The sequence below is a fragment of the Heloderma suspectum genome, chromosome 1 (assembly GCF_057233095.1).
Source record: "Heloderma suspectum isolate Gila_16-S chromosome 1, 16-S_ref, whole genome shotgun sequence".
Taxonomy (NCBI): Eukaryota; Metazoa; Chordata; class Lepidosauria; order Squamata; family Helodermatidae; genus Heloderma; species Heloderma suspectum.
The window spans coordinates 265,043,810-265,115,898 of record NC_139458.1 but is presented as its reverse complement, the minus strand read 5'-3'; the positions used below and the strand labels follow the sequence as shown (position 1 = coordinate 265,115,898).

Sequence of the window (72,089 nt, the reverse complement as noted above, 5' to 3'; positions counted from 1 at the left end):
TCCCACCCTATTCTCCCTGACCATTGTTCATTTGGTGGTTTCCCAGCTTTTGTGAAGCCCCCCTCCTAAAACTTGAAATGGTTCTCCTAAGGCTTCATTACTGGCAGGAAAAGCTTTAAGATAAAATATGCTGACACTTCTGGTATGTTGGCCTCACCCCTTTTGCCTCTGGCTCTGCCCCTTTAGCCATCAGTCATGCCAACCAATGGAATGCAGCCCCCAAGAGCTAACAGTAGCTCCTCTCCTGACATGAACTACCCACATACTACATTTAGCATTTAAGGTCCTCCTCTGGGTGTCTCCTCTGAGGGAGGCTCAGAAGGCAGAAATAAGGGAGAGGGCCTTCTCAGTGGTGGCCTTGCAATTATGGAATGATCTCCCTGATAAGGCCAGCCTGGTATCCACCTTGTTATCTTTACAGTGCCAGGTTAAGACCTTTCTCAGGCATTTTGCAGTTTTAATCAGGTACTGGATTTTTCTTATGGGTGATTGCTTGAAGTTGTTTTTAGATATCTGTTGTCTCTGTGTATACTGACTGTGTGTTTTTATGGAAATGTTTTTTTTTAAAAAACTTTGTATACTGTATCTTTAATGGTTTTTAATCTTTGTAAACTGCCCAGAGAGCTTTGGCTATAGAAATGTACTACTACTACTAAACTCTAAAATGGATTTTGGCCCTTGGGCCGAAAGAGGTTCAACACCCTTGATTTAGACCTTATATCTGTGTGAGACACTGTGGAAAAGCAACATATCAGCATTTCTGAAAGTATAGGCTTGGGACCACCATTGGCCTGAGCCCACTTTCAGGGGGTCCTCAGTGCTGCAGCCCAGCCAGTAAATCCTTGCTTGATCACCCCACTTCTACAGCCATGAGGCAACCTTTGGGTTGGAAAGAGACCACCACCAGCAGCAGCTCCACATATGCACAGTTCATAGGCAAGGGTGGGAGTGGGATCTGTCTAGAGAGCATGGCTGAAGCATGCAAAGCTGGGGAGAAGGAAAGGAAAGGAAGAGAAGGTACAAGAGGAAATGGCTGACAGATGGACAAGAGAGTGGCTGGCTGAATGTGAGGAAGAAGAGAGAAAGAATGGGAAGAAAGGAGATGAAAAGTTAATTGTTAAAATATAAAATGGGATTATTGTTTTAATTTTTTATTTTGTAAGCTGCCTTGAGGAGGCTTTGCTTCCAGAGGTGGTCTAAAAATAATTTAAATAAATCAATAACAGAAAAGGATAGACAGACTGAGGGAGAGAAAAAGAAGCACCCAGAGTGCAGCATGCATGGGCCTGTTTCCCTTCCTGTCCCCCTCACCCAACATGCAGTATGGAATTTGGAAATAGCATGAATTAACCCCAAGAAATAGGGACTTGCCCAGGACCACACCCAGTTGAAAGGAAACTATTTTAATTACAATATGCCAAGAGGAATCATCCCATTTCTTTATTTATTACATTTATATCCCACCTTTTGTCCACCGTGGAACTCAAGGGGGTACATGTGGTTCCCAGGTGGGGATGGGAGAAAAATCCTTCACGGACCCCAGTGAGGCTGAATTCAAAAGAATCTGACCCCGCGGAGTCCGTGGAGAATCGGAAGACTTACTTCCACCTCTAGGAGGAATCCTTCCTTGCTGGCTGGGTCCTCCCCTCCAGCCGGCTCTGGAGCGCCAGTGATACGGCCGCCATCGCCGTATCACTGGCTGGGCGGATTGACTGCAGTCGCAGATGGTGTCCACTACGCCATTTGTGGCCATAAAGGTCTTAGTTTAAGGAAATGCAGCCATAAGTGAACACCATTTGTGTCTGTGCTTTTTCACATGATAGGCTACACAAATATTTGCATAGCCTACCGCATCCACTACGCCATTTGCTTCCCTGCTTTTTCACGCTCCAGGACTGGCATGGTCATTTTAAAAGGTTTTTTCTTTCTTTAAAACAGCGTTGCTTTAAACAAATAGTTTATCATTCAGGCACACCTAAGACAGCTTTGTTTTGGGAAGCCCCTAAGAAGAGGAAGTGTTCTGGCTGAAAGTAAACGGACACGGAGGATTTCAATTAAAAAAAAAAGTAAATATTTACGAAAAATAGCGATTCTTACAGAAGTTATGCAGACTCACAGAGATGGCTGGACACTGGAATTACAGTTGTCGGTATGGATTTATCTTCGTAATTTTTGGAGCAGAAAAAAAGAGAGGAGAATGCCGGGGGCTCCAGGCTTGTGAACAGTGGAACGGAGCACTGGCTGCAAACTGTGGAAGTCAAGCGGCATGGAAGGTACACAATTTGTACATCCCTAATGTTGTCCCATCACCAGTGTTGAAGTAAGATTCATCTGCTAATCCAGTCAGATTCTGTACATGGAGTGTGTGTGTTGGTTGGGGGTGTCTGTCCTTTGGCCTCAGGCATCAAAATGAATTGGGCCATCCCTGTAGTTTGGACCTTAGAGACACACACTCCAGTCACAGAGAACTGAAGTTTCACTGTTTTTCATCCCATGGTTTCATCTTGTTCATTTCTTAGCAATTTCTCTGGCACTCTCTAGATAGCTGTTTAAGTTAAGATCCATCCAAGAAGCAGTCTATCCATTTTAAATAAGCAGAGCTGTTCAGTTTTTCTTTACCATTCCCTTATAATTTGACTGAAAGGTTTTAAGGAAGATATGGAATGCTTGGCGCTCTCTCTCTCTCTCTCTCTCTCCCCCCCCCCCCCCAGTAGCACCTGTTACTTTTAACTGCTCATCAGAAATGGTTAAGTTTATTGTTACTACATAGTCATAGGGATTAATTTGTTAATTTCAGTTCCTCCCAGTTTCCCATAATCAAACATTATGTTTGATTCAAACTGAACTTTGAGAATTTTTCACATCTTAAGTTTGATGTGTCCTGAATGTTGAGAACTATTTTTTTTAAAGTTTGCACGAGCGTTTGTACACATTTTTGTTTGCATTTCTCCTTATGCATGCCTTTTGTATGCAATTTTGCCTAATATAAAATTTTGCAAGCAGTATTCTGAATATAATGCATTTTTATGTTATTTTCATTAATATACACATTCTTGCATGCATTTTGTGATTGGAGAACTCCATTGCAAAATTCAGAAAACTGCAAATTTTGAAGAATAACTGGGTTTGGTTGGCAAGTTGGTTTGAAAGTGCAGAATTAGGTAAAGCCACATTAAAATGCAGAGAGAACAAATTTATCTCCCATCCCTACTTAGTACTATTCACAAGGTGATGCGTAGGTTTTTAATGAAACTAGTTAATTTTTTTTTAATCAGTTCTCACAGCTTCACTATTGCTAGTATAGGGGCTGCTTGTGCTTTTGGTCTCCCATGTGGAGGATTGGTTGGTCTGTGCTTTAATCCCATGAAAAAAAAATGGTTAATGCCCAATTGAAGTAGATTCTCCTGGTATGTAAAATATAGCATGACAAATAAATGGTTGAAATACTTATTTCTTAATGGATCTGTTTTCCCTTTCAAGCTTATAACCTGGAAGTGTTTTCAGAAAAGCTTCAAGTGTTTTTGCTTACAATGCAGAAATTACAGCTTTTCTTTATCTTTCTCTCTTAAAAACATGCACAATTTCTCTGCCATTATACTAATGTGCTCTGGATAGAAAAAGATAGTAAAAGGGAGCTTTGCAACTTGATGTCAACATGTATTAAGCTATAGGAAAAAGGTGTGTGTGGGGGGGGGGATGAGAGGCAAATGAAAGTTAATGGTCCAAGATTTATTTAAAGGAAAACTTGGATGAGCTCATATTCCCAGGGCTTACAATAGTATCCACTCTCCATCCATTCCAATCTGATTTCAACACAGGCCTCAATTTTAATGTTTAGATATTGCTAACATGAAAATCTGACTTGCTGCATTATAATTACAATTTCAGCAGACATCTGATTAAATTAAAGCACCCAAACCTTTCTGCTCACTTTAACACAATGTGAAGAGCAACAGAACTGTGCTCAGTAGAGAAGTGACAGCAAGAATATTTTGCATCAAGTCAGTGCCAGTGGGCAGTGGCATCCTCTCTCTGGTGGGGGTTGCAGAGCTGTCTCTCTTCTCTTTTATGGACATACATGCATAAGAAGAGTTATGCTGGATCTCACTGAAAGCCTACCTAGTCTAGCATTGGGTTCTCACAGTGGCCAGCAAAGATGCCTATGGGGAGCGCATAAGCAGGACATAAACACAATGGCACCCTCCTGCTCATGTTCCCCAACAACTGATATTGAGAGGCATACTGCTTCTGGTACTGGAGGTATCCTGATTAGTAGCCATTCATAGCCTCATCCTCTGTGCATTTGTCTAATCCCCATCTAAAGCCAACCAAGTTGGTGGCCATCACTACATCTTCTGAGCATCAACATGGCAAATGTGGCTCAATGCAAGCAAACATAAAATGATGCACATTGGGGGGAAAACAACAGCAACCTAACTTCACATATATACTGGTGGGGTTTGAGCTGGCAGTGATAGAACAAGGAAGAGATCAGATTCCATAGTTTAACTATGAACTCTGTGTAAAACTCTGTGTAGAACTATGAACTCTGTGTCCTTTTGTCTGTCCTGAATCTCCTTCCATTCAACTTTATTGGATGACCTCAGAATCTGGTATTATTATGTTTTTCTCTCCACGTACTTTCTCCACACCATGCATAATTTATACAGTTCTATCACCCCCCCCCCCCCGCCCACGAAACCTCAAGAATTGTAACCTTTTCTCATAGGTAACTTACTTGATCCAGATGCTTAATCATTTTGATTGCCCTTTTCTACCTTCTCCAGCTCTAAAATATCCTTTCTGAGCCATTGGTGAGCAGAACTGCACACAGTATTCCAAGTGTAGTCACATTATAGATTTGAATAAAGGCATCATATTGGCAGTTTTATATTTAGTTCCTTTTCTAATGAGCCCAAACACAGAATTTGTCTTTTTCACTACAGCTGCAAACTGGATCAGCGTTTTCATTGACCAATTCACCACAACCCCAAGATCTCTTTCTTGTTCTGTCACTGCCATCCCATATATATGTGAAGTTGCAAACTTGCCTTTCTCACTGTTCACCCCTATCTTCAGATTATTTATCAGCCAGTTCAAAAGCACTGAACTGTTTTCAAAGGAAACAGATCCTTTGGGGACCTCAGTGTTTACATCCCTCCATTTGGAGAACTGTTAATGTATTCCTACTGTCCAATTTCTGTTGTTTAACTAGTGATTTACGCAAGTCACTTACCTTTTCGAGGATGTGTTTCATGGTGGGGGGGAGGCGCTCTGTCCCTCCCCCTGGAATCCTCGAGGCGGGGAGGCGATCCGGTCCTCCCCCCCGGAATCCTGCCCAGCCGGCTCCGCTCCGCAGCGGGTCTGTGGAGCAGCTGGCCAGGGCCGTCTGCAGCTGGAGTTCCGGCCGCGGACTGGCTGCTGCAGACACAAATGGCGGCTGCCGTAGTGGCCGCCATTTGCGTCCAGCCAGGCTGCCGTGATAGGCTACATAAGTATTTATGTAGCCTATCACGGCAGGCAAAACAACAACAACAAAAAACAGCATACGCAAATGGCAGCGGCTACGGCGGCCACCATTTGCATTCCCTATTTTTCGCCGTTTTAGCCTACGTAAATATTTACGTAGGCTATTACGGTGAAAAAAAGGGGAACGCAAGTAGTGTAGTGGGTGCTATTTGCGTTCCTTTTTTCCCCACTGTTTTAGCCTAGATAAATATTTATGTAGACTAAAACAGCAAAAAATAGGGAACGCAAATGGTGGCCGCCATACCTCCGCCATTTGCATATGTTTTCTTTTTTTTTTTGCTTGCTGTGATAGGCTACGTAAATACTTACGTAGCCTATCACGGCAAACAGCAGATGCAAATGGCGGCCACAGCAGCCAGTTGAAAGACCAGCCGCTGCTGCCGCTGCCACCAGAGCTGCCACCGCCGGAACATCTGCCCCAGGTAAGCTTCATCCCGGGGGGGAATCCATGGGGGGTGGGAGGCCATTCCGCCATGGATTACGGGGGGCCGAATGCCAGTGCATTCGGCCTCACTTAAATCCGTGGCGGAATTCTCCACCATCCCTATGTTTAACTAGTGATCAATCCACAAGAGGATCTCTATTCTTATCCTATGGCTGCTAGATTTGCTCAAGAGTCTTTAGTGAGGGACTTTGTCAAAAGCTGAAGTAAACAATGTCTACTGGATCAACCCTAATCCACATGCTTGTTGACACCCACAAAAGAACTCTAAAAAAATTAGACAGGTGTTAGCTTTACACAAGCCATGTCAATCCTCTTTAAGAAAACTTGTCTTTCTATATGTTAGATAAAATTTATATTTATCTGTTCCTGCATTAGATTCCTGCATTGAGCAGGGGGTTGGACTCAATGGTCTTGTAGGCCCCTTCCAACCCTACTATTCTCTGATTCTCTGATTCTGTGTTCCCAGAACAGACTATTAAGATAACCAACTTGTAATTTCCAGGGGCAGAATCCAATGGGGTGTTTATGCTGCTGCCAGTTCTCTTACACCCAACCAATTCCATTGCACAAGGAGCCCCCGCTACTTGTGCAACATTGATTTAGCACTTCTGGAGCGTCCTGAAATGAGCAGAAATACCCATCTCTGCAAGGAGGCATGTGAGCAGAGCTCTCATAAGGGAGCATCATTGGCGTGTATCCTTCCCGAAATGAGTGTTTCTGTTCATTTCGGGGCTTCCTCTAGGAAGCGCTAAATCTCACTTGCAGAAGCAGTGGGTCCCACTTACACAGTAGATGTCAGGAGCGCTCTGGTGGCTTCTCCCAGTAGACTCCAATAGCCAACTCAAGACAAAGACAAAAGTAGGGATGTCAGAGAATTTCTCCACGAATCTCGGGGAGGCTGAATGCCAGCACATTCGGCCCCCCGGAATTGGTGGCGAAATGGTCTGCCCCCCCTGGGATGGGACTTACCTTGGGCGAATCCTCCTGGTGGCGGTGGCTCTGGCGGTGCGGCGGCGGTGCGGCGGCAGTACGGCGGCGGTGCGGTGGCGGTGGCTGCGGCAGCCGGTCTTCCGACCGGCTGCCGCCACCACCATTTCCAGTAAAAAAACACACACACCAAAAAACCGTGCTAGGCTACGTAAAGATTTATGTAGCCTATCACGGCTAGATTTTAAAAAAATACCGTGATAGGCTACGTAAATGTTTACGTAGCCTATCACGGCTGAGTAAAAAAACAAACAAACCACGCATATGCAAATGGCGGTGCCCATGGGCGCCGCCATTTGCGTTCCTTATTTTGACACATCTAGTCTACGTAAACATTTACGTAGACTACGGCAAAAATAAGGGGAACACAAATAGCGTAGCCCATGGGCGCCACCATTTGCGTACACGTGTGTGTGTGTGTGTTTACTCAGCCGTGATAGGCTACGTAAACATTTACATAGCCTATCATGGCTGACTGCAGGGACGCAAATGGCAGTGGCTAAGGCCACCGCCATTTGCGTCCCGGCCAGCCAGGATTCGGGGGTGGAGGGACGGAGTGCCTCCCCCCCGGCCAGAATTTCGGGGGGGAGGGATGGGGCGCCTCCCCCCCACCGCGAATAAAATTTCTCAAAAGGTAAGTGACTTTCGTACATCCCTAGACGAAAGGATTCTTTTCAAGGCTTTTATCCTTTTCCAACTTAATGACTCTTTCAGATGCTAATCACCAGCAACTAAGCAAGGAACAGCAGAGTACCCTATGCTCTGAGTAGGCAATTGGTCCCTGTTTGAAGGAGAATCACTTGAAGACCATGAACTTATGGGCTAGGGAGAGATCCTCCCTCTTTCCCTTGGGTCCACGGGAAGCGGCCGTTGCTTGCATGCCAAACGGGCGCTACGCCTCCTTTCCGTGCCCTCCATCGCTCATCGCTCTTTGCATCTGCGTCGAGCATCTAAGAAGCCCCCCTCCCACATTCCCTCACTACCCGGGTCGTTCTCTGTCTCTGGAATGCTGGCAGGAGGCATCTCTACCAGGTGCTGAGCCTGTGAGGGATGAGCTGGCCCCTCTCCCATGGATGGCTGTCCCTCCTCAGAATCCGAACTGCTCTGAGGCTCTCTGGGCTCAGTTTCCACCCTGACAGTAGATTTGGCAGGATCTACTGCTTGTAGAAGGGAATTGGCTGGGCAGAAAGGACTCAGTGAGGGTGTAAGCGCCCTGTTGGATTCTGCCCCAGGACTCTTCCCGCCTTGGATCCCTTTTAAAAATAGGTGTTATTATATATATTGGCCAATCTCCAGTCCTTTGGTACAGAGGCTGATCTTAGAGACATGTAGGGATGTCGGAGAATTCTGCCATGGACTCCAGTGAGGCCAGATGCTTTAGAATCCCCCCCCCTGGAGTCCGTGGAGTCCCCCCGCCAACCCTCGAAACCCCCCTGGAACGGAACTACCTGGAGGCTGCAGCGGCAGCTTCGGCGGCAGCTCTGGGTTGTCTTCCAGCTGCTGCCGGGCTGCTGCGGCCACAAATGGCGTCCTACGTAGGGGACACCATTTGCGTCCCTACCCTAGGCTGTGATAGGCTACGTATTTATTTACGTAGCCTATCATGGCATAGCATAGGGACACAAATGGCGTCCCCTACGTAGGACACCATTTGCATCTGCAGCAGCCCGGCAGCGGATGGAGGCCCTGCTGTGGATCGGCCCGACTGGCGGCTCTGCGGACTGGCTGTGGAACGGAGCCGGCCGGGCAGGATTCCAGGGGGAGGACTGGATCGCCTCCCCCCCACAGATCCCAGTGGAGCAGGGTAAGTGGGGTTTCTTACACCCCTAGGGACATGTTTCATATTTTTGTTGGAAGATCAGCAATTTCGCATATGAGTTCTTTAAGAACTGTCAGATGGATACCAGCAATCTATTTGCCTTCAATTTGTCAAAAAAGTCTTGAACTTCATTTCTTGTCACCATTATTTTCCTCAGAATCCCTTCCTGAAAATATCAACTCAGACACAAGAATCTGCCTTACATCTTTTGCAGTGAAGGTAGATACAAATAATTCAGTTTGCTTCTCTGCAATCTCCTTATCCTCCTTTACTACTCCTTTAACTCCCTTGTCATCCAATAACCCAACTGCTTCCCCAACCGGTTTCCTGTTTCTGATGTATTTAACAATTATCTCCTTCCATTTATTTTGTACACGTTTGTGTTCCTTTTTGTTCTCATCATTTTGGCAACACTTGCATTTTCTGAAAGAAGCGTTCTTTTCTCTCTTAGCTTCCTTGAGAGTGCTCCTTAACCATACTGATGACCTCCTTGGCTTACCTTTTCTTACCTGTAGTACGTTCTAGCTGAGCTTCTATTATTGTGGTTTTAAGTAACCCTTCCATATTCTGGAGAGAGATGAACCTCTTGACTTTCCTTTTCAAATTCCTTCTTACCAGTCCCCTCATTTTAAGAGACGATTCCGCTTTTAAAGTCAAATGTGACTGTGTTGGGCCTCCTTGGCAGTTTTCCATTTACATATAAATTAAATATGATAGCACTATGGTCATCCTTTCCAATCAGTTTTACAACACTCACACTACTTCCTGTGTTCCACCTAGGAATAAGTCCAGAACCACGTCCCCTCAGTTCGGTGACCAACTCTTCTAGGGCACAGTCTGCACCTAAACCTAGTTTATGAGCTGAATTTAAAACATATAACTGAGCCTACACTGAGCTTGAGCTAACTCTACCCTCTTTGTTTCTATAAGCAGACATCTCCACTAGCTAGGTCTGCACTGTGGCCCTGGTCAGTATAAAGCTATATGTTTTTATTCCCTTTTCCAAATTTAGAATTAGTTGAGGGTAGCTGCTCAAAGCTTCTATGCTATGGCTGTAGAGCTATGCAAGAAGAGCTGCACATTTCTACAGGACTTTCTCCTGTGGTATATCTTCAGGGATTTAGCTCCTGAACTATACATTTCTGAAGGATTTATCTCCTGGGGCCTAACTCTCTTTGCTGTACAGGCAGCATGCCAGGCCATTGAGTGGAGAACAAATGCCCCTCACCAGGCCAAGTGTTTACCCCTTTAAGAGCCTCCATTGGTTGAGCAATGGGGTGGAGCTTGGGAGGAGTGCACCGAAAGTCATCAGTCCACCTACAGCTCTGCTTGGAGCAAGTTGCTCACGTGGAGCTCTCTGCAGTGCTGCAGCCACTGGTCTGCTTTGGGCACCAGATATGGACAGATCAGGACACTCTGGAGATTCCATGGCAAGAATCCTAAAATAATCCTAAAATAATCTAAGAATCCTAAAATAATCTAAGAATCCTAAAACTAAGTCTGGAGGGTATCTTTATAAGCAAAAGATGTACAGCAACTGCTGCATCATTCATTAAAGACACAATCCTATGAGGATAGGCGGCCACCTATCCGATGCAGGGTAGGAGAAGTGCAGAGGGGATCATCCCCTCCGCTCTTCAGCCACCTTGCATTTGTGGCTAGGCAGCTGATTTCGACTGTCTAGCCGTGGGAATGCGGAGCTGGGGAGGAGGCTGCTGGACGACACATAGGATGTGTTGTACTGGCATTTCCACATTCCCCGCCCCCCAGAACGCCCCATTTTTGCCGCTCCATGCATCTCTTCCAAGCACAGAGCACAGGGCTGTTCTGAGCTGCCTGCGAGGCGGCGTGGGAGGGGGGGAAGGTTGGTTCCCGGAAACCGACGTATCCTATGACCGTGTAGCCGCTAGAGAATTGCTCCCTCCATCACTTTAGGCCCAGGCCAAACATAGGGATGGATGAATCTGTCAGTTTTGCTTTCTCACACATTTTAATTTTTAAAATCCCCAATTCTTTATTTCCTGAATATGATGAAATTTGTGAATTTTGGTAAATCCTGATCAAAAACAAACTGTAATGAAATTCTCACCAATCTGCTCTGGATGAATTCAATAGGTACAGCTATTTTGTGCATGGAGAGGACAGTGTTGTACCTGCCTTCCATGCAGCTGTTAAAGATGAGGAGCCTGTCAGAAAAAAAGAGGTATGGCAACACTAATTCAGCCCCACAAACATGGCTGAGTACACAGGGATTCAAACCCTGTCTTTTAAGAGCAAAGCACACACAGCCCTCTGCCTGGATGGTCAAAACCAACAGTTCTGGTTTCCCCCACTTTTGATTTTTTTTTTTTTTTACTCACAAGTTCTTTCCATTCTGAATAAGAAGAATATTGTGAATTTTGGTAAATTCTGAGTAAAAAATGAAATGAAATTTTCACCCGTCCCTAGACAAACCTTCCCCCCACCTTACCTTTTCTTGCATGTTTTGTCAGACTACATTTCTTAGCAAGTGGGTTTTCAACTCTGTTGTTTACAGGCAGTGCTTTACCTAAGAACACAACAGGATCAGGACCTGAGGGCCTGACATACTGGACATGTGTAGCCTTGAATTTTATGGTGTATGTAGAAGTGGAACTATTTGCAATACTAAAAGGGCAATTGCGTTAGGAAAATATAGAAAAGTCAGCCTTGGGTTATTTGAAAAACAAAAAGCTGTATGGATTGGGGATGGATAGAAAGAAATACACCTGTTCAGAATTGAATATAAGCAAATTCTCTCCTTTCCTTAAGTAGTCATCATAAGTGATGATGACTTCTCTTTTAAACAAGACAGTTCCAGTCAGATAACAGTTTTTGAAAACTGGAGTTCTCCGATATTATTACTACTAATGAAGTCTCTTGTCTAGGTTTGTCTGTAGTGAGTGCCATGCAGATGTAAGCTACTAATTAGATTGATTGTCTATTTGATGCCTGCTGATTCACTTACAAAAAGTGTTTGCATTTTTGACTTCACTACCAAATTTGTGTGGCATTATGACTGCTGAGTGATGCTCAGGAAAAAAAAATCTGATTGCTGTGTGAAAAGACAAATAATGGCTCTGCCAGTTTTCATGGGCTGTACTGTACATACATACCTGACAAAGATAGTGGGATGGCTCACAGGAAGGAGGGTGGGTGGTAAAACTGACAAGGGCTTAACATTTTCAAAATGTATTCCCTGCCAGTGAATAGAGAAAACTGATGATATGCTGAAACCTTCCCTCCCCTGTTGCAGGACCATTTGCAGGCTGTGGAAATGTGGGGGTGTCTAGGTCCCCTTATGACCTCCTTAAGAGTCTCACCTTCCTTCTTTTACCTTCCCCTTTCCAGTAACGTGACTTTAGGCTGTAGACGTGATTGACACTCTAGACGCAGGTTTTAACCACAACAGTTTACTAGTAATTTAAAACAAACAGTAACAACAAAAGGTATTTACACAATAGTGCTGAGTGATACAAAAGGCCTTAAAAGGAAGTAAAAGTTGCAAAACGCAAGTTCCTTTATCCTAGCTGTACTTAGACTTCTCCCAGCTGCTTCTTCCTGACCTGCTCCCTCTTCAGGTTCTGGTCTCCCCAACTCTGCTCTTACTTCTCTAGTGTTTCTGACTCTCTGTTTTTATACTCTCCTCCCTCAAAACTGGAAGTTCTGTTTCAAACCTGAAGAAATGAAACTTAATTGGGGAAATGATACTAAAACCTAAACAGGCAAATGAAACTACTCCGCAGAAGGATACCCCTTCCAAACAAAAAGTCCAGGCCTCTAAGCCTGACTTTTTTCCTTTTGCCTCTGTAGGCCTCAAACCTTTGCAGGGGGGCATTTTAGGTGACTTTCTCAATGGGGACTGGGGCATGATTAATTTTCAGGCAGCTTACAAGAGGAGGTAGCCAACAATTCCCCGCACTTTTTGTTCTTTAACCAAAGAGCTTTGTTGACACTTCAGGTGGTGGCAAAGTTGCAATCAGCAACCCAGTGGTGAGCCTGTTTCTCACAGAATGGCCCAGTGAGAATAATGCTATAGCTTGCCTTGTTGTTGTTGTTGTTGTTGAGGAAAGAAGTGTGTCTGTGTGTGTGTGTGTGTGTGTGTGTACCTCTACTGACTCCTCTTCTCATAGTAAGCCTCACACTGCCCCAAATAATCCCCATTTTCTGCTCCCTTTTTTTTGCACCTCCCCCCCCCCCCGTACAATTCATTGCAAAAGCTTCTGCAACAATTTGGCCTGGCATTATAAAAAACATGGTTCAGATGCAAGAACTGCCCAGCTGTTGGTTGTTTGGTGTGTTTTTTTAATGTGGCTTAGAAAAACACCCTGTGTTACACCATTAACAACACAATAGTATTCATGTCTATTCAGAAGTAAGTCCCATTGGGTTCAGTGGGGCTTATTCCCAGGGAACTGGGTACAGGATTGTAGGCAAAGAAGTTATATGCATCAGAAAAGAGACCTGAAGTTGTTTTAGAAACCATTTGCAGCAGCAGCAACACCACCATCACCACCACCACAAGGCTGTAGACACAGTGATGCCCTTGGGAGGGGGAAATCCAAGCAGGCATTCCCCACACCTCGCACCCACCATGGAAAGCTCCTTAGAAGAGGGTCAGGGAGAGAGAAAAGGGGGAGAGATGGTAGGTGGAGGGAGGAGGGGGAAGGAGAGATGGGGATCTGCGAGCCTCTCTCTTCCCGTCCCTGCCCACCAAGAGAAAAGTGAGTTAGATGGGCTTAGAGAGCCATTTAGCTGCAAATAACAACATTGGAGGAACAGGGGGCTGTAAAAGCTTCTCTCCTTTTCCTGCCATCAGGGTGTTGGATAGGTGGAACCCTCCATCTATCGAGAGTACAACTAGGGATGTCATAGGAGTCCGAGAGGAGAGTGGAATCCAGCAGACTCCCCCCTGCTTGGCTCCCCGGACTCCACTCACAAAGCCGCCACCATTCACTGCACCCATTTATCGGGTGCTCACACAGTCTGTGAGTGTCTGCCAGCCACCAGTCTCTTTAGTGAGCTGCCATTTTTCCTAAAAAATGGTGGCTTGGTTTTCTCCATAAAAATAATATTTCGCAAATGGTGGCCATAAAGGCCCATTTATGCAATGTTGCTTTTATGGAGATACCTGAGCTGCCATTTTTAGGCAAAGTGCTGGTTTGCTAAGGGGACGGGCGGCCCCGTGGCACTTGCCAGACACTTGCAAAGTCATCTAGGGGTTCGTGGGCATGGCGATTGGGTGCGGGCGGTGGCACCCAGCAACCATGGGTAGAGGTGAGTCCATCCATCCCTAAGTGCAACCCATAGGATTGCGTTCACAGTCAATCAATATTTCCTTCTTTGGGGGTACCCCTGGCTGCCTTATAGGATTTAGGCACAAGCTATAGGACCTTCTCCCCCTTTGTCTTCCACCCCTGCCATTCAGGCCTGACCTAAGAAGGAAGCCTGTTCCCTCGAAGGCCTTTTCCCTGTCTACAGAGCATTAGACCACGAAGGGGGATCAATCCCCCTTCTAAGACCTTTTCCCTTTTATCAACAGACTTCCAAAGACTTATAACCAGCATGGAGACCCATGAGGCCTCCATCTCTAATTAGCTATAATTGTAGAGATGGTGGAGAATTTCTCCACGAATCTCCGGGAGGCTGAATGCCAACGCATTCGGCCCCCCGAAATTGGTGGTGAAATTCTCTGCCGGCCCCCCCCCCGGGATGGGACTTACCTCGTGCGAATGTCCCTCTCGGCGGCGGGTCCCGGCGGCATTTCGGCGGGGGCGGCCGGTCTTCTGACCGGCTGCCGCCACCGCCATTGCAAAATAAAAAAGGAAAGTAAAAAAACAACAACACACACCCGTGATAGGCTACGTAACGATTTACGTAGCCTATCACGGCGAGATTTCCAAAGTCAGCCGTGATAGGCTACGTAAATCGTCACATAGCCTATCACGGGTGACTTTGAAAAAAAAAAAGCATGTACGCAAATGGCGGCACCCATGGGGCGCCGCCATTTGCGTTCCTTAGTTTGACACATCTGGTCTACGTAAAGATTTACGTAGACTACGGCGAAAATAAGGGCAACGCAAATAGCGTTCCCTTATTTTCACCGTAGTCTACGTAAATCTTTACGTAGACTAGACGTGCCAAACTAAGGAACGCAAATGGCGGCGCCCCATGGGCGCTGCCATTTGCGTACGCGCTTTTTTTTTCCCAAAGTCACCCGTGATAGGCTACGTGACGATTTACATAGCCTATCATGGCTGACTTTGGAAATCTAGCCGTGATAGGCTACGTAAATCGTTACGTAGCCTATCACGGGTGTGTGTGTGTGTGTTTTTACTTTCCTTTTTTTTTTCGCGGCCGGGTAGACGGGGCGCTCCTCCCCAGCCTGAATTTCGGCGGCGAGGGATGGGGCGCCTCCCACCCGGCCTGAATTTCGGCCGGGCGAGGCAGGGCACCTCCCACCCCTCGCCTGAACTTCGGGGGGAGAACCAAAGTGCCTCCCCCCACCGCGAAGCAAGCTGCGGGACCAGGTAAGTCCCTTTTGTCCATCGCTATATAATTGTGCTAAAATTATGTTATATTAGTAGTATAAAAATCAGTGTTTCAAGTGTGCTTAAAAATTGTGAGTGTTCTATGACTCTCAGTCTTAAGCCATTGGAGGTTGTGGTCTGTGTGGCTTGGAGGGTCTGAAATTTTGTCCTCTTGGCATTTCATTTGTTTGTTTCCTTGTTTGTTTGTAACTTGATCGCTTGCTTGGACCCAGAATAACATTTGCATGTTTGAAATGCTATCAAGGCCAGATCACCCTACCCGCTCCACACCTGATTTTGAAGTGGGAGGAAAATGTCTGTCTTGAAGAGTGAGATATCAGAATGAAAATTGGTTTGCACATTTAGAACATCATTCTACATTTCAGGTTCAACCCCCCAGTTCAATCCCCACTGCCCTTTCAAAGATGGGCTGAGAAAACTCTAAAATATATCATGAATGTGTTGTCTGAAGCATGGCGGATTTGCTTTGGTAGAGTAAATCTGTTTTATTTTGTTTGTTATTTGGATTTTAATTCTGAGTGGGCTATGCTGGTTATACAAAGAGGCAAATAAGCAGTCTAATCTAGCTATGATCTGTAGACTGTATGTTCATTGGTTGGCAAGATGTGTGCAAATATTTGCAATTTATTTGGCTTTGTGTCAAAGCTTGGAGAGCACCATGCCATCCTCCATTGTAGCTACTGTGGTTCAAGAAGAGATGTACACAGCAATATCTACGATATCCTACATAAGGCAGCGGATTCAGAAAAAGTAAACTGGGAGATGATCCTGCCTGTGGTTGCATATGGACATAACCTCCTCATGCAGACCTTCCATTGAATGCATGGAGGTCTACAATTGGCAGAAACGGCGAGCATGTTGATGTTGTGGGTTGCACCAAATGACACAGCCCATGTTCAATGAAGGTTTGCAGGGCATTTCTGAATGGGGCAATTGGCAGGAATGGTGACGATTCTAGAGCAGGGACAAACAGCACATTTGAATATTTCAGTTTTGATTTGGTGCTGGAGCTGTAGGTGAGCTGTGTGTGTGTGTGTGTGTGTGTGCACGCCGCTGCTTTCCTACGCGTTAAATAGGATGTGTGTGCAACTTAGAGTTAAACTTTATTGGGTTGGATCCAGATTTAGTCATACTTCGAGTAGACCCATTGACATCAACGGGACTTAAATTAACTGTGACTAACTTAAGCCCCATTGATTTCAATAAGTCTACTCTAAGCATGAGTAAATCTGGATCCCACCCACAGTCAACAGCCTCACATGATGAATTTGACATTTAAGTGGGGAAGCATTCAAACAACCCGCACTTGCAGTCGAAAGGGGTACAGTCCAATGAAAGATCTATCACGTGAGACTGCTGATTGTTTTGGTTAGCCCTTACCTCTGCCATCTTCAACTGAAACATTCTATGCCTGGCTCAGCATTCCTATATTAGCAGCAGTCCAAAGGATTCTGGGTGATTTTAATACATTACTGAAAAGAGTTACTTGCTCAACTAGGTTTGTGTTATATATTTATGACATATTGATTGTCAGCAGCTCTTACATTATATTCAAAGCTTATTTGCTTGATTTTAGTGTCACTTTTTTCTGTGCCTTTATTAAATTTATTCAGAAAGCTATTAACCTCTAGAATGGAAATAAAGTTAGCGGGACTATATGATGTGTAGCGATAATGGATAAACAATTATATGTAAATGAATTCACATAGCAAAAGGTCCTGGAGTGGGAATGATGTAACCTCTGGAATAAATTTACTGCAATAATCTTTTTAATAGCAAAACACATTTTAAGTCCTGGTTGGCCTTTCACCATGTTAGAGGGAATGCAGGAGAACTACCAAGTGAGGCAAAAACACATAAACCATGTTGATATTTAGATTTTGTTACACCAAAGACTGGTTACATGAAAATAGCAAGGAACTTTGAAGAGGTTGATTATATAAATACATTGATTGATGATTGGATTCAGAATAATTTTCTCTCCCTGGATGGGTGTGGGTGTGGGTGGGAAAAGTGGCAGTATTGACCCTGTTCATTCAATCAAAATGGTAATACAACAGAAAGCATGGTTGCCTGCAAACTCAACAAATGTAGAGCACCAGGAGAGAATCTAAATTATGCCTAGTCTGTGTCTTATGTGTATTTAGAATAAAATCGACTTATGGACACAGACTTCCAATCAGCACGTTTTTTTTTAAAAAATGGCCCCTGCAGTGGGGGCAGATGGGCCGGGTAAGTTCCGGGAGGGGCTCAAGTGTGGACTGGGGACTAGCGAGTGGGGGCAGGGGCTGGGCAGGCACCCAGGGAACCCAGATGGTGCTTGTCCATCCATACATAGGATAGGTGGAAGACTCTGTACTCAGAGCCCTCTATCTATTGGGAGTGCAACCCATAGGATTGCACCCTAAAAGGTGTGGGGAGGAAGCGGGGGGAACTACTTCATCATCTATCTCAGGAAGCACCCCTATCCCCAAAACAATTCTCTGTGCTTTGCCCTCATCCAACCCCACCCCAACCCCCAAATCACGAGAAAGTGAAAATTCACCTATTCAGGCCCAGAACTTCAAGTTCGTGATTCTGAATTATGGTTGCCACCTCTTTTTTCTGACAGGCTCCTCATCATAAACAGCTACATGGCAGGCAGGTAAGACATGGCTCTCACTGTGCTAGGAATAGCTGTGCCTACTGAATGTGGCTGGTGGAGATGGGGGACAATTTTGTTTGGTTTGTTGTTTGATAAGAACTGAGCATCTTAATCCAATTTTCCTGAAATGTGGCCAGAGTTTACTGTGCCTGATTTAGATTCCATATAACACATTTTATATTTTTATTTGATAGAGAATACAGTTTTCCAACTTTAGCATCATGGAATGCATCATCATCATCATCACCCTGCCTTAACTTATGTAGGGGTGCACGAAAGTCACTTACCTGGTCTCGCAGCTTGCTTGGCGTAGGGGGGAGGCGCTTCGCTGCTCCCCCCGAAGTTCAGGCGGGGGGGGAGGCTTCGCGCCTCGCCCGGCTGAAATTCAGGCCGGGGAGGAGGCGCCTCGCCTTGCCCGGCCGCGAAATAAAAAGTTAAAAAAAAACCCGCCCCCGTGATAGGCTACGTGATGATTTACGTAGCCTATCACGGCTAGATCTGCAAAGTCAGCTGTGATAGGCTACGTTAATCATCACGTAGCCTATCACGGGTGACTTTAAAAAAAAAAAGCGCGTACACAAATGGCGGCCCCCATAGGGAGCCGCCATTCGCGTTCCTTATTTGGTTGCTGTAGTCTACGTAAATCTTTACGTAGACTACGGCGAAAATAAGGGCAACACAAATAGCGTTGCCCTTATTTTCACTGTAGTCTACATAATCTTTATGTAGACTACAGCAACCAAATAAGGAGCGTGAATGGCGGCTCCCTATGGGGGCCGCCATTAGCCGTACGCGATTTTTTTTTTTAAGTCACCCGTGATAGGCTACGTTATGATTTACGTAGCCTATCATGGCTGACTTTGCAAATCTAGCCGTGATAGGCTACGTTAATCGTCACGTAGCCTATCATGGGGGCATTTGTTTTTTTTTACTTTTCTTGGAATGGCGGCAGCAGCAGCTGGTCGAAAGACCGGCTGCCGCCCCTGACAAAGACCTGCCGAACCGCCGCCGGGACCCACCGCCGGGAGGGACATTCAGGAAAGGTAAGTCCCATCCCGGGGGGGGTGGGGGGTGGAGAATTTCTCCCCGAAACTACTTTGGGGGGCCGAATACATTGGCACTCTGCCCCCCGAAGTTTCGGGGAGAAATTCTCCCCCATCCCTAAACTTATGCAGCCACCATTGTGGCTGTATAATGATGTGTTCTTCTGATTAAAAGAAGAAGAAGAAGCCAAGTTTTAATCAATTTAGCCTACTGGCAAAAAGACAGTCAGTTGTCAGTGTGATACCTTTAAAAGTACTACATTAAGGGTTAAATGAGGTGTGGGGGTAAAAACTGTTCTGGGCATTAGAAGCTTTTTGCTCCATTGCTACTTGGCGGAGAGGCAATATGAACTTCTGAAGTAGCTGAATCCGAAACAGACAGTTCATCTAATGAGAACAGAGATACATGATGACGCAGACAGAGTAAGAAGTTAAGATAAAATAGAGATTTCCAATGACAAAATGTTTCACATCAAGTTATCTTGTAATATATTCATTCTGAATAGAAAGAGAGTTGACCCCATAGCTATGGCAATATGGGTGTAATCTCTGTGTTGGAAAGCCCCTTTGAGTTCTGGGGCACTTAATCATGCTAAATTTGACATTTAATAATGACAGTCACATTCCATTATAAGAAACCACTGAGAAACTGATACTGATATCCCCATATTATACTTTAGTATTACACTTCAGATTGAGATTGTCCAGAGGTTGACAAATACATGGAGCAGAACAAAGGTGTGCCCAAGATTTGTAAGTGTCAGGCCTTTACCAAAAAAAAAAAGAAAGAAAAAAGGTCAAAGATGCTGTGGTGCATGTTTGTAATGAACAACACTATGATATAGCAGGGCTGGCCAGAAACATTCTGCTGTCTGACGGAAAGGACCAGATGGTGCCCTCTCCATGTACAGAAGCTGACCAGACTGGCAGTTTAATCTTACTCATACTGCAATGGGGTAGCATCTTTCAACGCACCTGAGGACAGAAGGCTAGCTTAGGTGGTCCACTGCAGGCCATGTAGCACACACATCTCCATCCTGCAATATCTTGTCACTGCTCTCCCCACTGCCCCACCACATCTGTTGCCTGAGGCAGGCACCTAATGGTAAAATTGGCTCTCCTATAATGTCAAGACCTTTGGCCAGAGCCATGAAAATTAAAGGACGTACGCAGAGAGTCTGTTCTGTAGAGACGTGTGAAGCCCTCCTGAGAAATATCCTGTCTTCTTGACTTTTGGGGTGGTCCCTCTGTTACTTGAACCTGCCATGCAAAGATCATCTTCTCTTTGGATGGGGCTCCCCACAGTCTAAAAAGCAGCCCATCAAGTTGTCATTGTCTCATTACGAAGTGAAACCTATTGAATATTTGACCATAATTCCTTTGACTCCTCGAAGTTCCTATTGTGATTTCTCTTACCAGAAATATCAGCTCACATGTAAGCCCTGTTTGGGCATGCAAATCCACCACACAATAAGAATCGCATGAGGGATTGCTGGGATGAGTTCATTAGCTCCAGGAAGGAGCAAGCTAGCTCCCTCCCGTCCATTATATCTCCTCATTTTTGGCCCCGTTGGCCTCCACATGTTCGAAGGTGAATCAAGGTAAAGCACTGGGAAGCCTGCCCTGCTTGTGTAGAGCAGAAGCCTGGAAATCTAAATTGTGTAGAAACCTGGCAATCTAATGGCCAAAAGAAACATTTTCCTAATCATCCACAGTGGAGCTATGTGTGATTGTTTTCCATACTCTCCTGCAAGTGCATGGAGCCCTGATTCCGATCAGTACTATGGTGCTTTGGGAGAGCTTTAAGCTTCCCTCCTCACCCATTTCCCGCCAAATTTCCCACCCTGTGGTGTGTGTGTGAGTGTATGTGTGTGTGTGTGTGTGTGTGTGTGTGTGTGTGTTCAGTGGAGGCTGGTGACTCCAATTTTGATGGGGTTGTGAATCCATTCTAGATTTCACTCAGAACCAGTAAGAACTCTAAAGGAGCTATCCAGAGTTCTAAATCCAATTACCAAAATACGTTCAGCACCTTGAATAGCTCCTTTGGAGTTCTGGCTGGTTCTGACTGAAACCTGCAATGGATTTATGGCTCCACCAAAATTGGAGCCACCAACCTCCACTGGGGGTGTTAGAAAAAGAAGAAAAGTCTCCATTGGAATCATTTGAGGCTTTTCTTCTTTTTACCACCCTGTGGGAGGGGGGAAGGACTAAAACTTCAGGATGAAAATGCAGCGGTGGGGGGTGGGGAAGGCGCTTAAACCCTACTCTCCTGAAGTGCCATGGTTCTGATCCACCAAGTGTGATTAGAAGAATGTTTAGTTTGGCCCTAAATTGTGCAAGAAGCCAACATGAGTACACGGCAGTGTCCCCATTGAAGATATTCACCCTGCAGTGGGGCTCACAACTGAAGGGGCAGAGCTTGCATGCGTGTCCCCTCTTCCCCACAAAATTCTAATTGAGTGGGGGATTTGAACACCCAAATAGGGCTTTTGCTTTCAGGCAAACTGTGGTGACAGTGCTACTGATCTCCAACCATAGAGGTTTGATGTGTATAGTCAGTTTGGATATGGCCTCCCCAAGCTATATACTTTCTATTTTTTTAGAGAGAAGAAAGATACTATGAATTAATTAATGCAAAAAAGAAAAAAGAACCACCGACACATTTTCATCTGCACTATATCAATTTTTAAAACTTCACATCCTAAAATGACGTTCATTTTCCTACCACAGGCTGAACAGATGGTGCTTTAGGAATTTGTGAATTTGTTCACAATGTCCAGTCAGACCTCCATAAACACATTTTTTTTGGAGAAGAGGATAGTGTTTGACAAATTATATTTGTGAATGTAAGCATGTAAAGACAGGTTTTCAGGTTTAGATTAGTGATAGTTCCTGGAAAAGCAGCTGTTTAATGGCAACATATCAGACTAAGAGGCAGAAATCATACCTATTGCTCTTATTCTGAGAACAAAGATGTAGGAACTCAGTAGATTTTTTTTTAAAGAACTCCAGAGTAGAATACAGAAAGAGAGCGAGAGAGAGACACACAGACACACAATGCTTAAGAAACAGATGCATCAACAAGTATAAATCATATAGAGGGAGGTTGGTTGGTGTAAAGTGGCATAACAGCAAAGGCTGCAAAGCAACAAGAAGGCTCTGGGCAATTTGTAGGCATTGCACCACTCATACCTCTGTTTTTTCTCCTAAGGAACTTTAATCTCCAGGCATTCCAAACTGCCACTTCTGATAGTTAACAGCACAGCTACTGATGAGAGTGGAAGCCAAAACGTTTAGCTGAAATTATTGTTTTGATACTCTGTTGTTAGTCTTTCTATCTTTCACACACACACACACACACACACACACAGTGAAAACAGCAAAACGTCTCCATCTTTCCCATCGGGAGAAGCAAAAGGGGGTAGGTTGTGAATGTGGCATAAGTGCACTGGGGAGGCATTGGACTTGCAGGATCCAAACTCCTCCCAGTCCCCAGACATGCCCCCAATGATGTGTGTGTGGGGGGGATTTACGCCAGCTCTGGAGCCTGCATGGATAATTTCCCTCCCATTGCTTGTTAAAAAAGAAAATAAAAAGTAAAGGTGTCCCCAACCAGTCGTATCCAACTGTAGGGTGTGGTGCTCATCTCCATTTCTAAGCCAAAGAGCCAGCGTTGTCCGAAGACGCTTCTGTGGTCATGTGGCTGGCATGACTGAACACCGAGGTGCACGGAACGCTGTTACCTTTCCTGCCAAAGTGGTACCTATTTATCTACTTGCAATTTCTTGCTTTCGAACTGCTAGGTTGGCAGGAGCTGGGACTGAAGACGGGAACTCACTCCGTCACGCGGCACTCGGGTCTCGAACTGCTGTCCTGCCAACCTTCCGGTCTGCAGTTCGGTGTCTTAACCACTAAGCCACCGTGGCACCGCAAAAAAAAGAAAGAAAAAAGAAAGAAAGAAAGAAAATAGTTCATAGTTAAAAAAAGAAAATGGAAACCCAATGATGATGGACTGAAAAACAAACAAATGCCTCTCTTCCACCTTGCTTGGCTTGCACTGGCAGGGCTTTGGATATCTCAGAGGCTCCAACTTTGGATGTCTCCACAGCAGAAGATAGGGTTGACCTGCCAACAAAATACTGACAGACTGTGTTTAATTGAGCTTGATTCTTAGTTGCATATCTTCCTTTTCTTTCTTTTTTAAAATATCACATGCTACTAGGGATGGCGGAGAATTTCTCCTCAAAACTTTGGAGGGCCGAGCGCCAACGTGTTTGGCCCCCCGAACAAGTTTCGGGGAAAAATTCTCTGCACCCCCCCGCACCCCGCACCCCCCCCGGGACGGGACTTACCTTTGCCGAATGTCCCTCCCGGCGGCGGGTCTGGCCGGTGGTTCGGCGAGTGTTCGTCTGGGGCGGGAGCGGCAGCCGGTCTTTCGACCGGCTGCCGCCCCTGCCATTCCAATAAAAGAAAAAAAAAATGCCCCCGTGATAGGCTACGTGACGATTAACGTAGCCTATCACGGCTAGATCTGCAAAGTCAGCCGTGATAGGCTACGTTAATCGTCACGTAGCCTATCACGGGTGACTTTAAAAAAAAAAAAGCATGTATGGATAATGGCGGCCCCCATAGGGAGCCGCCATTCACGTTCCTTATTTGGTCGCTGTAGTCTACGTAAAGATTTACGTAGACTACGGCGAAAATAAGGGCAACGCTATTTGCGAGGCGAGGCGCCTCCCCCCCGGCCTGAATTTCGGCCGGGCGAGGCGGGAAGCCTCCCCCCCCGGCCTGAACTTCATGGGGGGAGCAGCGAAGTGCCTCCCCCCCACCGCGAACAAGCTTCGAGGACAGGTAAGTGACTTTCGTCCACCCCTACATGCTACCTTACATTAGTCAGTACATGTTTGTAAGGACATCCTCTAACTCTACTTGTCCAGCAAGAAGAGTTATCAGAATAGTTTGCTGGGATCAGCATGCATGCTCCAACCATTAGCCATCTCTTTCTCATGAGCAGGAGATGGCTAGCGGCCAGATACCAGCCAAGGCCCCATCCTGCCTGGTTGGCTGTCAAGCAAGCTTCCTGGACAGCTGACTGGGCAGGAGGAGGCCTCAGCATGGCACACGCTCCAGCTGCTATCCATCTCCTGCTCACGAGCAGGAGATACCTAGTGGCTGGTGTGTGGGCTGATGCCCTGTCCTGCCTGGTCGGCTGTCAAGGAAGCTTCCTGGACAGCTGACTGGGCAGGAGGAGGAGGTGGTCATGCTAATGAGAGTGGTTGGGGTGTGCACGGTGACAAGTCCAGGCTGTTCCCGGCCACTCGCTGAGCTCCAAGGTGCTCAGCCGGGTCTGTCAGTTCCCTGGAGTTCAGCAAGCGGGGGCCGGGTGCAGGGGCTTTTGCCAGCCTCCCAGACTAAGTTGGGCACTCATGACATGACAGAGGCTGGACAGCCATCTGTTGGGGATGCTGTAACTTGGATTCCTGCATTAAGCAGGGGGCTGGACTCGATGGTCTTGTAGGCCCCTTCCAACCCTACTATTCTATGATTCTATGATACCCCTATTCTCAAACTCCTGTGTAGGGATGTACGAAATGACTTACCTGTTTCATTTCATGACATCAGTGGTGGGGGGGAGGTGCTCCGTCCCTCCCCCCAAAATCCTCGCCAGCCAGCTACGCTTTGCGGCGACTCTGCGGAGCCGCCGGCCGGGGCCACCCAGTGACATCCGGCAGCTGCTGGGCTGCGCAGGGACGCAAATGGCGGCCACCGTAGCTGCCGCCATTTGCATTCCCTTTTTTTGCCATGATAGGCTACGTAAATATTTACGTAGCCTATCACGGCCTCTGCAGGGATGCAAATGGCATCCCTGCATTAGCCGTGATAGGCTATGTAAGTATTTACGTAGCCTATCACGGGAAAAATCGTAAAGCGAATGGCGGCTGCAGATGCAGCCACCATTCACAAAGCAGTGCGAACGGCACCAGGTAGCTGCTCTGTTTCGCGTGCCTTTCGTGGGGTGGTGGGGCGGGGGGGCTTCGTTCCGCAACGGATTTCGGGGAGCCGAATGCACTGGCATTCAGCCTCACTGAGATCCATGGTGGAATTCTCCATCATCCCTATTCCTGTGAGCCTCCCAGACCCCTCTGTTTCACCACTGACCCACCCACGATGAGCGCTCTGCTCTCTACATTCTTCCCACCCATGAGCCACCTACTCCTGCTCTTGCTCCAGTGGCAGTTAACTGGAGGGAGAGAAGACATGGTGTGGGGGAATAGGCGTGGATGAATCTGTCAGTTTTGCTTTCTCTTGCATTTGACATTTTTAAATCTTAAGTTCTTTTGGTCTCAAATATGAAGAAATCTGCAAAGTTCTGATAAATTCTGATCAGAAATGAAACAAAATGAAATCCTCATTCATCTGCAACTGCCAAATTCAATAGGTACAAGGAGAGAAACATGTTTTGCCTGTCTGCCATATAGTTGTTGAAACACGGGTGGGCAACATGTGGCCCCTGGATCTCATGTGGCCCCACTTTGCCCCACTGCAGCCCCCACTGCCCCCCCAATGTAGTCATTTTGACCCTTTTTTTACCCTTTTAGTGCTTATCTTTGGCCCTGTAGCCACTCCGGACACCATTTTAAATATTTTAAATTTAAATATTTTTTTGGCTCTGTGAGTGGGGGGATCAGGGCAGGGGAAAAATGGCCCCTGAACCTTCCAAAGTTGCCCACCCCTGTGCTGAAGATAAGGAGCATGTCAGAAAAAAAGAGGTGGCAACCTTAGCTCAGTATCACAAACATGGTTGAATACCTAGGGGTTCAAACCCTGGCTTTTAAGAGATATACACTCACAGCCCTGGGCCTTGATGGATGAATCTGTCTTGTTTGGTTTCTCCCAAATTCATTTTTTTTTTTAAAAAAATCCCCAGTTCTTTCTGTCCTGTTCACAAATATATTTGCAAAGTTTGGTAAGTTCTTAACACAAACAGTCTGAAATGATATTCTCACCCATTCCTAAAAGGGAAGGATTGTAGTTCTTCTATGGCCTGGATTAAACCTTGAGCCAGAACAGATCTATGGGGTCGAAATTCTCACCTTTGAATTGTGGGCAAGCATTACAAGTTGCTAAGGAACATGAACTTCTCCACTCCAGAGAAAATGGGCATGTGCAAGGCACCAGGGAGAGAAGGAGGGAGGCTTTTGCTCAAAAAAGAAATCTGAGCCAGAAGAACTGTCAGGACCATGTGGCCCAGCCCAGGTGGGAATCTGGCAGACTGTTAGGAGCTGAGCTGGGCAGATTTGTATGCTGGACCAAGTAAAATAAAAATTCAGTGCCATCAATGTAAGCTTCTAGCTTTTTCCTTGAAACAGAAAAGTCCCTGGAATACTGGTGGGTTTGGGTTTTTTTCACTTACTGATACCAGAGGATAGATTCATACAGCATAAAAACACTTGTAAACGATATGGAGAATTTTGTTACTCTCTTTATTTGGCAGGCATTAATCCTTCTAAGGAAAACATTCAAAATTTCTCCAATAAACTGGATCTTTATCATTTAGATAAATCCATGGTGAACATGTTAGCCAATCTTATAATGAATATAGAAATAGAAAATGTAATTAAAACTCTGGAAAACAATAAAACCCTACAACCAAATGGTTATAATCCTGAATTGTAGAAACTGTATAAAGATGAATAAATGCCATATTTTCCTAAAACACATAAGTAGCTATCAAAGACAGTGGTTCTGCTAGGATTGAGGGGGCCCTGGGCAAGATGCCCTCTGGGGACCGTACACACACTCCTGGGTGCTTCCCCCAAGTTTCAGTCTCAAAGATGGAGAGAGTCTTTCTCTCTGATATTTCTCTTCCCCCCACTATTCTGTCAGTTGGTCTCTCCCTCTGCTCTTTCTCCCCTCCCAGGTGCATTCTATTTCTTTCTCTCTGCTCATCCTTAGTCTCATAGCAACTCTTTCAGTTTTCCCCAAAACTCCTCAGGAGTTTTGCCTAATAAATAATCCCCAAATTCCCTTCAATTTTTGATTTTGGCAAAATGTTGATAGCAACTCTAATTTCAATGGAACACACTTTGTACAGGATCACAACCCCAGTTAGATACCACCTCTCTATAAATGTAACAATTGCTTGAGGAAATGTCATGATGCATTGACTTCTTGAGAAATTGCTTGATCGGCCCAGACCCTAGGCTGTCAGATGTGTGTGTGTGTGTGTGTGTGTGTGTAAGTTGATCAATTGTCCAAGACCAACTGAATAGCCCTTTCAGCTTATTTGAGAACATATTATTTCACCCATCAAAAAAACTTCTAGAACAATGTGATAGTTGGTACATGGCACAACAAACAACTTAAAATATCACAGAGAGGGGTAGGCTAGAGGGCATTTGGTGCCTTCTGGCTCTGTGGGATAGATGTATCTGTCAACTGCAGTTTCTCTCAGTTTCTCATTTTTCCAATCTTCCATTCAGTTTGTCCTGAACTTTGGGACAGGATTCTGGAGGGAGGCAGAGATGAGTGCCCCATTCTGTCACGGACTACAGAGGCCAGATAATCTGGCCTCATTGGGGTCCGTGGTGGAATTCTCCGCCATCCCTAATTTTTAGAAGTTATTTTCATGGATCAAATAACATGCATTTTTCTGTGCACGTTCCCTTAATACATGCAGTTTTGAACACATTTTTTTTTTTATTGAAGAACTCCATCACAAAATTCAGAGAAGTACAAACTTCAAAGGATAACTGAGTTTTGGTTTATGTGTTGGTTTGAAAGTGCGAAATTAGGTGAGTTCGCATTAATAAGTGAATTGAACAAATTTCTCCCCATCCCTAATTATTACAGACTACAAAGACAGTAAAATGGCTGGACGTTGATCTAATAGTTTGAGCTGTCAGTAAGAGTCAGGAATTATATTTGAGATGCTGAAAAAACATGGTCAGTTCAAGCATAGATGTCTTACTGAAAGGCATCTTTTTGAGGAACGTTTAAGTTCATCTCATGTTAAGGCCCAGGGTTGAAATTCTGGCTCATATTAAGCCCATACAGAGAATCAAACTATCTCATTATGAGACCACTCATTCTGAAGAAGCTCATTTCTTTGTATCACCCTGCCAAATGATAAAGATTATTTTTACTCTATGATAAAATGTATGCTAAAATTGTCATTTGTGCAAGATTTTCTGGTCCATATTTCTTTTTTATCAGTGGATTTCCCAGGCTGCATTGGAGAGATTTGAAACCAATTGAAAGTGAGTTTGAGTTTCAGGATATTTTATGTAGGACAAGTCAGATCCTACTATATTTTTACTAGCCGTCTAGAACCTAATGATCTCTATAAAGACAGATTACTCATCCCATCAATGCATACTGTCAGGGGAATGAAAGACAATATGACCAATTTTGCTGTCTACAAGATTAAATTTTTGAATACTCTCGATGAGTTTATGAGCTCCTACCCTCCACGAAGAGCACCAGCTGGCCTTGAATTCCCCCCCCCCAATTCCTTATATATTTCCAGTAATTACACAGTTTATTTGGTCCTTAGAACTGACATTAAGCTTTGCAGTGTAATGAATGATAATTACTTCATTCTGGATACTTAAAAGGGTGCTTCGACCTTGTAAAACCACAGTTCCATTTTTGTTGTTGCGGTTGTTCTATTAAGGCTGATGAAAATGTGTTATTCAAAAGGGCAGTACATGAGTATGCATTATAACAATGGTAGGAATGGTTGGGAACTTTTTCTGGTTATGTGAGTGACAGAGGAAAACAGAATTTTGGTAAAGTTCACAATCATCTTAAATTTAGTAACATACTTCCAAGGCCGGCCGGCCGGCCAGCCTCAAAGGTAGGCATAGTTGGGCATCTACTGAGGGCCCACGTCCCAGAAGGGGCCTACTGACAACAAGAGCCCCCTGAACATGCTCCTGCTCTTAATCATTGCAACCTGCTTGTTCACCTGCCTCTCACTCTGGCCTAGACAATGGAGATGGTGAGAAAGAGGAGAGGAGCTGTAGACACCACTGCCCACTCGCTCCCTGGCTCTCTGCCTATCAAGCAAGCAAGTGGTAGCAATGATGGGAAAGAGGAGGAGGATGAGCAAGAGCAGCCAATGACAATGGCAGTGAGAAGGTGGATTCACTGAGGGAGGGGGCCCATTGAGGGTGAGAAGCCCAAGGGCCCTCAAAACCTGGAGCTGGCACTGCATACTTCCAGTCCTTCTTGGAATTCACTTTTATGATGGTTGAAGAATGGATAAAAATGTTGCTGCTAGTTAGTTAGGTGTATCTAAATCTGGTGTTTCTTTCCTTCATTCCTTATGTAACATATTCTCTTTTCAATGGTGGGGTTTACCCAAGAACTCCTCTCCCAGCAGCTGGGAATGGGTTCAGTCTTAGACAGATAAACATGTACATGCCTTGTGATTTCTTTTTCCTATTATTCACTTGAATGTTAACAGAACAAACAACCGACATTGACCATTCAACAATAATAGGGCTTTTCTGATAATTATATTGGAGGGCTCCCGGCACAGTCAGCTGTAACTCATAACAGTGCTCAGCTTCTGTTGGCCTGTAGTTATCTACCAGGGTGGTAATATTTTACAGTTCTGGTTCACGAAAGAGTCCAAAATGGGTGAGTGGAGTTCTGGATTGCTGGGCTCCAGCTGCTTCCTCATCTTCACTCCTGCAGGTTTGAAACAGCAAAATGTGAGGTTTATTGGATAGGCCTCAGCTCACCCTAGTGCACTGCTCTCTGAAGCACTCTGTCTACCATAACTATTCTCTAGAAGATGGATTTTTAATACATATCCAATATCCCAAAGCTATAATTACACTTTATATACAGATTAAAACACGTTTGTTTCTCACACAAACCATGATAACCCTCAACCTGGGCTCTGACCTTGATAAATTGAATTCATATACGCTTAGCCATATTCAAATATTAACACTATCTCTTAATGCTTACTTGGTGATTTCATTTGAATTGTATGGCCCTTAGGCCAACGTTTCTTCACCACCAGCAGCGGCACCACCTGGAACAGCATTGAATAGGCCTCAGGTCACTCTGGTGTGCTGTTTTCTGAGGGGACATGTCTCGACTCTCGACCCTGCTAACATATGGTACAATGCATTAAATATGGTAGTGTGCAGCTGCCCTCATTTTGTTTTTACTCATAAGTAAGTGTGCAGGACCCTGATGTAAACTGGGGCTACTGCATGTGCATAGGGGAGGTTTGAACCAAAATCCCCCCCCATCTTGGTCTAGGGGTTGAAAAAGTGGGTGAAAGCCTCATTAGCACCAATGGAGGCTTCTTCTTTTTTAGGCTCCACATGGGGTGGGCAGGTACAACAGTGCCTGTGTTACTGTATGTGGACTGCAATACTTGACTGTCACAGAGAAAAAGTAGGACACTTAACTGACAGATGTCACTGAGTGTCACTGGAAGAGGGTCAGGCATCCAATGCTATCACAAATACAGATGTTATTTTTTTGTAAATTCATAGGGCAGACCTCAATAGCTTTGGCTATTGGGCACCGTATAGAAATGTAATAAATAAATACATAAATAACTAAAGTTCTGATAACCGCATACTGAACATGGACTTATGCTTCAATTGATTCTTAAGGATGATTCATATTTCACCTGCAGCAATGTGGGAGGCAATGCAACCAGCCTCACTGCTGATAACCATTGTGGAGTAAGCAAAATATGTGGAAGGGGCCACCCTTTTAGTCACTTTCACAGGATGCTTCCAGATGAGCCTTTTATAGGGATGGACGAAAGGGACTTACCTTGTCCCGCAGCTTGCTTCACGGTGGGGGGGAGGAGCTTCGCTTCTCCCCCCGAAGTTCAGGCGAGGGGGGGGAGGCACCTCGCCTCGCCCAGCCGAAATTCAGGCCGGGGGGGAGGCGCCCTGCCTCGCCTGGCCGAAATTCAGGCCGGGGAGAAGCGCCCCGTCTCCCCGGCTGTGAAAGAAAAAGTGAAAAAACAAAACAAAACCCCGTGATAGGCTACATAATGATTTATGTCGCCTATCATGGCTAGATTTCCAAAGTCAGCCGTGATAGGCTATGTAAAGCGTCACGTAGCCTATCACGGGTGACTTTGAAAAAAAAAAAGCTCTTACGCAAATGGCAGTGGCCCATGGGCGCCGCCATTTGCGTTCCTTATTTTGGCACGTCTAGACTACATAAAGATTTACATAGACTACGGCGAAAATAAGGGCAACGCAAATAGCGTTCCCTTATTATCGCTGTAGTCTACGTAAATCTTTACGTAGACTACCCCTGTCCAAATAAGGAACGCAAATGGCGGCGCCCATGGGTGCCGCCATTTGCGTACGCGCTTTTTTTTTCCCCCCCAAAGTCACCCGTGATAGGCTACGTGACGATTTACGTAGTCTATCACGGCTGACTTTGGAAATCTAGCCGTGATAGGCTACGTAAATCATTACGTAGCCTATCACGTGTTGTTGTTGCTTTTTTTACTTTGTTTTGTAATGGTGGCAGCGGCAGCCAGTCGGGAGACCGGCCGCCGCCCCTGCCCCCGCCGAAACGCCGCCGAAACGCCGCCGGGACCCGCCGCCGAGAGGGACATTCGCCAAAGGTAAGTCTCATCCCGGGGGGGGGGGGGTGGGCCGGCAGAGAATTTCCCCAACACTTTCGGGGGGCTGAATGCGTCGGCGCTCAGCCTCCTGAAGATTCGTGGAGAAATTCTCCGCCATCCCTAGCCTTTTATCCTGCCATTTTCCTGCCTCATTCACAGAATTTTCAGGGTTGGAGGGGTCCAGATGTCATTGTCTTCCACTTGTAACCTTCCCATGTTTTCTCACTTTTCTTTACCACAGAAAATCTGGTAAAGAGAAAAATAGCTGCCTTCTAATTGGTAGTACTAGGAGCCCTCTGTCTGGAAGCACCCAACATCAGTACTCTCATCTGCCAGGGCCTGCAGGAGAAGCCACCACCACCGGGGAAGAGGCGAGCCTGCTGCTGCTGGGCCTGCTGCTGCTGCCCCCGCTGTCACCACCACCAGGCCTTCCCTGCGGACTTCTGCCTGGCATTATTTTTAAGGGGATTTTTAGTTGTTATTGTTGTTGTTGTTTTAATTTCTGGGGGATTCTGTTGTGTTTTTAGCAGTGGGTAGCCTGCTTGATAGGCGGGAGCGAGGGGGCATGTGTCCATCTGATGGAGGCAGTGGGGGGAGTGTTGGGGGCCAGAACATACCGAGGCTGGGCGGCAGGCGCTGGCGGAGCACTAGGGGCAGGCCATGCCAGGTAAGGGGAACAAGGGAGAGATGTGTAGTATCTGTCCCCTGCTCCGGGCCTGTCCAGAGCCAAAGGATGGCTGGGGGAGGCGTGACCCCATCTTCTGGCCTTGGTTTGCTGCTCTGCAATGCCAGGTCTGTTACCCAGAAAACCTACCTCATCTATGACATGATCCTGGATGAGGGTGCAGACCTGGCATGTGTTACAGAGACCTGGCTGGCCGAGGCTGCTGCTCCAACTCTTGCAGCCATGTGTCCAGCTGGATTTTCATATGTAGAGCAGCCGAGGGCTGGGGATTGGGGAGGGGGAGTGGCTGTTATCTACCGAGAGTCCTTGGTCTTCACCAGACCCCCTCTCCGGGAGACCAAGGTTGCTGAGTGCATGTACTGGAGGTTGGGCCCAAAGGGCAGTTTGGGGATTCTGCTTGTGTACCGTCCACCCCACTGGAAGTCGGGGGTATATGCACCACCCCCTTGTCATGGTCAGATCACTATCTGATGACGTTGGAGTTTTCGGTTCCACAACCCCTTCACAGGGGTGGAGGACCCATTAAAATGGTCTGCCCCAGACTTCTTATGGATCCAAATGGATTCCTGAATGTGCTTGGGGATTCTCTGGAGCACGCCAACGGCCACTCGGTCGAGACCTTGGTGGGTGGCTGGAATGCTGCAATCACTGGGGCATTAGATCGGGTGGCTCTGAAATGCCCTCTCCCCCTGAATAGGGCTCGGACTGCACCATGGTTCAATCCGCAGTTACGAGCTCTGAAACAGGAGGTGAGACGGCTAGAGTGCCAGTGGCGGAAGTCTCGCTCCAAAGATGATCAGACACGGGCTAGAGCTGTATCTTCAGCCTATCACGTGGTGGTGAAGGCAGCAAAAAAGGAATATTATGCTGCCTCTATCGTGTCTGCAGAGTGCTGTCCCAGGAGGCTGTTCCAAGTGGTCCGGAGCCTGGTCGGTCCTGTGGCTGCGGAACCACTGGAGCATGCTAAGGCCTCCTGTGAGGCCTTGGCAAGTCACTTTGCAGATAAAATTAGGGGTGGACGAAAGTCCCTTACCTGTCCTCGAAGGATGTTTGCGGTGGGGGGGAGGCGCTTCGCTGCTCCCCCCGTGAAGTTCAGGCCAGGGGGGGAGGCTTCCCGCCTCGCCCCGGCCGAAATTCAGGCCGGGGAGGAGGCTTCCCGCCTCGCCCCGGCCGCGAACACGAAAGTTAAAAAACAAAACAAAACACCCCCTGATAGGTATGTGACGATTAACGTAGCCTATCATGGCTAGATCTGCAAAGTCAGCCATGATAAGCTACGCCAATCGTCACGTAGCCTATCACGGGTGACTTAAAAAAAAAAAAGCGCGTACGCTAATGGCAGCCCCCATAGGGAGCCGCCACTCGCGTTCCTTATTTGGTCACTGTAGTCTACGTAAATCTTTACGTAGACTACGGCGAAAATAAGGGCAACGCAAATAGCCGTAGTCTACGTAGTCTACGTAAATCAAATCTGCCATTTTTGGGCAAGGTGATTGAGTGGGTGGTGGCGATGCAGTTGGAAGACACACTTGGAAGAAACCGATTATCTAGACCCATTTCAGTTGGGCTTCAAGCTTGGACATGGGACAGAAATGACCTTGGTCACCTTGGTGGATGATATGAGGAGGGGTCTGGACAGGGGTGAATGCTCCTTCCTTGTTCTCCTCAACCTATCAGCGGCTTTTGATACCGTTGACCACGGTATCCTCCTGGACGGCCTGGAGGGGTTGGGCATTGGAGACATCGTATTATGGTGGTTCCGGTCCTTCCTCTCCGGCAGGTACCAGAGGGTAGCACTGGGAGAAGAGGTTTCAGACCCGTGGCCACTCACTTGTGGGGTGCCACAGGGTTCCATCCTCTCCCCAATGCTATTTAACATCTATGTGAAGCCGCTGGGGGCTATCATCAGGAGGTTTGGGGTGCGGTATCATCAGTATGTGGATGACACGCATCTCTACCTCTCGTTCAAATTCCACCAAGGTTGGCCGTAGAATCCCTGTCCAAATGTCTGGAGACAGTGAGTGGCTGGATGGGGAGGAATAAGCTGAAGCTGAACCCTGACAAGATGGAAGTACTTTTGGTGGGAGACAAGAGGAGGCTGGGGGATGTTGACCTGGTGTTGAATGGGGTATGGCTACCCTTGAAAGACCAGGTCCGCAGCCTGGGGGTCATTTTGGACTCCCAGCTGTCCATGGAGGCTCAGGTGTCAGCTGTGAGCTGGACAGCGCTGTATCAACTCCATCTGATACGGCGGCTGCGCCCCTTCCTTCCCGACCATCTGCTCCCATCGGTAGTACATGCCCTGGTCTCCTCTCGTTTAGACTACTTTAATGCGCTTTACCTGGGGTTACCCTTGAAGATGGTTCGGAAGGTGCAGCTGGTACAGAACGCGGCGGCTCGCCTGATTAAAGGCAGCCACCGGCAAGCTCACATCACTCCAGTGCTGAAGGAGTTGCACTGGTTACCAGTTGTTTTCCGGGCCAAATTCAAGGTGTTGGTTTTGACCTTTAAAACCTTATATGGTTCCAGCCCAGCCTATCTTAAGGAGCACCTCCAGCAACACCAGACAGGCCGCTCAACAAGATCAGCCTTGGATGGCCTTCTCTCTGTGCCATCAGCCAGGACAGCTAGACTGGTGGGGACAAGGGAGAGGGCCTTTTCTGTGGTGGCCCCCACTGTGGAACTCGCTCCCTAAGGAACTCCGCCATGCCCCCTCTTTAATGCGCTTCCGCCATGCATTAAAAACGTGGTTGTTCAGGCAGGCATTTGGGGTGGGTTAGGGTATTTTAGAAAACATTTTTATTGTAGAATTTTATTGTTTTTAACTGTTTTATTATATGTTGTACATCGCCCAGAGTGGCTGGATGACCAGCCAGATGGGCGATTAATAAATTTAATAAATAAATAAATAAATAATAAATCTAGCCAAGCCATTCAAATCTAGCCATTTGTATACATTTCTATTTATGTTAGGGATGTACGAAAGTCACTTACCTTTTTGCAGGGGTGCTTCGCGGTGGTGGGGAGGCGCTTCGCTTCTCCCCCCAAAGTTCAGGCGAGTGGGGGGAGGCATTCCGCCTCGCCCGGCTGAAATTCAGGCTGGAGAGAAGCGCCCCGTCTCCCCGGCCGCAAAACAAAGTGTAAAAACAAAACAAAACAAAACCCCATGATAGGCTACGTAACGATTAACATATCCTATCACGGCTGACTTTGGAAATCTAGCTGTGATAGGCTACGTTAATCGTTATGTAGCCTATCACAGGTTTTTTGTGTTTTTTTACACTTTGTAATGGTAATAGAAGTCTTCCTTGTAATGGAAGACCGGCTGCCGCCCCCGCCCCCGACGAAAGGCCGATAAACCGCCGCCGGGACCCGCCGCCGGGAGGGACATTCGCCAAATGTAAGTCCCATCCCGGGGGGGTGGCGGGGGTGGCAGAGAATTTCACCACCGATTTTGGAGGGCCAAATTCATTGGCGCTCGGCCCCCCGAAGATTCGGGGAGAAATTCTCCGCCATCCCTAATTTATGTACATTAAAAAAACACAGAAAATGTTCCTGGATTTTGGGAAAAACCTGCAGCTTGGCTCACAAATACAAGCCAAATTGGGGGTGCTGTGGAATCTGGCGAGCCCCCAAGGGGCCAGATTTCCTGGTGACGAATATCCCTGTTTAGATCTGAAGTCTGGAAGTATAAGGATGTATTTTGAACTCTGTTCACCATTGAACCAAAAAGAAATGGGGAAGTTACTAGTGATGGATGAACTTATCCCAAGTGAGTTCATTATTCATTTGGAAGGTAATGAATTCATCCAAGTGAGCTTGGATAAGGGTTCTCCTTTAAAATGAGCTCTCATTCCACGTATCTGAGTTTTTATGCATGCAAATATCAAAGTATATGGGAGCCATAGTCTGGAATCGCATAGTGAGGCATAACTAGGGATGTACGAAAGTTCTGCCACGGATCTCGGGGAGGCCGAATGCCAGCACATTCGGCCCCACGAAATCAGTGGTGGAATGGCCCCCTGCCCCCCCGCCCCTCCGGGACCGGACTTACCTGGGGCGGATCTAGGGATGTACGAAAGTCATTTACCTTTTAACAAAATTGATTCGAGGTGGGGGGGAGGCGCTCCATCCCTCCCTCCAAAATTCTGGCTGGGGGGGAGGCACTCCATCCCTCCCCCCCTGAATCCTGGCCGGCTGGGTCCGTAAATGGTGGCGGCCGTAGCTGCCGACGTTTGCGTCCCTGCAGTCAGCCATGATAGGCTACGTAAATGTTTACGTAGCCTATCACAGCTGAGTAAAAAAAAACCCCAAAACCCGTGTGTACGCAAATGGCGGCGTCCATGGGCGCCGCCATTTGTGTTCCTTATTTTGGCACGTCTTAGTCTATGTAAACATTTACGTAGACTAAGACGGCGAAAATAAGGGGAATGCAAATAGCGTAGCGTCTACGCTATTTGCGTTCCCCTTATTTTCGGCGTAATCTACATAAATGTTTACGTAGACTACACGTGCCAAAATAAGGAACGCAAATGGCGGCGCCCATGGATGCCGCCATTTGCGTACGCACGGGTTTTTTTTACTCAGCCGTGATAGGCTACGTAAACATTTACGTAGCCTGTCACGGTATTTTTTAAAAATCTAGCATTGATAGGCTATGTAAATGTTTACGTAGCCTATCATGTTTTTTTTTTTTTTTTTACTGGAAATGGCAGTGGCGGCAGCCAGTCGGAAGACCGGCCACCGCTGTCACTGCACCGCCGCCCCTCTGCCGCCGGAGCCGCCGCCGCCAGGGACATTTGCACAAGGTAAGTCCCGTCCCGGGGGGCGGGGGGTGGCAGACCGTTTCGCCACCGATTTCGGAGGGCCAAATGCACTGGCATTTGGCCTGCCCAAGATTCGTGGCGAAATTCTCTGACATCCCTAGTGATAGGCTACGTAAATCTTTACGTAGCCTATCATGTTTTTTTTTTTTTTTAAACTTGGAAATGGCAGTGGTGGCAGCCGGTCAGAAGACCAGCTGCTGCCGCCGCTGCCGCACTGCTGCTGGATCCGCTGCCGGAGCCACCGCCGCCAGGAAGATTTGCTGAAGGTAAGTCCCGTCCCGGGGGGGCGGGGGGCAGGGGACCATTTTGCCACCGATTTCAGGGGGCCGAATACGCTGGCATTCGGCCTCCCCGAGATTCGTGGCAAAATTCTCTGATATCCCTAGTCAAATAGCTTAATTCTTCTGATAGGGCAGTGGTCTCAGAGTTGCTGAATTTCAGTGGCTGATATTGTTTTAGTGATAGGCAAATTTACCCCAAGTGAATTTGTTATTTCCTTAGAAAGTAATAAATTCATCCATGCAATCTTGGAGAGTTGTCCTTGAATTGAGATTTCATTCTGTGTATATGAGTTTTTGCACATGGGCAACATCAAATAGCATCTTGGAAGCTATAGTTTAGAATCACGTAATTTGTCATGACATCATGCATCACCATGTTATGTACCCCTTCCTGATTGTTTCCACATGGCCTTTCTATGTAATGTTTACTTGATGTTGCCGATCGGTATATAGAAGAGAGAGAAATGGATCAGAGATACAACCTACATGGCTTTTCAAATATGATTGGTTTGTGGAAAGTGTTCAAATACCGACCTTTCCCTAAAGCAGGGGTGGGTAACGTGAGGTCTGGGGGGGGATTTCCCCCCCCCTAAAATGGCATCTGGAGCTGCTATGGAGTGCTAAAAGGGTCGAATTAGCTTGTTTGCAAGCTAATTTTGAGCCTTTGGGGGCTCTGTAGTTGCTATGGAGTCTCCAAAGGGTAAAGTATAGGTTGCAAACAAGCTAATATTTATCCTTTTGGTACTTTGTAGCAGCTCCAGATGCCATTTTGTTTTTATTTGTTTTTATTCTTTATTTCTCCCCATTTTTGGCACCTGTGGGGGGTGAGTGCAGCCCTTGGGGGTGTCTAGATGGGGCCAAAAATGGGCCCTAGACCTCACAAAGTTGTTCACCCCTGCCCTAAAATATTGAACATTTCCTTGTGAAAGAAAAGGGTTAAGTCAACCAACCCAGCACATGCACAAAAATGCCGCAGTTTAGATGCAGATAGGGGTGGACGAAAGTCACTTACCTGTCGTCGAAGCTTGTTTGCGGTGGGGGGGAGGCGCTTCGCTGCTCCCCCCACGAAGTTCAGGCCAGGGGGGGAGGCTTCCCACCTCGCCCCGGCCGAAATTCAGGCCAGGGAGGAGGCTTCCCGCCTCACCCGGCCATGAACTCGAAAGTTAAAAAAAAAAAAAACAAACGCCCCCGTGATAGGCGTTTGCCCTTATTTTTGCCATAGTCTATGTAAATCTTTACATAGACTACAGGGACCAAATAAGGAACGCAAATGGCGGCTCCCTATGGGGGCCGCCATTTGCGTACGCACTTTTTTTTTTTTTCAAAGTCACCCGTGATAGGCTACGTGACGATTAACGTAGCCTATTACGGCTGACTTTACAGATCTAGCCGTGATAGGCTACGTTAATCGTTACGTAGCCTATCACAGGGGCGTTTTTTTTTTCTTTTGAAGTTCACGGCCGGGGAGACGGGGCGCTTCTCCCCGGCCTGAATTTCGGCCGGGCGAGGCGGGAAGCCTCTCCCCCAGCCTGAATTTTGGCCCGGCGAGGAGGGAAGCCTCCCCCCCGGCCTGAACTTCGGGGGGAGCAGCGAAGCGCCTCCCCCCCACCGTGAAGCAAGCTGCGAGACCAGGTAAGTGACTTTTGTGCATCCCTAAGCCTATCACAGTGTTTTTTTAAAGTCTAGAGGTGATAGGCTACATAAATCTTTACGTAGCCTATCACGTTTTTTTTGTTTTTTTGTTTTTTAAACCTGGAAATGGCGGCGGCGGCAGCTGGTCGGAAGACCGGCTGCCACAGCCGCCACTGCCGAACCACCGCCGGAGCCACCGCCAGAGCCGCCACCGCCAGGAAGTTCCGCCCCAGGTAAATCCCATCCTGGGGGGGTGGCGGGGTGTGTGTGGCGGGCCGTTCTGCTACCGATTTTGGGGGGCCGAATATGCTGGCATTCGGCCTCCCCGAGATCCGTGGCGGAACTTTCGTACATCCCTACTGCATATACCCTGAAGCTCACAATCTATTCCAAAATGAAAAACAAGTTTGTAAGGCATAGGCTGACCATATTTCCTTGAGACAAAAACAGGATATTGGGATGACAAAAATGCGACAGGGTTATGTAATATTCTGTATTCATGAAAAACAACCTAAACTCACTGCAAAAGAACATGGAAAGGGGCGCAAATGAGTAACATTCATTTATTGCATATACAGAAAAAATGCTCATAAATAAACATATATAAAATACTTATAAAATATCACATGAGCAGTAAACAAATCTGTATGGCATACCACGCTGAACACTCTAATACAGAACTGCAGTGGCCAGACTGCAAAAAATCATAAACATACACCAAAAAGAGAAAAAAGAGGAATGAACACCCCGACTGCTATCACAAGCTGGTATATGCTAATGTCCCACCAGAGAGTTCCGCTGTAATAAAAAAAAATAGCTAACAGCTCGTTGAACTGAAATATGAGTCTGAAAAGTCCAAATCAAACTGAATGTAGGGCAGAAAGAATCTCTATGGGCGGAATGATGGTAGAAATAACAGTAAGACTCCCCCTCCTGGCTCCCACATGCTGAATGGGGCTTAGCGACAGCCTTTTGAATTCCCCGCCACTGCAGACAAGCAAGGGGGTGGCGTCTGATTGTCGCTAGCTCAAGAAGCCTGAGACTGGATAAAGTAAATGGAACTTCCTCTTTTGTCACCCTAGTAGTTTTACTGCATGCATTGATTAGCATAGAGCCTTATAATAAACACGTTCAGTTTTTTTTACAAAAAATTAAACACGGGACAAAATTGACATTTATATTAAAACAATGGGATGGTCAGGAAATATGAAAAAAATGGTACTGTCCCATTTAAAACGGTATGTATGGTCAGCCTAAGGCAGCAATCCGAACTTGCTACAAAGGTGAGCATTATGAAAGGATGAGCTTTGACCAACGAGCTGATTAATTACAGAATTCGACAGCATCACTATGTTGTTTGCCCTCAAGGTCACAGAGATACACTGAAGTAATTGGGGGATTACAAGGCACAAATTATATTCCAGCCATCGTCACCACTGGTGAAGGCACATTCCACACTATTAGGGATGGTGGTGAATTCCACTGTGGATTTCAGTGAGGCCGAATGCACTGGCATTTGGCCCCCCGAAATCTGTGGTGGAACGGCCTGCCCCCCCGCGGATTCCCCCTCAACGAGGCTTACTTGGGGCGGATGTTCCGGACAGCGGCGGCTGTGGTGGCTGGTCTTTCGACTGGCTGCTGCAGCCGCCATTTCCATCCTGGTCTTTGCTGTGATAGGCTACGTAAGTATTTACGTAGCCTATCACGGTAAGCCAAGCAAAAAAAAAAAGGCGTATGCAAAGGGCGGCCATGGCGGTTACCATTTGCGTTCCCTATTTTTTGCCGTTTTAGTCTACGTAAATATTTATGTAGGCTATTACGGCGAAAAAAAGGGGAACGTAAATAGCATAGTGGGCACTATTTGCGTCCCTTTTTTTTCCACTGTAATAGCTTACGTAAATATTCACGTAGGGTAAAATGGCAAAAAAAGGAACGCAAATAGCGCCCACTACGCTATTTGCGTTCTCCTTTTTTTGCCGTAATAGCCTACGTAGGGATGGACGAAAGGGACTTACCTGGTCCCGCAGCTTGCTTCACGGTGGGGGGAGGCGCTTCGGTTCTCCCCCCGAAGTTCAGGCAAGGGGGGGGAGGCGCCCCGCCTCGCCCGGCCGAAATTCAGGCTGGGGGGGAGGTGCCCCATCCCTCGCTGCCGAAATTCAGGCCGGGGAGGAGCGCCCCGTCTACCTGGCCGTGAAAAAAAAGTAAAGTAAAAAAAAAAAAACACCCGTGATAGGCTATGTAACGATTTACGTAGCCTATCATGGCTAGATTTCCAAAGTCAGCCATGATAGGCTATGTAAATCATCACGTAGCCTATCATGGGTGACTTTGGGGGAAAAAAGCGCGTACGCAAATGGCAGCGCCCATGGGGCGCCGCCATTTGCGTTCCTTAGTTTGGCACGTCTAGTCTACGTAAAGATTTACATAGACTATGGTGAAAATAAGGGAACGCTATTTGCGTTGCCCTTATTTTCGCCGTAGTCTACGTAAAACTTTACGTAGACTAGACGTGCCAAACTAAGGAATGCAAATGGCGGTGCCCCATGGGCGCCGCCATTTGCGTACGTGCTTTTTTTTTTTTTAAAGTCACCCGTGATAGGCTATGTGACGATTTACGTAGCCTATCATGGCTGACTTTGGAAATCTAGCCATGATAGGCTACGTAAATCGTTACATAGCCTATCACGGGTGTGGTTTTTTTTTTTTTTTACTTTCCTTTGTTATTTTGCAATGGCGGCGGTGGCAGCCAGTCAGAAGACCGGCCACCGCCGCCGCTCCTGCCGACCTGCTGCCGCCCCGCCGCCGAGAGGGACATTCACACGAGGTAAGTCCCATCCTGGGGAGGGCGGGGGGCCGGCGGAGAATTTCACCACCAATTTCGGGGGGCCGAATGCGTTGGCATTCGGCCTCCCAGAGATTCGTGGAGAAATTCTCCGCCATCCCTAAGCCTACGTAAATATTTATGTAGACTACAATGCGGAAAAATAGGGAACGCAAATGGTGGCCGCCATAGCCACCACCATTTGCGTACGCCTTTTTTTTGTGTGTTTTTTTGCCCAGCTGTGATAGGCTATGTAAAGTCTTACATAGCCTATCATGGCTGCCTGGCTGGACGCAAATGACGGCTACCATTTGCATCTGCACCAGCCAGTCCACGGCCGGAACTCTGGCTGCAGACGGCCCTGGCCATCTGCTCCGTGGAGCTGCTACGGAGCAGAGCCAGACGGGCAGGATTCCGGGGGGAGGACCGGATTGCCTCCCCCCCATCGAAGATTCTGGGGGGAGGGACGAAGCGCCTAACACAATCCGCGAAAGGTAAGTGACTTTTGTACATCCCTACACACTGTGCTACAGAGTCCATGGAAGTCTATTATATTTCTCTTTCTTTCTATTAAACATGCCAAGGACAGCAGCCCTCAAAAGAGTGCGTATCCAGTAATCTTATAAGCAGGTTAGAGGAAGCTCTGTGTGGGTCTATAGATGTCCCTCCTGCCATGCCATTGAGAGAAGAGTTGGAATCAAAAATCTTGAACAGAAGTGCTGAGAGAATGCACCATATGCAAATCTTGGGCAGCAAGGGCCAGAGTTTGATGCTGCCTAGAACTGCCGAGCATATTAATGGGCCCCAGGAAAAAAACATGACTTTGGTTAAAAATTAATAGCACATTGACAAGAAGGATTTAAATCTTTTCCAAATGCAAATGAGCCGGCACTGCTGAAAACCTTCAAATGCTGTAGCGCAGCCCTCAGGTCCTGGTGTCAAATAGTGCTGTGAGGATTGAGAAGACAGTTTGCATTTTGTTCACATAGCAGTTTTGTCCTTGCGCTGAGAGCGAGTGAGCAATTGTGTTGCCCTTGTGTCTTTACTTAACCTCCATTAGCACCGCATATAGTAAAATGTTAGCGTTAAATAAACATTACTGCTTTGAAAAACAAATTAGATGTTGAATAGTACAGAGAGACCTGGCTGAGCCATTCTTTGCCGACTGTACCGAGCGCAAATGTGCCTCTTGTTTCTTTATGTGTTGCTCACAGATTACTTCCCACCTCACCTATAATTTATTTTTAAAAGATTCAAAGCAAATGCTGGGAAAAACAATAATTCCCCATTCACCTGGGGACCATACCAACACATGACTTAAAGCCAGCATTGGGGAAATTTGGCTCTGCAGATGTTGGGGGACCACAACTTCCATCAGCCCTAGCCAGAATAGCCAATGTTGAGGGATGATGGGAGTTGCAATCCGATGACATCTGGAAGGCCACACATTCCCCATCCCTGCCTTAAGCAGTTCTCCACTGTTTTGAATAAGTAAACGGGCATATCAAGATGGGAGAAGCTGCTTTTCCTGAGCACCTCTCTGTTCCTATTGAATTTGAAAGGGACTCCATATTTCCTCTCTTTATTTTTAGTGAAAAACACTACAGTTTCTGTTCTGGACTTTCCCCTAATGTGTGTGTGTGTGTGTGTGTCTGTGTCTGTGTATATATATATATATATATATATATATATATATATATATATAAATAAATATATGTTTGCATTTTTTGACTGGAGAACTTCTGATGTAAAAAAATCTGGAAACCTGTGAATTCTGAAGGATAACTGAGTGCAGTTCATGTCTTGGTTCGAAACTGCAAAATTAGGCAAATTCAAATTAACATGTGAACTGAATGAATTCCTCCCCCATCCCTAACTGGGGAAGGTCGTGGATCCAATCCCCCCTCCCCCAGTACCCCAATGTTCCCCTAGCAAAGGGGAAAAACTGCACTTGCCTGGAATTAGCTTAGTTATTTACCCTCTCATTGGAAATAGTAGGAAGGGTCAACTATGGCTAGGGATGTACAAATTGTGTACCTTCAGTGCTGCTTGACTTCTGCAGTTTGCAGCCAGTGCTCTGTTCCATCCTTAACAAGCCCCCGGAATTCTCCTCTTTTTTTTCCGCTCCAAAAATTACGAAGGTAAATCCGTACCGACAACTGTAATTCCGGTGCCCAGCCATCTCCGTGACATACGCATAACTTCCGTAAGAATGGCTATTTTTCATAGATATTTACGTATTTTTCCCCCTGCCCTGAGACGTGCAGTAATTACTTTCAGCCAAAACACTTCCTCCTTCTAGGGGCTTCCCAAAAGAAGGCTGCCCTAGGTGTGCCTCAGCGATGCACTCTTTGTTTAAAGCAATGCTGTTTGAAAGAAAGAAAAAACCTTTTAACATGACCATGCCGGTCTGGAGCCCTGCATGAGGTATTATTCTTCCTGCTAAGCTTTATATTTCCACATCCAGTGTTGTTGTTGACGTGTTGAGGCTAAAATGGAGAGGAGTACCAACTCTGTGCATGTCTTACTGAGTTCAATGCGACTTACTCCTAGGGATGTATGAAAGTCACTTACCTTTAATGAAATTTGATTCGTGGTGGGGGGGAGGTGCTCCATCCCTCCCCCCGAAATTCTGGTGGGGGGGAGGCGCTCCGTCCCTCCACCCCTGAATCCTGGCTGGCCAGGCCCGCAAATGGCGGCGGCTGTAACCGCCGCCGTTTGTGTCCCTGCAGTCAGCCGTGATAGGCTACATAAATGTTTACGTAGCCTATCACGGCTGAGTAAAAAAAAACCCCGTGCGTACACAAATGGCGGCGCCCATGGGCGCCGCCATTTGCGTTCCTTATTTTGGCACGTCTAGTCTACGTAAACATTTACGTAGACTACAGCGAAAATAAGGGGAACACAAATAGCGTAAACGCGACGCTATTTGCGTTCCCCTTATTTTCGCCGTAGTCTATGCAAATGTTTACGTAGACTAGACGTGCCAAAATAAGGAACGCAAATGACGGCGCCCATGGGCGCCGCCATTTGAGTGTGCGCAGTTTTTTTGTTTTGTTTTTACTCAGCTGTGATAGACTATGTAAACATTTACGTAGCCTATCACGGTATTTTTTAAAAATCTACTGCTGCTGCCGAACTGCCACCGAACCACCGCCGGAGCCGCTGTCGCCAGGAGGATTCGTCCAAGGTAAGTCCTGTCCCAGGGGGTGGTGGGGTGGTGGCAAACCATTTCGCCACCAATTTTGGGGGGCCGAATGCGCTGGCATTCGGCCTCCCTGAGATTCGTGGCGAAATTCTCTGACATCCTTACTTACTCCTACACATGTCAGCACCCCACTTGCCCGCAGCTCAGCTTTGTATTTCCACATCCAGCTCATTAGCAAACCTCCTGTTAGTTATCTCAGAAGACCCTTGGGTGAAGGGGGGGGTCCAGGGAACAGCTGGATTGAGGGAGATTCCACACACACACGCATAATGGAAGAATATAGCTCTTCATATTCCCTGGTATGTTTATTCCTCATTTTGTCCATTCCCTGAGCATGTGCAGAGTGTGTTTTTTATTCAAACAAAGAGAAGCTTGCTAATCTTTCCCTTCATGCTGCATTTCTACAAGTGTGACTGCTTCAGAAAGAACTTTCCATTATACTGTCTCTTTTTTAAGAGTTTCATAACAGAAGTGTGGTGTAGTGGTGAGAGGCCAGTCCAAAGTCACCCAGTGAGATAACTAACAGGAGGTTTGCTAATGAGCTGGATGTGGAAATACAAAGCTGAGCTGGGGGCAAGTGGGGTGCTGACATGTGTAGGAGTAAGTCGCATTGAACTCAGTAAGACTTACTTCTGAGTAGACATGCACAGAGTTGGTTCTCCTCTCCATTTTATCCTCACAATGTCAACAACAACACTGGATGTGGAAATATAAAGCTTAGCAGGGAGGATAATACCTTGTGCAGGGCTCCAGGACCGGCATGGTCATTTTTAAAGGTTTTTTCTTTCTTTCTTTCAAACAGCGTTGCTTTAAGCAAAGAGTGCATCGCTCAGGCACACCTAGGGCAGCCTTGTCTTGGGAAGCCCCGAGGAGGAGGAAGTGTTTTGGCTGAAAGTAAACGGAGATGGGGGATTTCAATTTAAAAAGAATACCCACAAACAAGGAGGTGAGCACAATTCATTTTTTAAAAAAACTCATGTATTTATTATCGGAACAGACTACACTGTGTTTTTATTTATGAAAATTCCGTGACTCTTTGCGGATGACAAAAAAAAAGCCGCATGACTGCTGGCTCCGCAGGACCTCGTGGTGCCGTTCCGCAGAGGATTCTGTGGCATGGACTGAAGGGAATTCGATCCCATTTCAGTCCATGGCGGAATTCTCTGACATCCCTAGCTATGGCTGACAAAAAGGTAAATGAAAAAGAAAAGCCATCCCTCCACCTTCCCTGATAGAAGTAAGCCTGGCAGAGCTTTCAGTATGGTGGCTCTTCCACCATGGATTCTCTATCCCCTGCCCCATATCATTGCTGTTACGGGGTGAAGAGTGGAGAAGATCATGTGTGTGTGTGGGGGGCAGGAGGATACCTTGAAAGGGACGTCCCAGAGACTGGTTGGTAATTTAGATGGCTCTATATTTTCAATAGCTTTAAGCGAATTGTTACAAAGTAGGATAGCTATACTATGTACTATGCAGGACTACTAGGGAAACGGGACAATATCTGTCAGATAAAATGCTGGCCACTGCTGGAATTGTAACAGCACAAAAGGCTGCTTCTGCTGTGAACGTGCCTTAAAGCAATCAATTTCAGAAAATGATTGCTAAGGCTGTTGAAGACATAAACAGGTATAAAAACATTATCAACAGCTTATGCTTCTCATGCCTCTCATACACTGTATCAGGACTGATTCCAGCATTCTTCCTCAAATCTACATGTACTTATCTGAAAACATCCTCCTAGTTTTGCAGTAGGGATGTACGAAAGTCACTTACTATTTCGCGGATCTGCTTCGCGGTGGGGGGGGGAGGTGCTCTGTCCCTCCCCCCGGAATTCTCAATGGGGGGGCGGTGCTCCATCCTTCTCCATGGAGTCCTGCCCGGCCGCCTCCGCTCTGCGGGCATTCCGCAGAGCCGCTGGCTGGCTCTGCCTGCAGCCAGACATCCGGCTGCTGGGCAGCAGGGACGCAAATGGCAGCTGTAGCTGCCGCTGTTTGTGTCCCTGTACTTAACCATGATAGGCTACATAAATATTTACGTAGCCTATCACGGCAAAGTAAAAAAAAACACATGCAAAGGCGGCGGCTATGGCGGCCGCCATTTGCATTCGCTATTTTTCGCCGTTCTAGCCTATGTAAATATTTATGTAGAAAAAATTTGCGTATGCTGTGCCCAGCTGTGGCTGGCCAGGAGACCAGCTGCCGCCACCATCACACCCACCGCTACACCCGCTGCTGCTGCTGAATCTGCCCCCGCACCTGCCGCCCCTGCCCCGCCGCCCCCGCCGACACTTCACTGCTGCCGCCGCACCTCCGCCACCACCACTGCACTTTTCGCGGAATCTTTCGCGGTGGGGGGATGGGGGGAGGCAATCCAGTCCTCCCCCCCGGAATCCTCGATGGCTGGCTCAGCTCTGCGGCCAGGCCGTGGAACAGCCGGCCAGGGCCGTCCGCAGCTGGATTTCCGGCCGCAGATGGGCTGCTGCAGACTCAAATGGCGGCCGCCGTACCGGCTGCCATTTGCGTCCAGCCAGGCAGCCATGATAGGCAACGTAAGAATTTATGTGTCCACTCACTTGTAGGGTGCCACAGGGTTCCATCCTCTCCCCGATGCTATTTAACATCTATGTAGGGATGGCGGAGAATTTCTCCACGAATCTCCGGGAGGCCAAATGACAACGCATTTGGTCCCCTGAAATTGGTGGTGAAATTCTCCGCCGGCCCCCTGCCCCCCCCCGGGATGGGACTTACCTCGTGCGAATGTCCCTCTCGGCGGCGGGTCCCGGGGGCGTTTTGGTGGCGTTTTGGCGGGGGCGGCGGCCGGTCTTCTGACCGGCTGCCGCCGCCGCCATTGCAAAATAAAAAAGGAAAGTAAAAAAAAAAAACACACACACCCGTGATAGGCTACGTAACGATTTACGTAGCCTATCACAGTTAGATTTCCAAAGTCAGCCGTGATAGGCTACGTAAATCGTCATGTAGCTTATCACGACTGACTTTGAAAAAAAAAAGCGCATACGCAAATGGCGGCGCCCATGGGGCGCCACCATTTGCGTTCCTTAGTTTGGCACATCTAGTCTACGTAAAGATTTACATAGACTACAGCGAAAATAAGGTCAACGCAAATAGCGTAAATCGTTACATAGCCTATCACGGGTGTGTGTGTTTTTGCGGCTGGGGATACGGGGCGCTCCTTCACGGCCTGAATTTCGGCTGGGAGAGGCGGGGCACCTCCCCCCCTCACCTGAACTTCGGGGGGAGAACCGAAGCACCTCCCCCCCACCGCGAAGCAAGCTGCGGTACCAGGTAATTCCCTTTCGTCCATCCCTACATCTATGTGAAGCCACTGGGGGCTGTCATCAGGAGGTTTGGGGTGCGGTGTCATCAGTTTGCGGATGACACGCAGCTCTACTTCTCGTTCAAATCTTCACCAAGTTTGGCCATAGAATCCCTGTCCAAATGTCTGGAGACTGTGAGTGGCTGGATGGGGAGGAATATGCTGAAGCTGAACCCTGACAAGACTGAGGTACTTTTGGTGGGAGACAAGAGGAGGTTGGGGGATGTTGACCTGGTGCTGAATGGGGTATGGCTACCCTTGAAATACCAGGTCTGCAGCCTGGGGGTCATTTTGGACTCCCAGCTGTCCATGGAGGCTCAGGTGTCAGCTGTGAGCCGGACAGCGCTGTATCAACTCCATCTGATACGGCGGCTGCGCCCCTTCCTTCCCGACCATCTGCTCCCATCGGTAGTACATGCCCTGGTCTCCTCTCATTTAGACTACTGTAATGCGCTCTACATGGGGTTACCCTTGAAGACAGTTCAGAAGCTGCAGCTGGTACAGAACGCGGCAGCTCGCCTGATTAAAGACAGCCACCGGCAAGCTCACATCACTCCAGTGCTGAAGGAGTTGCACTGGTTACCAGTTGTTTTCCGGGCCAAATTCAAGGTGTTGGTTTTGACCTTTAAAACCCTATATGGTTCCAGCCCAGCCTATCTTAAGGAGCACCTCCAGCAACACCAGACAGGCCACTTAACAAGATCAGCCTCGGATGGCCTTCTCTCTGTGCCATCAGCCAGGACAGCTAGACTGGTGGGGACGAGGGAGAGGGCCTTTTCTGTGGTGGCCCCTACTCTGTGGAAATCCCTCCCTAAGGAACTCCGTCATGCCCCCTCTTTAATGAGCTTCCACTGTGCATTAAAAACGTGGTTGTTCAGGCAGGCATTTGGGGTGGGTTAGGGTATTTTAGAAAACGTTTTTATTGTAGAATTTTATTGTTTTTAACTGTTTTATTATATGTTGTGCATTGCCCAGAGTGGCTGGGTGACCAGCCAGATGGGTGATTAATAAACTTAATAAATAAATAAATAATAATAAATACGTAGCCTATCACGGCTAACCCCCCCCCCCAAACCCCAGCATATGTAAATGGCGGCAGCTACGGCGGCCACCATTTGCGTTCCCTATTTTTTGCCGATTTATCTTACGTAAATATTTATGTAAGATAAAATGGCAAAAAAAAGGGGAACGCAAATAGCCTAGTGGGCACTATTTGTGTTCCTTCATTTTTCACCATTCTAGACTACGTAAATATTTACATAGGCTAAAACGGCGAATAAAAAAGGAACGCAAATAGCGCCCACTACGCTATTTGCGTTCTCCTTTTTTTTCGCCGTAATAGTCTAAGTAAATATTTACGGAGACTAAAATGGTGAAAAATAAGGAACGCAAATGGTGGCCGCCGTTGCCGCTGCCATTTGCATATGCTGTTTTTTTTTTTTTTCCCCAGACATGATCGGCTCCATAAGTCTTTACGTAGCCTATCATGTCTGGGTAAAAAAGAAAAGAAAAGAGCAGACTGCAGATGTCGGCCGTGGCAGCCAGTTGAAAGACCAGCTGCTGCTGAAGATGCCGCTGGAGCCTCCGCCGTCCGGAACATCCGCCCCAGGCAAGTCTCGTCCCGGGGCGGATCCGCAGGGGGGTGGGGGGTGGCAGGCCGTTCCGCCACGGATTTCGGGGGGGCGAATGCCAGTGCATTCGGCCTCACTGAAATCCGTGGCAGAATTCTCCGCCATTCCTATCCTTTCAGGTACTTGAAGAGCGCTATCATATCTCCCCTCAGTCTTCTCTTCTCAAGGCTAAACATGCCCAATTCCTTCAGTCTCTCTTCATAGAGCTTTGTTTCCAGTCCCCTGATCATCTTTGTTGCCCTCCTCTGAAAGCTCTCCAGCTTGTCTGCATTCTTCTTAAAGTGTGGTGCCCAGAACTGGACACAGTACTCCAGATGAGGCCTAACCAGTGCTGAGTAGAGGGGCTCATGAGTAGATGAGTTCATGAGAACTACTTGCATCACAACAATTGCCAAGAATATAAAATACGTAGGGATACATCTACCAAAATCAATACAAAATGTGATCAAACTAAATTTCACTGTATGTACCCATTTTTTAGGTTATTTTAAGAACTGGGAAAAAGTAAAACTTCCATGTTTAGGGAAATTGCCACAGTAAAGATGACTATTCTGCCAAAAAAAAAGCATATGTATTTCAGAACTTGCTTCTCTCTCTCTCTCTTTAAGCACTCCAGATTGGGTGGTTTGGGCATTCCTGATTTTGTGACATATGATGATGAACACTATCTCAAACATTTTGTTCAGGTTTTGATCTGCCAACTTGAAAATAGATGGATTGGTCAGAGGCAAGCAGTAATGAATTAATAGAACTAAGAGGGTTACCATTCAGATCAGGCAAATGGAAATGACTGCAGGTAATAGATAACTTCTATAGGCAGCTATGGAAACCTGGAAAAGATGGCACAAGTTTCTTGCTCCTGAACCTTCCCTAATTATTCCATTGCTCCATCACCTACTGTTTATGATCTGGATAAAATGAAAAGGGTTCAGGGGTGGAGAACAGCCTGGGTTGGGCTGTATAGATCAAAAGCCTTCTCTGTTTATCTTCACTGTAGATGGGGTCAACAACTTAGAGATATGCTCTAAACAAAATAAACAAAAACAAAATCAGACACTTAAGGGCTGTTTTCAAAACTTTATAATGCATTAACTGGTATTAAATATGGATCCTTTGAAAGTGTCATATTAGTTTGGGGAAAAGATTTGGGAAAACCTATTGAAAAATCTAGCTGAACCAGGATTTGGCCAAGTGCACTATTTAAATCTGTTCTAGCAAAATAAAAGAGGTCTCTTAAATTCCTGCATTGGTGGTATCTCATCCTGGTGAGATTAAGCCACATCAGAAGTTCAACATCCCCTAAATGTTGGAGAGGATGCAATGAAATTAGCAACTACTTTCATATATGCTGGCTTCGCCCCTCAGTCAATCAGTTCTGGAGTAATGTCTTCAAAGATGCTGAAACAATTACTCAACCAAAAATTTACCTCTTCTCTCAGTTATCTCTATTAGCCACTTTTGAAGGGAAAAAATTATAAACCTTGCACATATGGAACTTCTTACTTCCATGTGGGTGACTTAGAATAATAGTAGCATCTTCATGGAAAAAAGAACTAACATCTCTTACTGTATGGAGAAATAAACTCTGGTCTACTGATGGAAAGCTAACAAAACAGGTGAAGCAGTATAGATCTGAGACATATATTGATAACCTTTATGGAATCTAGGAGACATTTATTAACTACGCTAATAGCAATAAAGATATTACATCACCTCCATCAACTCATGGTAGATGATGGAGAGACTTGTTAGGATAAGTTTGAAAGAGATGTTACGAAATATTTTCCTGAAGATACAATTACAATCAGTCTACTGTGTCTCCTAATTAATTTGGATTGATGTTGATTATGGGCATTCAGTGTATCCTGTGATAGGTTATTGTGTTATGTTTGATGTGATTGGATGTTACATTGTTATTTATGTAAAATTCAATTATATATATACACACACACTGTGGTTGCAAATCAAAACTGTTTACTCTAGAAGTTACTCTTCTTCAAAAATAATTAACTTATGAGGTTACTTAGTCCTTCTCTCTGTGTAGTCATCCTACTTGCAGTGGGTTCAGTAGTGTGTTGCTGTTGAATATCCTTAAAAAAAGAGCATCTGGAAGATCAGATCCTGATTTGGAAGGAATTATGAAAGCGCTTGGATGTAATCCTGCTCTCATTGATGTTACCATGAAAACTGAATTGGCTTTTAAGGGAGCAATAAGCATACTTACTAGGAGGTAAATCCCATTGAATCTGGTGGGGCTTCTGAGCAAATATGTTGGCTGGATGTTTGTTAGTGTTTAAAAAGTGCTTTAGAATCTTTGGAGGATAAAGGATGCAATAGAAGATTCTGGAGGAGTCTTATCAGAGGCAGTTACTTCTATTTTCCTCTGAAAATCAATGAACTGAGCAATTTGAATGCTGTAATATTAAAAATTCAAATGCATTTAATATCAGTTTGAACAGATCCAGAGTGAATAAATTAACTGACTCACAGGGCCCTTCTTTTTTATTCTTATTATTTTTGCTTAAAAGACCACAGTGCCTACAGCACTTTTTCAGTGATATGGGAGAAGTATTGTGCCATCAAATATCTCTATAGAAAGAAAGATCATTTGCATTTCTCACAATTTCTTCTGCCAAGTTTTGTGTATGAAGAGAAGCAAATGTATCAGGATGAGAGATCTAATTTATAAACTTAATTTAAATTGGTCATTCCCTTTCAGTTCAACCCATTTTTTTATTGAGTTTCATAATGCAAGATAGGAAAATGCAAAGAGGTTGAAAAGGGATAATTATACACATGATTATTTTTTTTAATGAAATAAAATTACAATAACAGTGATATCATGGCAGAAACCACACTACTTGATCAGAATATGCAAGCATTTCCATGGTGAGGGCTAGAATATTAAAATTAGCCAGTTGAAACGTACCTATTTAAGAGTGCCAATAATGATGTCAATATAAGCCTAAATACCTTTTATTTTGAGGAAGGCATAGTCAATGTTATGTTTAAAGCCACTTTAAGTTCCATTTTTTTAAAAAAGTAAAAGAATGAAAAATTGTTGAAGAAACTATATGTGTATGTATGTATGTATGTATGTATGTATGTATACGCATAGGGATAGCGGAGAATTCTGCCATGGACCCCAGTGCAGCCATTTACAGCTGCATTTAGGTTAATCTAACAGCTTTACAGCTGCAAATGGCATCCACTATGCCATTTGCGTCCGGAGTGAGCCCTCACTCAGCCAGCGATACGGCACAGCAATGGTGGCTGGCTGTATCGCCAGTGATGCGGAGCCGGCGGCCAATTCCGTGGGATCGCCATGGAGCAGAGCCAGCTTGGATGGATTCCGGGGGGAGGGATGGATCGCCTCCCCCCATGGGCAGATTCCCACCTGGACCAGCAGGTAGGAAATCCTCCCATCCCTATGCACGCATGCATGCATATGGCTGCCTTTAAGGGCAGATCTTCTGTATGAAATGCAGGAATTATGAAGTACTATAGATCCCACTTCCCCCACCCCCCAAATGGGACAGGGCTATAACATTGGATTGAATAGTCTTTTTCCTCTCTTCCCCTGCTTTTTTCTGATGTGTTTTAAGGCTGCTGCAATCCTATACACATTTATCTGGGAGTAGGTCTCATTGCACTCTATGGGCCTGACTTTGGACTAGACATATGTAGGATTGCACTGAACGTGTCTATATGTAGGATAATCACCAGCATGCTCTGGCCAATGATGTTGGGTGATCTTGGAGAAAGAGGTGATAGGCAAGCATTCAGAGAGGCATGGCCTATAGTAGGGGGTGCAGAACCTCAGGTCCAGGGGCCAAACCTGGCCTTCCAGGAGCCGCAATCTGGCCCTCCAGGGTTCCGCATATGGCCACACACCCTCTCCATGGCCCAAACCTGTTTTCCCCAAGCACCAGTAATTTGGTTGTTTTAGGGATGGCAGAGAATTCTGCCACAGATCACAGTGAGGTCGAATGCCAGTTCATTTGGCCCCCCGAACTCCGTGGCGGAACGACCTGCCCCCCTGCCCCCCCACGGATCCCCCCCGGGACGAGACTCACCTGGGGTGGATCTTCCGGGCAGCGGCGGCTCCGGCAGTGGCTCCGGTGGTGGCGGCAGTGGCTGGTCTTCCGACCAGCTGCCACGGCCGCCATTTCCACTCTGGTAAAAAAAAAGAAGGAAAGAAAAAGAAAGATGTGATAGGCTACGTAAAGATTTACGTAGCCTATCATGACTAGGTTTTTAAAAAAACACACACGATGTGATAAATCTTTATGTAGCCTATCATGGCTGGGTGGGTTAAAAAAAACCCCAAAACCACGTACGCAAATGGTGGTGGCTACGGCCGCCGCCATTTGCATTCCTTATTTTTGTCCTCTTAATCTACGTAAATATTTACGTAGACTATGATGGCGAAAATCAAGGGGAACGCAAATAGCGTAGCGGGCGTTATTTGTGTCCCTTTTTGATTCCCCGTTTTAGCCTACGTAAATATTTATCTAGGCTAAAATGGGGAATCAAAAAGGGACACAAATAGCGCCTGCTATGCTATTTGCGTTCCCCTTGATTTTCATCGTCATAGTCTACGTAAATATTTACGTAGATTAAGAGGGCAAAAATAAGGAACGCAAATGGTGGCAGCTGTAGCTGCCGCCATTTGCGTACACGGGTTTTTGTTTTTTGTTTTACCCAGAGCCCTCCACAGCCGGAAATCCGGCTGCAGTTGGCTCTGGCCTGGCTGGGCCTGGCTGGCTGCTCTGCAGAGCTGCCGCGGAGCACAGCCGGCCGCAGAGGATTCTGGGGGGGGGAATGGAGCACCTGCATTGAGCATGGGGTTGGACTCATGTAGGCCCCTTCCAACCCTACTATTCTATGATTCTATGACCTTTTGTCCCACCCCTTTTTGCTTTCAGCCCCACTCACCCTTGGAATGCAGTCCCCAAGACCTTATTTTTTGTTATTTTTTTATTTATTTAAAACATTTGTCTCCTGCCCTATTTCATTAAGATCTCATGGCAGTGTACAGATGTAATCAATTTAATCAGTATTAAACAATAAATAATTTAAACAGCGAAAAATGTATTAAACCATTAAGCAAGCTAATACCAATTTAAAATCTAAAACAGTAAAACAGTTAAAACAGTGTGCCATTTTACGGAATGCATTTGGCCCTCAAAGGCTTTGGTAAAAACCCATATTTTTTACTTCATGCCAAAATAAAAACAATGTCTGTGCCAATCAGGCCTCCAAGGGGAGGGTATTCCACAGCAGGGGTGCCACAGCAGAGAAGGCCCTCCCCCACATCCTACCATAGTGTCTGTCTTGCACTGGTGGAACACAGAGGAGGGCCCCTCCAACAGATCTCAGTCCTCAGACAAGCATGTATAGGGGGAGGCACTCTCTCAAATATCAAGGTCCCATTCAGCTTCTCTGAAATGGAATTTGGTCTTGGACTGAGAGACGTTCTGCAGCCCAGGCTTACAGATATCAGAAGTCAAGAGATGTTTTGAGCTGATACATGCAAAGTAGGGCCATAATCCAGAGAACTGTGTGAATAACTGCATACGACAAATTTGTCTATTTCTTGTCCATGTCACATCATCATCATCAATCATCATCATTTTCTATACTGCCCCATAGCCAAAGCCCTCAGGGCAGTTTACAAAGTTAAAAACAATAAAAATACAATATACAAAATTTGAAAACATAAAACACACAGAGTATATACATAGATAACATATATCTAAAAAGAACTTCGAGCAATCAGCCAAACCATAAAACAAATCAAGGATCAATTAAAGCTCATCACATGCTGCTAAATGCCGGGCAATCACTTTCACATGATTTTACCCATAATTCCAGTCTGTTTCTTTTCTGCATTAATCTGCATTTTTAAAAGAAATTCTCAAAATGTGCATTTAAATACATATTTTATGGTTTTCTCTCAAAATATGTTTATGTATTTCGATACATTTTTTAAAGCTGAGAATTGTGTCAAGTTCGAAATCTGGTGGATAGCTTAGTTTCAAACTTTACATTAGTTTGAGAGGTGCAGATCAGCTCATTTTGTATAGGAATTCATGAAGATCAAATCCCTCAAGCATCCCTAACTCTGTATGCCACTGCCAGTTTGTTAATTTGATGGTTCTTCCCCACTATAATGTCAAATAGTGTAGTGCCAAAATCTATCCTCCAATTTCCTGAAAGTTTTCTTCCCCTGTGAAAGGGGCATCCATTTTTCTGCCTCTTTCTCAGGGCACTTTCAGAATTTCTTTTGGTGGTGTTTTTTTAGTTTAGCTTATGACGATGAAGTGGCTGGCAGTGCTGTGTGCCTTTTCTCCCCTTTCTCCATTGCTCTGCAGTCTCCCCCGCCACCCACCGTGATGTGAAAAAGCCCCATGGGAAGAGTTACCTCACGATGTATTTCCCTTAGGGATGTACGAAAGTTCCGCCACGGATCTCGGGGATGCCGAATGCCAGCGCGTTCGGCCCCCTGAAATCAGTGGCAGAACGGCCCCCTGCCCCCCGCCCCCCCCGGGATGGGACTTCCCTTAGGTGGATCTTCCTGGTGGCAGTGGCTCCGGCAGCAGTTCCGACGGTGGTGCGGCGGCGGCCGGTCTTCCAACCGGCTGCCGCTGCCGCCATTTCCAGGTAAAAACAAAACAAAACAAAAAAACATGATATGCTACGTAAAGATTTACGTAGCCTATCATGGCTAGATTTAAAAAAAAACACCGTGATAGTCTATGTAAATGTTTACATAGCCTATCACGGCTGATTAAAAAACACACACACGCGTGTACGCAAATGGCATCACCCATGGGCACTGCCATTTGCGTTCCTTATTTTGGCACGTCTTAGTCTACATAAAAATTTACGTAGACTAAGACGTCGAAAATAAGGGGAACGCAAATAGCGTAGACGCTACGCTATTTGCGTTCCCCTTATTTTCGCCGTCTTAGTCTACGTAAATGTTTACATAGACTAAGACGTCCCAAAATAAGGAACGCAAATGGCGGCGGCCATGGCTGCCGCCATTTGCGCATACGCGTTTTTGTTTTTGTTTTAAATCAGCCGTGATAGGCTACGTAAACATTTACGTAGCCTATCACGGCTGACTGCAGAGATGCAAACGGCGGCGGCTACAGCTGCCGCCATTTGCGTCCCTGCTAGCCAGCGGCCGGATGTCTAGCTGCTGATGGAGCCGGCCAGCAGCTCCGCAGAATCCCTGTGGAGTGGAGCTGGCTGGCCAGGATTCTGGGGGGGAGGGATGGAGTGCCTCCCCCCAGCCAGGATTCTGGGGGAGGGACGGAATGCCTCCCCTAGGGATGGGGGAGAATTTCTCCCCGAAACTTTGGGGGGCCGAGTGCCAACGCATTCGGCCCCCCGAAATCGGCGGTGAAATTCTCCGCCCCCCGCCCCCCCCTGGGAAGGGACTTACCTTTCACGAATATCCCTCCCAGCGGCGGGTCCCGGCGGTGGTTCGTCGGGTCTTCGTCAGGGGCGGGGGCGGCAGCCGGTCTTTCGACCAGCTGCCACCGCTGCCATTACAAGTGCAGTAAGAAACCCCAAAACCCCATGATAGGCTACGTAACGATTAACGTAGGCTATCACGGCTAGATCTCCAAAGTCAGCCATGATAGGCCACGTTAATCGTCACGTAGCCTATCACGGGTGACTTTGAAAAAAAAAAAGCGTGTACGCAAATGGCGGCCCCCATAGGGAGCCGCCATTTGCGTTCCGTATTTGGTCCCTGTAGTCTACGTAAAGATTTACGTAGACTACGGCAAAAATAAGGGCAACGGGGCGCTTCTACCCGGCCTGAATTTCGCCAGCGAGGGATGGGCGGCAGGCGGCAGGCTGGGCGGCAGGCGCTGGCGGAGCGCTAGGGGCAGGCCATGCCAGCTAAGGGGAACAAGGGAGAGATGTGTAGTATCTGTCCCCTGCTCCGGGCCTGTCCAGAGCCAAAGGATGGCTGGGGGAGGCATGACCCCATCTTCTGGCCTTCGTTTGCTGCTCTGCAATGCCAGGTCTGTTACCCAGAAAACCTCCCTCATCCATGACATGATCCTGGATGAGGGTGCAGACCTGGCATGTATTACGGAGACCTGGCTGGCCGAGGCTGCTGCTCCAACCCTTGCAGCCATGTGTCCAGCTGGATTTTCGTATGCACAGCAGCCGAGGGCTGGGGATCGGGGAGGGGGAGTGGCTGTTATCTACCAAGAGTCCTTGGTCTTCACCAGACCCCCTCTCCGGGAGACCAAGGTTGTTGAGTGCATGTACTGGAGGTTGGGCCCGAAGGGCAGTCTGGGGATTCTGCTCATGTACCGTCCACCCCGCTGCACGACTGACTCCCTGGCCGAGGTGCTTGAGGTGGTCTCTGATGTGCGTGTACAGTCCCCTAACTTACTGGTGTTGGGGGACTTCAACGTACATTCGGAGGCCATCCTCACAGGAGCACCTCAGGACTTCATGGAGACCATGGCCTCCTGGGAGCTGCACCATATTCTAACTGGGCCCACCCATGTAGCCGGTCATGCACTAGACTTTGTGTTTGTTTCTGGAGAAGCGGGGAGTGATCTGGAAGTCGGGGGTATATCCACCACCCCCTTGTCATGGTCAGATCACTATCTGATGTTGGACTTCTCGGTTCCACAACCCCTCCGCAGGGGTGGAGGACCCATTAAAATGGTCCGCCCCAGGCGTCTTATGGATCCAAATGGATTCCTGAATGCGCTTGGGGATTCTCTGGGGCATGCCAACGGCCACTCGGTCAAGACCCTGGTGGGTGGCTGGAATGCCGCAATCACTGGGGCATTAGATCGGGTGGCTCCGAAACGCCCTCTCCCCCTGAACAGGGCTCGGACTGCACCATGGTTCAATCCGCGGTTACGAGCTCTGAAACAGGAGGTGAGACGGCTAGAGCGCCGGTGGCGGAAGTCTCGCTCCAAAGACGATCAGACACGGGCTAGAGCTATATCTTCAGCCTATCACGTGGCGGTGAAGGCAGCAAAAAAGGAATATTATGCTGCCTCCATCGCGTCTGCAGAGTGCTGCCCCAGGAGGCTGTTCCAAGTGGTCCGGAGCCTGGTCGGTCCTGTGGCTCCGGAACCACTGGACCATTCTAAGGCCTCCTGTGAGGCTTTGGCAAGGCACTTTGCAGATAAAATTGATCAGATTAGGTGTGTTACTCTGCACACTGTGGATACAGTTAGTGAGCAAGAGGCGGCCTGTGGCAAACCGGTTTTGTGGGATCGGTTCCAGCTTCTTCCTCCTGATGAAGTGGACAAGGTGCTTTCATCTGTAAGGCCAACCACCTGCTTACTTGATCCTTGCCCATCTTGGCTCATTATGAGCTGCAGAGAGAGACTGGGTGAGGGGATCAAGGCGGTGGTGAACGCCACCCTTGAGGAGGGAGTGATGCCATCAGCCCTCAAGGAGGCAGTGATAAGACCGCTCTTAAAGAAGCCCTCCTTGGATCCTCAAGTTCTGAACAACTTTCGCCCAGTCTCAAATCTGCCATTTTTGGGCAAGGTGATTGAGCGGGTGGTGGCGGTGCAGTTGAAGGCACACTTGGAAGAAACTGATTATCTAGACCCATTTCAGTCGGGCTTCAGGCCTGGGCATGGGACAGAAACGGCCTTGGTCGCCTTGGTGGATGATATGAGGAGGGCTCTGGATAGGGGTGAATGCTCCTTCCTTGTTCTCCTCGACCTCTCAGTGGCTTTTGATACCGTTGACCACGGTATCCTCCTGGACCGCCTGGAGGGGTTGGGCATTGGAAACACTGTATTGTGGTGGTTCCAGTCCTTCCTCTCTGGCAGGTACCAGAGGGTAGCACTGGGAGAGGAGGTTTCGGACCCGTGGCCACTTACTTGTGGGGTGCCACAGGGTTCCATCCTCTCCCCGATGCTATTTAACATCTATGTGAAGCCACTGGGGGCTATCATCAGGAGGTTTGGGGTGCAGTGTCATCAATATGCGGATGACACTCAGCTCTACCTCTCATTCAAATCTTCACCAAGGTTGGCCATAGAATCCCTGTCCAAATGTCTGGAGACGGTGAGTGGCTGGATGGGGAGGAATAAGCTGAAGCTCAACCCTGACAAGACCGAGGTACTTTTGGTGGGAGACAAGAGGAGGCTGGGGGGATGTTGACCTGGTGTTGAATGGGGTACAGCTACATTTGAAAGACCAGGTCCACAGCCTGGGGGTCATTTTGGACTCCCAGCTGTCCATGGAGGCTCAGGTGTCAGCTGTGAGCCTGACAGCGCTGTATCAACTCCATCTGATATGGCGGCTGCGCCCCTACCTTCCCGACCATCTGCTCCCATCGGTAGTACATGCCCTGGTCTACTCTCGTTTAGACTACTGTAATGCGCTCTACCTGGGGTTACCCTTGAAGACGGTTCGGAAACTGCAGCTGGTACAGAACGCGGTGGCTCGCCTGATTAAAGGCAGCCGCCGGCGAGATCACATCACTCCAGTGCTGAAGGAGTTGCACTGGTTACCAGTTGTTTTCCGGGCCAAATTCAAGGTGTTGGTTTTGACCTTTAAAACCCTATATGGTTCCAGCCCAGCCTATCTTAAGGAGCGCCTCCAGCAACACCAGACAGGCCGCTTAACAAGATCAGCCTCGGATGGCCTTCTCTCTGTCCCATCAGCCAGGACAGCAAGACTGGTGGGGACGAGGGAGAGGGCCTTCTCTGTGGTGGCCCCCACTCTGTGGAACTCCCTCCCTAGGGAACTCCGTCATGCCCCCTCTTTAATGAGCTTCCGTCGTGCATTAAAAACGTGGTTGTTCAGGCAGGCATTTGGGGTGGGTTAGGGTATTTTTTTTAAATAAAATTATGGTAAAATTTTATTGTTTTAAATTGTTTATGGTGGGTTGTACATCGCCCAGAGTGGCTGGGTGACCAGTCAGATGGGCGATTAATAAATTTAATAAATAAATAAGTAAATGGGGTGCCTCCCGCCCGGCCTGAATTTCGGCCAGGCGAGGTGGGGCGCCTCCCCCCCTCGCATGAACTTCAGGGGGAGAAGCAAAGCGCCTCCCCCCCACTGCGAAGCAAGCTTCGAGGACAGGTAAGGGACTTTCGTCCACCCTAGCCTCCTCTCCAGCATCAGCATAATCCGCGGAAAGGTAAGTACCTTTCATACATCCCTAATTTCCCTGTGCTTTAATTGAAGTGAGGGAAGACAGAAAGTCTGCAGACTGGCAGAGAGATGATTGTACAGTGAAGGACAGGATATTCACCTCCCTGGCAATCTTGCAACAAAGGTAAACACAAGAAGAACCCCACATCCCCTCCTCAAGAATTTATTGAAAATTTTCTTCACCTTTGAATTGTTTTTATTTTTTTATTTGGAAAGCAATTTCTTTTGTATCAAATGGAATGGAAATGGTAAAAAAGAATGTGGAATACATTTTCAGTCAACAAAACAGGAGAGGAACAATTTTCAAAGTGCCAAGGTGGTTAAGGAAGCCATCCTATGCATATTTAAACATGTGCAGGACTGCACCCAAAACCAACCAAGTGGGGAGGCACTGACTGAAGGGGAAAAAGAGAGAGAAACCCTTCTCAAGACTTTTGGGACAACATGACATGAATGGCAATCCCCTAACATCTTTCTATCATCTCACAGATAAAATAGGAATATGCTTGTGTCTTTAAAACACCACATCCCTGTTCTCAAACCAAGAATCTCTGCCTAATTCCTGTCCCCAATATTTTGCTGAAGAGTCAACTCTTGACTTTGCAGCAGCTGCCAAGTATTGGCTTCTGAAACAGGGGTAGTTCATCCATCTTATTTTTATTCATTTATTCATTATATTTATATCCCACCTTTCTTCCATCATGGAACTCAAGGTGGCTACATGTGGTTCCCAGGGGGTCTCCCCTCCAAGCACTGATCAGACCCAGACCTGCTTAGCTTCAGCAAGGTGGCTGCCTCATGTGCCTTCAGACTATGCTCTGGGAGATCTTAACAGTTTTAAAACAACAAGAACAACATGGAAATGTAGCAGAATGTTTATGTCAACAGTGATCTGGCCAACTGTAGAATAGCTGCAACTGAAACACATTTGGCAACATTTGATATCTAGATGAGCATTTAAGGTATGTCTGCATATGTGCATGCATATATAATTTAGTGCTGATTCAAAATAGCACACACACACACAAAACACTGGGGGGATGACAGTTTTGCAGATTGTTTTTTCAGGTGACCCCCATGAATTTCCAAAAGGATTATTAGTTTGGACAGGGTTACCATTGTGAGTGGGGCAACAGGACAGCAGCAGCATCTTTCTTTTTAATTTGAAACAGCAATGAGGAAGAGCTCCTCTTCAGTAGGTTTCTTCTCAGAAGGCCCCAAATGCAGCATATTTCTGGTGTGTGTGTGTGTGTGTGTGTGTGTGTGTAATGCCAGCTGCCACAAAAAAAGAATGATAGCCCTTCCTTAGCTGCAGAGTGTGAGTTCAAGGGCTCTTACTGTCTGGTAGGTGTGCTTGGGATTGGAGGAGTGGACCGAAACTGCACAACTCTAGTTGAAGCCTTCCCCAACTTGATGCCCTCCATATGTTTTGGACTACACCTCTCATCAGCCTGAACCAGCATGGTTAATAGACTGGAATGCTAGGAGCAGTGGTCCAAGACATCTGGAGGGCACCAGTTTTTTGGGGGGGCTGCTCTACTGCATGTGTGTGTTCTGTTTGGGGTGGTGGTTACAGCCAGATGAGGGATTCAGCTGAAGGAAGGGTTCCAGCAGTAGTTCAGCACCCTGGATAGCTCTAAATGATACACAACACAAACCAGAGCAGATTTTGAGCATGAATGGAGCTTATTTTGGAAGGCTATGGATACATGCTGTTGGACTGGGACATTTGTCTTGTATGTACTAGGGATGTACGAAAGTCACCTTTTCGCAGGGGTGCTTCGCAGTGGGGGGGAGGCGCTTCGCTTCTCCCCCCGAAGTTCAGGTGAGGGGGGGGAGGTGTCCCGCCTCACCCGGCCGAAATTCAGGCCGGGGGGGGGAGGCTTCCCGCCTTGGCTGGCTGAAATTCAGGCCGGGGAGAAGCGCCCGTCTCCCCGGCCGCGAAACAAAGTGTAAAAAAACAAAACAACACCCCCCCCCCCGTGATAGGCTACATAACAATTAACGTAGCCTAACACGGCTAGATTTCCAAAGTCAGCTGTGATAAGCTACGTAAATCGTTATGTAGCCTATCACGGGTGACTTGGAAAAAAAAAAAAAAAGCACGTACGGTGTAGTCTACGTAAATCTTTACGTAGACTACCAGGACCAAATAAGGAACGCAAATGGTGGTGCCCATAGGGTGCCACCATTTGTGTATGTGCTTTTTTTTTTTTTCAAAGTCACCTGTGATAGGCTACGTAACGATTTACGTAGCCTATCACAGCTGACTTTGGAAATCTAGCCATGATAGGCTACGTAAATCGTTACGTAGCCTATCATGCTTCTTTTTTTTTTTTTTACACTTAGTAATGGCGGCGGCGGTGGCAGCCGGTCGGAAGACCGGCTGCCACCCCCACCCCCGACGAAAGGCCGATGAACCGCCGCCAGGACCCGCCGCCGGGAGGGACATTCACCAAAGGTAAGTCCCATCCCGTGGGGTGGCGGGGGGGTGGCGGAGAATTTCACCGCTGATTTCAGGGGGCCGAATGCGTTGGTGCTCGGCCCCCCAAAGATTCGGGGAGAAATTCTCCACCATTCCTAGTATGTACAGCTGTTCCCGAGCAGTTCTTATTTGATGATGCAAAGCAAGAACTTTGGAAGTCTAAACTGACAGTGCAGAAAATCTGCCCAATATCCATTGAATGATACAGGGCTTCTGCCAATACACAGGAATGCAGATCGCTACAAGAGGAATGTAACAAATATTCAATTGTACCAAAGGAAGGATGGAAGTAAACAAAAGGGGAAAGGTTCTAAAGAGAAGACTTTTCGCAATATATATGCAAAATGGGAAATGCAATTGAAAAATATAACTGTAATCAAGGATCCTTGGATGCATTTGCAAACCAATTATTTCTCCATGTTATGGGGATGTATCAAAGAGCATCGGTCTCTAAACAAAATGAGATGCCTCTTTCAAATAAAGAACAAAGTCAATGAAAGGTGCCGGAATTATTGTAGTGCACAGGGTGGCATATGTGAATGTTGATTCAGATGAAACAGTATAGAATATAACCTATTCAGTGAAATAAGACTTAGAAGTCATCAACTTGCACATTCAGAGCTCTCTAGGGAAGCCTTACCCTAACCTGGTGCCCTCCAGATATTTTGGACTACAACTCCCAGCATTCCTGAACATTGGCCATGCTGGCTGGGCCTGTTGGGAGCTGAAGTCCAAAACGTTTGGGGTTCAAGGCTGGGCTAGGGTGTAAGAACATCTAGGCTACAGGGTATGTCTTCCAGGGAAGATTGAACCCTAGCACTTCTCATGTTAGAAATTAAGAGGAACATGAACTAGTAGAAAAGGCTTTGACTTGACAGCAAGTATACTGTGCTTGATCTGAAAAATGGAAAACACTAAGACTCATTTCTACCTGGATTTGTTGTTCAGTCGTGTCCGACTCTTCGTGACCCCATGGACCATAGCACGCCAGGCCTTCCTGTCCTGCATTCTCTCCCGGAGTGTGCTCAAGTTCATATTCATTGCATCGGTGATACTATCTAGCCATCTCATCCTCTGCTGTCCCCTTCTCCTTTTGCCTTCAATCTTTCCCAGCTTCAGGGTCTTTTCCAGAGAGTTTTCTCTTCGCATTAGGTGGCCAAAATATTTGAGCTTCAGCTTCAGTATCTGTCCTTCCAATGAGCACTCAGGGTTGATTTCCTTTAGGATTGACTGATTGGATCTCCTTGCAGTCCAGGGGACTCGTAAGAGTCTTCTCCAGCACCACAGTTCGAAAGCATCAATTCTTCGGCGCTCAGCCTTCCTTATAGTCCTGCTCTCACAGCCATACATTACTATTGGGAAAACCATAGCTTTGATTAGACAGACCTTTGTTGGCAAGGTGATGTCTCTGCTTCTTACTATGCTGTCTAGGTTTGCCATAGCTTTCCTCCCAAGGAGCAAGCGTCTTTTAATTTCATGGCTACAGTCACCGTCTGCGGTGATCTTGGAGCCCAAGAAAGTAAAATCTGTCACTGCTTCCATTTCTTCCCCTTCTATATGCCAGGAAGTGATGGGGCCAGATGCCATGATCTTAGTTTTTTTAATGTTGCATTTCAAACCAGCTTTTGCACTCTCCTCTTTCACCCTCAACAAGAGGCTCTTTAGATCCTCTTCACTTTCTGCCATTAGGGTGGTATCACCTGCATATCGGAGGTTGTTGATAATTCTCCCAGCAATCTTAATTCCGACCTGTGATTCATCCAACCCGGCGTTTCTCATGATGTACTCTGCATATAAGTTAAATAAGCAGGGTGACAATATGCAGCCTTGTCGTACTCCTTTCCCAATTTTGAGCCACTCGGTTGTTCCATGTCTGGTTCTTACTGTTGCTTCTTGACCCTCGTACAGGTTTCTCAGGAGACAGGTAAGGTGGTCTGGTACTCCCATCACTTTCAGCATTTGCCACAGTTTGTTGTGATCCACACAATCAAAGGCTTTAGCGTAGTCAATGAAGCAGAAATAGACATTTTTCTGGAATTCTCTTGCTTTCTCCATGATCCAGCGAACGTTGGCGATTTGATCTCTAGTTCCTCTGCCTCTTCGAAACCCAGCTTGTACTTCCAGTAGTTCTCGGTTCGCATAGTGCTGAAGCCTAGCTTGTAGGATTTTGAGCATCACCTTGCTGGCATGTGAAATGAGCGCAACTGTGCAGTAGTTTGAACACTCTTTGGCGTTGCCCTTCTTTGGAATTGGAATGTAAACTGACCTTTTCCAGTCTTGCGGCCATTGTTGAGTGTTCCAAATTTGTTGGCATATTCAATGCAGCACTTGAACAGCATCATCTTTTAAGATTTTAAATAGCTCGGCTGGAATACTGTCATCTCCACTAGCTTTGTTGTTACTAATGCTTCCTAAGGCCCACTTGACTTCACTCTCGAGGATGTCCGGCTCAAGTTCAGTGACCGCACTCTCATGGCTATCAGGGACATTCAGATCTTTCCTGTATAGTTCTTCTGTGTATTCTTGCCACCTCTTCTTAATCTCATCTGCTTCTGTTAGGTCCCTGCCTTCTTTGTCCTTTATCATGCCCGTCTTTGCACAAAACGTTCCCTTGAGATCTCCAATTTTCTTGAAGAGATCTCTAGTCTTTCCCATTCTGTTGTTTTCCTCAATTTCTTTGCATTGTTCATTTAAGAAGGCCTTCTTGTCTCTCCTTGCTATTCTCTGGAACTCTGCATTCAGTTGGGTATATCTTCCCCTTTCTCCCTTGCTTTTCACTTCCCTTCTTTTGTCAGCTACTTGTAAAGCTTCATCAGACAGCCACTTGGCTTTCTTGCACTTCTTTTTCTTTGGCATGGACTTCGTTGCTGCCTCCTGAACAATGTTACGGACCTCCGTCCATAGTTCCTCAGGCACTCTGTCTATCAGGTCTAATCCCTGAAATCTATTCCTCACCTCCACTGTATATTCATAAGGGATATGATTTAGGTCATACCTGAATGGTTTAGTGGTTTTCCCTACATTCTTCAATTTAAGCCGAAATTTTGCAACAAGAAGCTCATGATCTGAGCCACAGTCAGCTCCAGGTCTTGTTTTGACTGACTGTATAGAGCTTCTCCGTCTTTGGCTGCAAAGGACATAATCAATCTGATTTCGATATTGACCATCTGGTGATGTCCATGTGTAGAGTCGTCTCTTGTGCTGTTGGAAAAGAGTGTTTGCTATGATCAGTGTGTTCTCTTGGCAAAACTCTATTAGCTTTTGTCCTGCTTCATTTTGTACACCAAGGCCATGCCTGCCTGTTATCCTGGTGATTTCTTGACTTCCTACTTTAGCATTCCAATCCCCTATGATGAAGAGGACATCTTTTTTTGGTGTTAGTTCTAGAAGGAGTTGTAGGTCTTCATAGAACCGATCAACCTCAGCTTCTTCGGCATCAGTGGTTGGGGCATAGACTTGAATGACTGTGATGTTGAATGGTTTGCCATGGATTCGTACTGAGATCATTCTATCGTTTTTAAGATTGTACCCCAGTACTGCTTTTCCCACCCTTTTGTTGACTATGAGTGCTACTCCATTTCTTCTAAGGGATTCTTGCCCACAGTAGTAGATATGATGGTCACCTGAATTAAATTCGCCCATGCCTGTCCATTTTAGTTCGCTGATTCCCAAGATGTCGATGTTCAGTCTTGCCATCTCATGTTTGACCACCTCCAGCTTACCTTGATTCATTGATCTTACATTCCAGGTTCCTAAACGATATTGTTCTTTACAGCATCGGATTTTCTTTTCACCACCAGACACATCCACAGCTGAGTGTCCTTTTGGCTTTGGCTCAGCCGCTTCACTCTTTGTGGCACTACTTGGAAATTCCCTCTGCTCTTCCCCAGTAGTACATTGGACACCTTCTGACCTGAGGTTCTCATCTTCTGGTGTCATATCTTTTAGCCTTGTGATACGTTCCATGGGGTTTTCTTGGCAAGAATACTGGAGTGGGTTGCCATTTCCTTCTCCAGTGGACCACATTTTGTCAGAACTCTCCGCCATGACCTGTCCATCTTGGGTGGCCCTGCATGGCATAGCTTATGGCTTCACTGAGTTACGCAAGCCCCTTCGCTGCTGTGCCTTAATTGCAGGTACATGGTGGAGGGAGGCTGCTATGTGTCCTCACAAGTGAAGGAAATACATTCTGTATGTGCTCAGGCACTCAGGTGATGCTACACTGTCCTCTCTAACCAACCTCCAGGGTGGTGTTGGCTCCAGATTTGGGGGAGCTGTCACTGTCCTTGCCACTGTGCCATTACTACCCATTTGCTTGCCCACTCCTTCTGGGCTCAGTACTGCTCACGGTTAAGAAGGAAGGAAAGAGCAGGGCAAGTGGAGGCGGCTTGCTCTCCTTGCTCTTGTCGTTGCTTGCACACTTAGAGAGCGGGAGGCAGCATAGCAAGAAAGAGGGGGAAAGGCAGGGCCAGAAGGGGAATGGGCCTCAGCACATTTCTAGTGCTGCTGACCCCGATGCCCTTGCTTTAGGTGCACAGGAAAGGAGTCACTGCTAATGAGATATGGCAAGTGTGTTGTTCCTGCCCCTTCCCAATGAGAATATCCCTTCTCTAAGGCCTTTCTCACCCCAAGCAGGCAACACCTTCCCCACGCACAATCATGCTGCCATCAGGACCTTTAAGGCTCAGGTCCAACTCACACGCAGTCCTCTATCTGCAAGGACACACGCATTTATAATATCACCTGTATCATTTCCTTTATTACCTTCCCCTTATGTAGCTGAGCCTTGTGTGGTGCAGAGTGGTAGGTGGCAGTATTGCAACCGATATTCTCCCCACGACCTGAGTTCGATCCCAGCAGAAGCTGGGTCCCAGATAGCCGGCTCAGGTCAACGCAGCCTTCCATCCTTCCGAGGTCAGTAAAATGAATACCCAGCTTACTGGGGGAGAGGTGGTCATGACTGGGGAAGGCCATGGCAAACCACCCCGCTATAGTCTGCCAAGAAAATGCCAGTGCAAGCAGCATCCCTCTAGGGGTCAGTAATGACCCAGTGCTTGCACAGGAGGAACCTTTCCTATGTAGCTAAAAGCAGCAGGCATAGGATTCGGTTAAACAAATAAACTTTATTAATATTTATTTATTTATTACATTTATATCCCACCTTTTTTCCTCCTTAAAGAACACAAGGTGGTGTACATAATCCTCCTCCTCCTTTCCAGTTCATCTTCACAACAACAACCCTGGGAGACAGGTTGGGCTGAGAGTCTGTGACTGGCCCAAAGTCACCCAGTGAGCTTCCAAGGCTGAGTGGGGACTAGAACCTGGATCTCCTGACTTCCAGTCCAGCACTCTAGTCACTACACCACACTGGCTCTCAGTGCTCAGCAAATAAGTTGTTGAACAGTAAATAAGCAACTCTTAATGGTTCTATTAATGTATGTTTCTCTTATATATCATACTCCAGATCACACTCTCAAATCAAACACTGCACAGTCACCACAGACCTCTCTCTCTCTCTCTCTCTCCCCCCCCCTCTCAGTTCTAACATCTTAACACATTAATTCCCTATCTCTGATACCTATCAAATCATATCCCTATTTCTATTCTAAACCCTGTCTGGCTCACATAAGAAAGCACCCAGCTTTTATAGCATATATACTTCAGCCCCACCCTCACTCAGTCAGCCAGTCATCACTCATATGCAAATTTATCATTCTTCCTGCCACTCACCACATTCCCACTCTAGAGACACTCACATAACCATAGATTTACTGTATAATGGGAACACATTATCATACTTACAAACTCCATATATATATGGAGTATATATAGAGAGACATATAATGTCACAATAAGCACAAGCAGGGGGGCAGGGGATTCACACATGCAGTTTCATCACTGCACATCATCTCAAGTCTTGCATGTGTGGGAGAGCCGTGTTAGATCAACCAGTACACCAAGAGCTCTCACCATTTCACCCTCAACTTTTCACTGGAAGCCATTCAAACATTCTGAGTGGTGAGCTGTCGAGCGATGAAACATCCAGTGTAATGCTAATATCTATGAATTAGACTGCACTGTTTTTCAGATAGATGTTGATGGCCCACACTAGTGAATCTCAGCTGAAATTAAGTTCTGAAGTTGGTTCCCTTTAGGGGTGTATGAACCCCACTCATCTTCATCCGCTGGGAGGTCCGTGGGGGGGGGAGGCGATCCGGTCCTCCCCCCAGAATCCTCCCTGGCCGGCTCCGCTCCGCAGCCAGTATGTGGAGCCACTGGCCAGGGCCGGCTACTGCCGGACTTCTGGCCGTCACTGGTCTATGGACGCAAATGGTGTCTGGCATAGCGGATGCCATTTGCATAGGGATGTCAGAGAATTCTGCGACGGATCTTGGTGAGGCCGAATGCCAGTGCATTCGCCCCCCCCAAAATCCATCGCAGAATGAAGCCCCCGCTCCCCCAACCCATGAAAGGCGCACGGGACAAAGTGCCCGCCACCCCCACCCCATGAAAGGCACGCAAAACGGAGCACTTACCTGCTCCCATCCGCGCTGCTTTGCGAATGGCGGCCGTCCTGCGGCCACCATTTGCTTCCTCCTCTTCAAGCCGTGATAGGCTATATAAATACTTACGTAGCCTATCATAGCTAATGCAGGGACGCCATTTGTGTCCCTGCGGAGGCCGTGATAGTCTATGTAAGTATTTACATAGCCTATCACGGGGGGGGGAACCCCAGTGTATGCAAATGGCGGTGGCTACCACCATTTGCATACGCTGGGGTTTCCCCCCCCCGCCGTGATAAGCTACATAAATATTTACGTAGCCTATCATGGCTCAATACAGGGATGCAAATGGCGGCGGCTACGACAGCCACCGTTTGCGTCCCTGCAGGGCTGCCCAGTGGCCGGATGTCTGGCTGAGGGTGGCCAGAGCCAGCCGGCAGCTCCGCGGCTTGGCCGCAGAGCGGAGCCGGCCAGGCAGGATTCCGGGGGGAGGGACAGAGTGCCTCCCCCCATCAAGGATTCTGTGGGGAGGGACGGAGCACCTCCCCCTCAATGCGGATGCCCCTCAGTGGAGCAAGGTAAGGGATTCGTACATCCCTACATTTGCGTGCCTCCCTTTGGCCGTGATAGGCTACGTAAAACTTTATGTAGCCTATCACTGCCAAAGGGAGGCACGCAAATGGCATAGCAGACACCATTTGCACCCTTCCCTTTTGCTGTATTGGGCTACATAAATCTTAGGCTATATAAATCTCACTGGAGTCCATGGTGGAATTCTCCGCCATCCCTAGTCCCCTTGTAATAAGAGACAATTGGAAACATGAAAAAGAAAGGAATTGTTAAAACTGCTCTTGAAATAATGTGCTTTTTAATCATGTTCAGACTTGGATGTATCAAAAAGGGCCTTGTTGAATCTAGCTCCTCCTAGTCAAATCTGAAATGATGGCTTGTATGTTTTCAGCTGTTTCCATATGTGGACAAAAACAGTCCCCTAAAAAGGATGGTTACAGCATCCTAGGGATGGACGAAAGTCACTTACCTGTCCTCGAAGCTTGTTCGCGGTGGGGGGGAGGCGCTTCGCTGCTCCCCCCGTGAAGTCCAGGCCGGGGGGGAGGCTTCCCGCCTCGCCCGGCCGAAATTCAGGCTGGGGAGGAGGCATCTCGCCTCGCCCGGCCGCGAACTAAAAAGTTTTTTTTTTTTAAACGCCCCCGTGATAGGCTACGTGACGATTAACGTAGCCTATCACGGCTAGATCTGCAAAGTCAGCCGTGATAGGCTACGTTCATCGTCATGTAGCCTATCACGGGTGACTTAAAAAAAAAAAAGCGCGTACGCTAATGGCGGCCCCCATAGAGAGCCGCCATTTGCGTTCCTTATTTGGTCGCTGTAGTCTACGTAAAGATTTACGTAGACTACGGCGAAAATAAGGGCAACGCTATTTGCGTTGCCCTTATTTTCGCCGTAGTCTACGTAAATCTTTACGTAGACTACAGCGACCAAATAAGGAACGCAAATGGCGGCTCTTTATGGGGGCCGCCATTATCCGTATGCGCTTTTTTTTTTAAGTCACCCATAATAGGCTACGTGATGATTTACGTAGCCTATCACGGCTGACTTTGCAAATCTAGCCGTGATAGGCTACGTTAATCGTCACGTAGCCTATCACGGGGGTGTTTTTGTTTTTTTTTCTTTTATTGCAATGGCGGCGGCGGCAGCCGGTCGAAAGATCGGCTGCCGCCCCCGCCCCAGGCGAACACCTGCCAAACCGCCGGCCGGACCCGCTGCCGGGAGGGACATTCGCCAAAGGTAAGTCCCGTCCCGGGGGGGGGGTGCGGGAGGCGGGGGGGTGCG

At 47.0% G+C, this 72,089-nt stretch overlaps 1 long non-coding RNA gene across 1 annotated transcript; it reads right to left on the bottom strand.

Annotated features, from left to right (window-relative positions):
- Positions 1 to 26,500: 26,500 nt before the first annotated feature.
- On the bottom strand, positions 26,501 to 44,632 carry LOC146359064 (uncharacterized). Its single transcript, XR_014787177.1, has 3 exons — positions 44,481 to 44,632; positions 30,020 to 30,164; positions 26,501 to 29,734 (listed from the first exon to the last, which is right to left on the bottom strand). It is a non-coding gene; the product is annotated as an uncharacterized LOC146359064 (long non-coding RNA).
- Between the last annotated feature and the right edge of the window lie 27,457 nt (positions 44,633 to 72,089).